Consider the following 72,089-nt stretch of genomic DNA (forward strand, 5'->3'; position numbering starts at 1 on the left):
AACTTTAACTGGAAGAAATAAACTAAAAGCAAATAGGAACTCTCAGATAAGTAAGGATGACTTTGAATTGGCACACCACAGAATAACTCAAATGTAGCTTCTGTAGAGAGGATCTCGAGAATTATGACAATACACAAGGATGTGAAGTTCCCTATAGAGTATCAAATCTCCAAAAGTTAGATGTCATAAAACCAACATTAAATCTTATCTGTATTTAGTTGAACATTTGACTTCTTCCATTAAGGCCTTTTCAATCATGAGTCCCAAATCTGATTTTCGCCTGATGATGTCATTTAAACTGATAGCATTCTTCAACTTTTCCATTTTTTTGTTTTAAGAATTGATTGCCTATTCAAAATTAATTCAGGACCTTCACCTTGCACGAATCCAGAATCTTTCCAATATTCAAGTTGCCCTTTTCGAGTTTTCAACTTAAAACCTTATTTGGTTTTAAGACGCCCTTTACAGATTTTCATCTTGAAACCCCTTTTACTTTTCTTTTATTTTTCCATTTTCCATTTTTTTATTTTTTTCATTTCTTTTTCTCATTTTTTATTCTTCAGGAGAAATACTTCTTAACAACATCAAAATTCACTGGAATATGCAACTCTAGTTCATCCATCTTAGTATGGATCAGAACTTCTCTAGAGAATGCTTTCTTTACCACATAAAGTCACTCCTAGTTTGGCATTTATTTCCCTAAAAAACCTTCTGAATTGGCAAGATCCTTCTACGTACTAGATCTTCTTTGTGAAACTCTTGCGGGTGAACCTTTTTATCGTGTTCCCCCACCATACTCTTCTGGTACATCTAACCATGACATATAGCTTTCAATCTCTTCTTCTCAATTAGTATCAACTGGTCATATCTAGTTTGTAACCATTTTTCTTCATCTAGCTTCACCTCTGATAGAACTCGAAGAGACAAAATTTCCACTTTAATGGGTAACACAACTTCTATTCCATAGACCAAGGAAAACATAGTTGCCTTGGTAGAAATGCATACAGAAGTTCGGTAAGCAAACATGGAAAATGGTAATTTCTCATGTCAATCTCTTTAAGTTTCGATCATCTTTTCTATAAGCCTCTTGATATTCTTATTAGTTGCCTCTACTGCCCCGTTCATTTTCGATCGGTAAATGGTGGAGTTATAATGTTTTATATTAAATTATGCACAAACAGACTCAATCATTTTGTTCTTCAGGTTTAGGGAATTGTCTGTGATGATTCTTTTTGGAAACCATATGGATAAATAATTTCTTTCTTCAAGAACTTGCAGACTGTCGACTGGGTAAGAGGCCAATCCACCCATTTAGTGAAGTAATCTATTGCCACTAGGATGAAACGATGACCATTAGAAGCTTTGGGTGTAATTTTTCCAATGACATCCATGCTACACACAGAGAAAGGTCACAAGGCTATCATCCATGTAGTGGGCGCGGAGAAGCATGAATCTTATCCCCATAGATTAGAAACAATGGATTAGAAGTTGGTCATTCTCTATGTATTCTGTCATCTTTCTATAGAATATCATGATGTGGGTAGAAGGGCACCTCGTGCTTGAATTTATGAGGTAAAATCATATCAGGCACCAAACTAAGCTCTTTGGCATCTATCCCATAGACGCTGCTATCTTCCTTCATGGCTTTGATATCTTCTTTCAGCTCGTTCTACTTCTTTTCCATTTGTTTTCTTCGCTCTAACCTAGCCTCTTCATCAACATTAAAGACACACTCAAATTGGCACTCTTCCTGATGAGACACCAACTGGATTAATGTGTACTTTACCTGTATGAATTTGGGTTTCTTGACGAGCTTTGGCGTGAGTCAGGGTGAATCATGGCGGGTAAGTTGGACATTCAATCACAGTTTCAGGCTCTATACCTTTTTCATGCTCAGGTTTCCTTCCCCAAGAAATTTGGCAAATCTCTAGAACATGTCTTCCTGTGCTTTTAACATCATCTCATCCATTTATTCTTGTATCTTTTTCACATTTTCCTCAATATCTTAATGCATTTGGGCAAATTTAACATCCATTTCTTTCTTTCTAGTATTGTATGAATGCTTTGAAGTTCCTAGTATTATGTGGTACACCATTTTCATTATTAATCTTAATGGTTTAAATATGAATGCAATTTATACAAATAAAATGCAAAAGATGAAAAAAATAAAGAAAACGCGACAATAAAATGTGAAACATTAACAAAATGAAAATATACAACTTCCATTAAGAACAAAAGTTTCATCTTTACAAGACTAATTGATTTCAAAAAGTGGCCACATATATAGCAACTCCTAGTAACAACAAAATTTTATCCTTACAAGAGAACATTATTACAAAAAATGTCTAGCCCTTATAATCAGTTCCTTAATCTCGATGACAAGAGATGTTTTCACGCTCCCCTTTTTTTTGAAGGCGAACTACTACCCATTTTCCCCACATTCCTGTGATGCTTATGAGCTTGGTTTTAAAAGCTTGAACCTTTGTTTCCCTTGCATAAATTTTGTTAACCTGAATCTGTTAGGATTTGAAGAGACTCAATTTGAACAACTGAAAGAGTTACAAAGGGGGTGAATAGATAAACTTGAATTTAAGGAGTAAGGAGATAAAAAGATAAGACAATTGATACAAGGATTTATAGTGGTTCGACTTGTCAAACAAGTCTACATCTATTACCTTAGCTCCTCACTAAGGATTTTCTAACAAATTCACTAATTTGTTCTTTCTTTTTCAAGAATCAAGAGATAACCTTTACAACTCCCTATCTTTTCACTTGGATAAGATAGAACCAATCCCCTTTTACAAAAGTTAAAAAAATAAACAAATAAACCTCTTAAAGGTAGGGTGTTTACAAGAATTTAGCTCACATAAACACAATATTTACAAGAGAAATGAAAATAAGAATGAAAAACTCTTCTCTTATGTTTGATTGCTTGAATAGGTGTTTCTAACCCTTCTTCAAATGTCCTCAACTTGTATTTATATGTTGGAATGTTGTTGTGGCCGTTTCTAGCCGTTGGGAGTGTTTTGGAGTCTTTGGGGATCAAATTTCGTGCAAAATAAGCTGCCCATAATAGAGGGTATCGGTACTCCTAAAGGGAGTATCAGTACTACCTTTTTTATATTTAAATTAACTAGCTGTTGGGGTCTGATGGTATCGATACTATGCTTATAGTATCAATACTACTATGTAGAGTAGTATCGGTACCCATTTGGGTTCGATACCATTTTTGCATTATGGAATTTGAGCAATGTTGGTAGTGTCGATACTACCTAGTGAGTATTGATACTTCATTTACCTTTGTTATCGGTACCATATGAACATTATGATATAGTTCATGAGGTATCGATACTGTAAGAACAATATCGATACTTCTTGTACAGAAAATCATTTTGTGCTCAATTCCACTTTTAAATGGACTTTGAATTATTTTTGAAAACTTTGAAAACCTCAATTTAAGTCCAAAAGCATTTTGCCTTAATTGTTATATCAAAATATAGTTCAACAATCTCCCCCTTTTGAAATAACAAAACATTTAAAAATTTGTTTTTGGCAAAACTCTCCCTTAATAAAATATTTAATGAAAAAGATATCAATTGTTAGAATATATATGAAAATGTTCAGTTTGCCCTTTTTCATTAAGAGGTTAAATTTTTCAAACCATACTTCTTCCCCTTTTTGTTAGATAAAAAAGAATTCAACTTTATAGTTCTAAAATAACATTTGGAGAGTAGGAGATAAACTTGACATTAAAAATATTTGAAAAATCAAAGCTGCCCCTAAACAAATGCATTCCAAACAAAAATTGACTTTAAAGACTTGACTTTCAAACAAAATTGAATTTCAACAAAGAGTAACAAACATGTTAGTAGCAAAAGAAATTCAATATATTCAAGTCTAAAATACTTTATGCAATACCAATAATTGAAATTAAGTGCATGTGCATAAAACTTTCAAAAAATGTTATGCATTTGAAGAATTTGATATCAATTGTTAGAGAGATATCTTTAACATTTAAAACACATGCATAAACATTTAAATTTAGGTCAAAAATTTAAATTTTTTAAAAACAAAACATTTAAAAAGTTGATATCAATTGTTTTAGATCCTTGGACGTTAGTTTCAATGCTCCCTGTTCACTTAGGAACCCATACCTGTCTAATTTTAAAAGATTTTCTTTTCTTTATAGGACAAGTATGTTCCTTGTGACCATGATAATGACAATGTGAGCATTTTATCATTATGGTACTAGATGTATTATTTAAAATGATTTCTTTTTCTTTTTGTTAAGCATTCAAGCTTAACTTTTAAATCAAAACATTCTTTTTCAAAACTTTCTATTTTCATTTTTGAAAGCTCTAAATCATTTTTCAAAATTTCATTTTGGTTTTCAAAATCCATTTTAGCTTTCAAAAGAAAATCATTTTCAATTTTAAATTTAGAAATCAATTTCTTGTATTTGGAGTTCATGGTCTCAAACTCCAAAAATAATTCATCGAATGCATCTTGTAACTCATTAAAAGAATAAGAAATTAATTCATTTAAGTAAGATAACTCGGGCTCTTCACGAGTCATTAAGAACACCACCTTTATTGGTTCTTCTTTCTTGTTTCCATGAAGATTTTCGAGCTTATTCCAAATCTTCTTGACACTTGAACAAGATGAAACTCCTTTATTTACTTTGGGACCAAATGCACAAAACAACATGTGTATGACCTTGGCCTTAAGTTGAGCTTTCTTCCGTTCTTGGGCACTCAACTCATTATTCTTCTTCTTTGGAGAAGAGTATCCGTTCTGGATCATCTCCCATGCATCAAGATCATTGGATTGTATGAATAGCTTCATTAGTTTCTTCCAATGACGGTGGTTGGCTCCATTGAAGTATAGAGGCTTGTTGATCGGTTGGGAGTCTTCCATGTTGAACGAGCCGGAGGTGGAAGTCATTTCTTTGTTAGTTGTGTAGGGAATCGGTAGAGCTTATTCAAGGAGCATCTCAAGGTGGTTAAACCTTCTAATAAGTCAAGCTCTGATACCAATTGTTAGGATTTGAAGATGCTCAATTTGAACAACTGAAAGAGTTGCAAAGGGGGTGAATAGATAAACTTGATTTTAGGGAGTAAAGAGATAAAAAGATAAGACAATTGACACGAGGATTTATAGTGGTTCGACTTATCAATCAAGTCTACATCCACTACCTTAGCTCTTCACTAAGGATTTTCTAACAAATTCACTAATTTGTTATTTCTTTTTCAAGGATCAAGAGATAACCTTTACAACTCCTTATCATGTCATTTGGTTAAGATAGAACCAATCCCCTTTTACAAAAGGTTAAAAAAATAAACAAATAAACCTCTTAAAGGTAGGGAGTTTACAAGAATTTAGCTCACACAAACACACTATTTACAAGAGAAATAAAAATAAGAATGAAAAACTCTTATCTTGTGTTTGATTGCTTGGATAGGTGTTTTTAACCCTTCTTCAAGTTTCCTCAACTTGTATTTATATGTTGGAATGTTGTTGTGGTTGTTTCTATCCGTCGGGAGTGTTTTGGAGCCGTTGGGGATCAAATTTTGTGCAAAATAAAGCTACTCATAACAAAGGATATTTGTACTCCTAAAGGGAGTATCAGTACTACCTTTGTTATATTTAAATTAACTAGCTGTTACTAGCCGTTGGGGCCTGATGGTATCGATATTATGCTCATGGTATCGATACTACTATGTAGAGTAGTATCGGTACCCATTTGAGTATCGATATCCATTTGGGTATCGGTACCATTTTTGCATTCTGAAATTTGAGCAATGCTGGAAGTATCGATACTACCTAGTGAGTATTAATACTTCCCTTACCTTTGGCATTGTTACCATATGAAAGTATTGGTACTGATCATGAGGTATCGATATTGTAAGAACAATATCGGTACTTCTTGTACGAAAAATCATTTTGTGCTCAATTTCACTTTTAAATGGACTTTGAATTATTTTTGAAAACTTTGAAAAACTTTGAATAAATTCAATTTAAATCCAAAAATATTTTGCCTGAATTGTTATATCAAAATATAGTTCAACAGAATCTTTTCAAAATTGAGCAAAGTTATATATTCTTCGAAGGTAGACGTCATATCCTCTTTTTTTAAATGAAAATAAACTATATGTCGGGTTCCAAAACCTAACCAAGGCCTTGATCAATGCCTCATTGACTTCCACATGCAAGGGTTTAGCTATAGCGTCATATGTCTGGTAGAATTGTCACTTCATGCCAGCTCTCCATTTTCCCCATATATTTCTATATCCTGAATATCATTGTCTTGAACATTAATGAATGCATCATTTGATAACGTTGAGTTGTACCCCCTTAGCAAACTATCTCTTTTTGCTCTCTATACCTCTTCAGACCAACATCATACCATTTCATGCCAATCTAACTTGCTATGATAACCCTTCTCCATAGATGAACGTTGTCTACTTCGTTGATCACTTTACAAATCACACCCTTCTTCATGATGTGATCATGTAATATAAAAAGAATAAAAACAAAACAAGCCAAATAAAAAAAATATGTCAGTATATCCAATATACAATCAAAAGTAATATTGTATAACCTACCCACATGATATCTACCCAACATGGTTATGAAATCTTTAACCCATGGTTTTATTTAGGCAATTAAATCCTAACCGCATGCTTCTCTAGTTCACATGCTTTGCAAAAAGTAAATCTAAGCAAAGGTTAGAGTGAGTTTCCCCTTTGACTTTTGAAGAACCATAGACAAAGTTTTGGTACGAAACGAGCTGAGTTTCAGTACAAAAAATAGGCAGATTTTCAGTACTCGAATTGTCCTTGTTGATGCCCCTTTGGGCCTGCCAGACCAGTGTCTTTAGACGTTTTGAATATCATTTATAAATACATATTTTTGAAGATTGGTATATAGAAAAAAAATGAAGAATTATATACATAAATTACATATAAAAGAAATCACAAGGATAAATACAAAATAATATGTATATATAAGGCACAAATCATTGTATATATATACGCACATAACATTTAACAAACAAGTTTCAGCTAAAATAAAATCTTCAAGAAATAGAAAGCAAAATAGATTATGTTTATACATACATATACAACGTAATGATATAATAACATATATAAAATAAATATAATCTAATATGCATAACAAATTTGTGCCTAATAATATAATATAGGGCAATAGATGTGTGTGTATATATGTGTGTGTTTGTATGTATCTATGAGAGCATTCATGTATGAAAAAGCATAGCATGGTGACTGAAAAAAACAGTAACTTTAAGGACCTAATGGTAAACATGGCAAAGAACAAGGATTAACATACAAGGATTTCAAAATACATGGATTGAAAGCATAAATGAATGCCTAAATATAAAGCAGGAATAATAAAAAAATTAAAATAACATGACAAACGTGCATAAATATAAATATTGAAATAAACAAGTAAAAAGGATCAAAACGAAATGTCTGAGAAATTAGAGGCCAAAACTGAAACTCACAAAGTCTAGAAAAGGACTAGATTGTATTATGTCAAAAATAAGAGGAGTTCATACATGATAAACCCATGAACTAATAAAACACAATTCCTAAGCAAGGTTTGCGGTGTAAAGGTTTTGTTAAAAACCATTTTAGGTTTAATCATAAACTTAAAATTTTAATAACTTCCCCATGTGAGATGAGGGTCCGTTGATGTTGTTTGCCTGGCCAATTTAAAGTCCCAGATCACCCCCTCTACAAAAATGCTTCCTTTATTTATACTCTGTGTCTGTGAGGGGAAAGGAAAGGTACAACCTTTCCCGTTGATCCTGCTGCGTAGATGATATGAGAGCTCAAAGATGCCCTCTTTTTTTTTTTTTAATTTGGAGCCTTGTGATGCTAAAGGACTCTGCTATCTTCCATTGTCCTGGCAGAGGAGAACTGCTAGGGCTCGCGAGGATGCTCGTACTGCCGAGGTGACCAATGACGAGCGCTTGGAACATTTGGGTGGCCTTGTCTGTATCTCACACGACCAAGCTCTTCCAGAGACGACAGTGATTAAATCTGAGTTTAGGTTAGGGTTCATTCTAAGCCAATGGATCATTCATAGATCTAATGGTTCAGATTATCCGGTAGCTAGGTTTTTGTTTTACTAGAGTTATATGTTATTTGGACTATTGACAGATTGAGCTAGCTTGTAATTTGGATATTAAATGGGCATTTATAATATGTGTATTATTTGTTTAATTGATTTGGGTTCCAAATGGCCTGGACTAAAATTGTCTATTGCACATTTTTTAAGTCATTAACTACAGTGACGAAGTTACATTTTTTAAGTCATTAACTACAGTGACGAAGTTACAGTGACGAAGTTTCTTTGTGGATTTCTATACACAATTTTTATAGATGTATTTCCAAATATTCTTTTATCATTTCGTCCAACCGTAAGAAAAGCTTTACTTTTATGAATTGTTTTAGAATATTCATTTCTTGAAAATCATTAAAAAAAGGTTTCAGATTGTTTGACATTCCACCAATTAGGCTTTTCTTTTTGTCAATTTTTCATCAATGAATTGTTAGTGAACTCACCTCGTTACGTTAATCTTGTATGATCTAATTTTTCTATCAAGCATGTCTTTAGATTTCAAAGAAATGATAAAATCGTCTTTGAGAGTTTACAAAGTTTGACCCTCAGCCAATTTATTTCTTTAACTTTATAAAAAAAATAATTGTCTTAAAAATATTTTCTAGTTTCACAAAATTCACTTTGAAATTTCGCAAAGTCCAAATCTTCCTTATTAAAATATTTCGAGAATAAATAAAAAATAAATTTTTGAAAATCATTTTCCAGAATTAAATCCGATTATTTATTTCTAATAATTTAGATTTTAAGATGTTACCATACTTTTCTAAAAATTAATATGATACTTTATCATACTAATCATTTCTACTCACTCAAATTTTGAGAGATTACGAAAATTATAACCACTAAATACATCAAGCACATAATATCACTTACAAGTATCACAACTCTATTAAAACGTAACAATGAATACAACGGCAGAGCCAATCAAAATGCAAAACAATTATTAAAAAACGACACTCACAAAATGAAAAAATTGCTCGTCCAGCTTAGTTGGTAGAGCGCAAGACTTTTAACTTTGTGGTCATGGGATCGAGTCTCACGGTGGGCAATTCATAATTCTTATTGCCGGAGGTCTCCCACGGAAGCTGCTCTCAACCTGACGTTAGGGGCAGCCTACTATCCTATCTCTCTCTTATCCCATTACACATGAGAATAGGGTCAGCTAATTTTTTACTCACAATATGAAAATTTCATTTCACACGATAATAGTTTACATTCAAGATGCAATATGTGGACCATACACAGTATCATACCAACACCATTTTGATGCCCATAATATATCCCTCAATGAACATTTATGACAAATCATCAACACATTTAGCTTCTTACTCCAAAAAGCACAATAAACACCTTTACAAATCTCCGGTGCATGTACGTGGAGGCCAAATAGATGATATGTCGATAAACCATAACCGTACATAGAGGCAGCGACGAACATATACCTATTCTTAGTAGCTATACAAAATACCTGACAAATTAATGAGCTGGAATTAAAGAGTAATAAGTGGGTATTGTTAATTTGGCTTGAAATTAAGTTGGCAAGTTGAAAATTTCATCTTGGTTGGTGGTCAACTTACTGGAAATTTCATCTTGATTGGTAGCCAAACTTGAACATGTGAATTTCATATTTGGTGACTAACTTGTACACATTGGAAAATTTCTTTGGTAGGTGGCCAACTTATTTTTCATGTTTAATCCCTAAAATATTAGGTTATTTATAAGTTTAGTCTTTAAAACTCAACTATAAATAGGCCTAAGTATTTCATTAGATATCATCCCAAAAACAAGTTCTCTCTTCCTCTTGTATTCTTCATTCTCCCACTTTGAGAATTCTAAAGAATTTCATTTGTTGTAATATTGGCGATATAGTGAAGTTATCATCCGGTGTGGTGCCCGAGGAGTAGATGATATTCTCGTCGAACCTCGTAAATTTGGTGTGTTCTCTCCTTTATTATTTTTTATTCGGTTTTTCATTGTGTTTCAATATCCAATAGTTTGACAGATTTATCCGCTGTGCAACATTTGGTGGTTTTGATCTTAACATTTTAGGTCAATTTTGAAACTACGTTCGTGTGGGAAATAACCTGATTTCCACAACAATTGGCATCAGAGCTTTGGTTGAGGTTATCCTGGTGGTTTCGTTGCTGAAAAGATACAGTTCGTGCTATTGAATATTGTTCGTTGGAATTAAAATGCCAAAATACGGATTAGTTGAGACATCAAGCTCTTCATCCGGACCGGTGAGGAGGATTATGTCAAATGCAAATTTCTCGGTGGAGTTGTTCGATGGATCCGGTCATTTTGGCATGTGGCAAGACGAGGTGTTAGACGCTTTGTCTAGACATTGCCATTGAGGAAGAAAAACCCGAATATATGGAGGAGAAAGAATGGGGAACAATCAATCGTTTGGCGTGCAACACGATTCGATCTTGTCTTTCCAGGGAGCAGAAGTATGGCTAGAAGAACGAGACTTCTACAAGTAAGATGTGGAAAGCATTAGAGGAAAAATTCCTAAAGAAAAGCTCTCAGAATCGTCTCCACATGAAGAAAAGATTGTTCATATTTGATTATCAATCAGGCACCAGTATGAATGAACACATCACTGCATTCAATGAGCTAGTGGCAGACTTATTGGGCATAGATGAAACATTCAAAGATGAAGATTTAACCTTGATGTTGTTGTCATCTCTTCCAGATGAATTTGAGCACCTTGAGACAACGCTACTTCATGGTAAGGATAATGTTACCCTTAAAGATGTAACTACTGCTTTGTATAGTTATGAGTTCAGGAAGAAAACCAAGAAGGAGAGCAAGTACGAAGCAGCGGAGGCCATGGTGGCAAGAGGTCGCTCAAAAAGTCAAAAACCAAAATGGAGAGGGATATCAAAGTCGAAGTTCAGACTGGGAAAAGATGCTCCAGATGCATGTATTGCAGAGCATGATGCAAATGACTCTGACATATCATTGGTTGCTTCATCAACAACATTCCATTCAGATGAATGGATATTAGATTCGGGTTGTACCTATCATATGTCCCCTAATCGAGAAAGTTCTCTGATTTAGTAGAACTAAATGCAGGAGTTGTTTATATGGGCAATGACAATGCCTGTAAAACTATTGGAATAGGTTCAATTCGATTGAAGAATCAAGATGGATCAACCAGAGTTCTGACGGATGTCCGATACGTGCCCAGTTTGAAGAAAAATCTCATCTCGTTGGGAGCCTTGGAATCCAAAGGCTCAGTAGTCACTATGAGAGATGGAGTTTTAAAAGTCACATATGGCGCACTTGTGATAATGAAGGGCATCAGGAAAAATAATTTGTATTACTATCAAGGTAGTACAATTATTGGAGCAGTTGCAGCAGTTTCCGGATGTGATGATTTGGACGCAACCCAGTTGTGGCATATGCGGTTGGGACATGCTGGAGAAAAATCCTTGTAAATTCTGGAAAAGAAATGATTGTTGAAAGGTGCAAAGGCTTGCAAATTGAACTTTTGTGAGCATTGTGTTCTGGGAAAGCAGAAGAGAGTGAAGTTTGACACCATTATATATAATACAAAAGGTATTGTGGATTATATTCACTCAGATGTATGGGGTCCTTCAAAGACATCGTCTTTGGGAGGAAACCATTATTTTCTAACTTTTATAGATGACTTTTCCAGAAGAGTTTGGGTGTATCCGATGAAGTCTAAAGATGAAGTGCTTCGAATTTTCCTGAAATGGAAAAATATGATCGAAACCAAACTGGTAGAAAGATCAAACGTCTTAGGACGAATAATGGAGGGGAATATAAAAGTGACCCATTCTTTGACGTTTTCCATGAGTATGGTATTGTTCGACACTTCACTGTTAGAAATACACCACAACAGAATGGGGTGACAGAGCGTATGAATCGAACATTATTGGAGAAAGTTCGATGTATGTTGTCTAATGCTGGGTTAGGCAAGGCATTTTGGGCTGAGGCTGTGACATATGCTGGCCATCTCATCAATCGTCTGCCGTAATCAGCGATAGGAGGAAAAACACCATTGGAGGTATGGTCTGGAAAACCTGCTACTGATTATGATTCCTTACATGTATTTGGTTCCACTGCTTATTATCATGTAAAGGAATCCAAGCTTGATCTGAGAGCAAATAAGACTCTCTTTATGGGAATCACCTATAGAGTGAAGGATTCCGCCTTTGGTGTTTAGACACTAAGAAGATAATTTGTAGCAGAGATGTTACCTTTGATGAATCTACCCTAGTAAAGAAGGTAACAAATGAAGCTGTCCAGACAAGTAGTACTCCGCAGCAGGTGGAGCATACTCCAAAACAGGTGGAGTTTCAACAGACGATGATCCCAGAAGTTGATGCAGCTGATTCTTCAACTCCAATAGAAGAATTAAAAGATGAACAGGTTCAAACCCAAGAACCATTGGAGACACCATAATCACTTGCAATTACAAGGCCAAGAAGAGAAATTTGTAGACCTGTTCGATTTGTTGATATGGTGGCCTATGCTCTTCCAGTTGTTGATGATGATATCCCTATCACTTACCAAGAAGTAATACAAAGCTTAGAAAGTGATAAGTGGAAAAGTGTCATGGATGAAGAAATGCAATCTCTCCAAAAGAATAACACTTGGAAACTGGCTCAATTACCGAAAGGTAAAAGATTAATTGGATGCAAGTGGGTATTTGCAAATAAAGATGGATCTCATAGCAAGAAAGATGTTCGCTACAAGGCACGGTTGGTAGCTAAAGGCTACGCTCAAAAGGAGGGAATCAACTACAATGAAGTATTTTTCCCCTGTTGTGAAGCATTCCTCCATTAGAATATTGTTGGCCTTGGTAGCACAGTTGAATTTGGAGCTAGCTCAAATTGATGTAAAGACAGCTTTCTTGCACGGTGATTTAGAAGAGGAGATCTATATGACTCAGCCATAAGGATACAAAGATGGTAGTTGTGAGAAATGGGTTTGTAAGCTGAACAAATCGCTATATGGATTGAAGCAATCTTCGAAGCAATGGTACAAGCGATTTGATAGCTTTATAAGGAGGCAAAAGTACACTAGAAACAAATATGATCATTGTGTGTATATGCAAAAGCTCAAAGATGGATCTTTCATTTATCTTCTCTTGTATGTTGATGATATGTTGATCGCTTCGAAGAGTCAAAAGGAGATAGACAAATTAAAGGCTTAGTTGAATCAATAGTTTGAGATGAAAGATCTAGGTGAGGCCAAGAAGATTCTTGGTATGGAGATAAGCAGAGATAGACAGAGAGAGAAGCTTCGTTTAATACAGAAGCAATATTTGAGAAAGGTATTACAATGTTTTGGCATTAATGAAAATACCAAACATGTAAGTATCTCACTGGCTTCTCATTTGAAACTTAGTTCTCAATTATCTCCTAAAACTAACGAAGAACGAGAGTATATGACAAAAGTTCCATATGCTAATGCAGTTGGGAGCTTGATGTATGCAATGGTGTGTACGCGTCCTGACATTTCACAAGCAGTTGGAGTTGTGAGCAGGTACATGCATGATCCTCGAGAAGGACATTGGCAAGCTGTGAAATGGATTCTACGGTATCTCCAACAAACTGTGGATGTTGGTTTAGTTTTTGAATAGGATGAAGAACTTGGTCAGTGTGTGGTTGGATATACTGATTCCGATTATGCTGGTGATTTGGATAAGCGTCGATCAACTACTGGGAATTTGTTTACTCTTGCTAAAGCCCTAGTAAGTTGGAAGTCTACATTGCAATCTACGGTGGCCTTGTCTACTACAGAGGCAGAATACATGGCAGTTTCAGAGGCTGTAAAGGAAGCAATTTGGCTTAACGGGTTGATGGAAGACTTGGGAGTTGTTCAAAGTCACATTAGTCTCTATTGTGACAGTCAGAGCGCTATTCACTTAGCGAAAAATCAAGTCTACCATTCAAGGACTAAGCATATCGATGTGAGGTATCACTTTGTGCGGGAGATCTTTGAAGAAGGAAAGATTCTACTTCAGAAAATTGCGACATCAGAAAATCCTGCAGATATGATGACCAAGGTGGTAACAGTAATCAAGTTCAATCATTGTTTGAACTTGATTAACATCCTGAAAGTATAAACACATTCGGGTGCGCGGCGCTTGTGAGCGCAATTAGAGGCACTACAAATTTAGGGAGTAGAAGAAGTTGAGTAGGCTTGGTAATTTCAAGCCAAGGTGGAAATTTGTTAATTTGGCTTGAAATTAAGTTGGCAAGTTGGAAATTTCATCTTGGTTGGTGGCCAACTTATTGGAAATTTTATCTTGACTGGTCGCCAAACTTTGAACATATGAATTTCATATTTGGTGGCTAACTTGTACACATTGGAAAAATTATTTGGTAGGTGGCCAACTTATTTTTCATGTTTAATCCCTAAAATATTAGGTTATTTATAAGTTTAGTCCTTAAACTCAACTATAAATAGGCCTAAGTATTTCATTAGATATCATCCCAAAAACAAGTTCTCTCTTCCTCTTGTATTCTTCATTTTCCCACTTTGGGAATTCTAAAGAATTCCATTTGTTGTAATATTGGCGATATAGTGAAGTTATCATCCGGTGTGGTGCCCGAGGAGTAGACGATATTCTCGTCGAACCTCGTAAATTTAGTGTGTTCTCTCCTTTATTGTTTTTTATTCGGTTTTTCCATTGTGTTTCAATATCCAATAGTTTGACAGATTTATCCGTTGTGCAACCTTTGGTGGTTTTGATCTTGACATTTTAGGTCAATTTTAAAACTACGTTCGTGTGGGATATAACCGATTTCCCAACAGGTATACCTTTCCCATAATCAACCCTAGAAAAATTAAAAGACTTTATACAAAGTCCGTATAATCTCAAATCACATCTTTGAATAAGGCTCAAGGAGTGACACTAGATCACATGACAATTTTGTTTGGAATGTTTCTCCAAACGAACTTTTCAAACGCAAAACACTGTCTTTTCAATTTCTCGATTAGAGATAATAATCACTTTTAAACGTGATTTTTTAGTTGAAAATTATTTAGGTTGATTTTACGTTTTAAACAGAATTTTAGATCAAAAGCACTTCCATAAACATTCCTCCAATCCCAAGTGCAAAATAGAACTATAGCATTTTAATATGTCTCCCTCTCACTCATACAAGATAATCTAACATGTTTTGTTAGTGACCGAATAGCATGTACAACAATGAATTAACACAACAGAGTTCATAATAATCCTGATCAACCTACCAACAAGTCCTACCCCTCACCTTCACCTATCATGTGACCCAAAACCTGAAACTAGCCCAAAAATATTTGTGTGGCTTCTTATATTTTAGGTTGAAATTGGCGTTGGGCCTATAAAGGCTTCCAAATCAGAGTCAATAGAAAAGTAAAATTTTGATTGGGTATATGCCCCTTTTATTGTTCGGTAATAGTAAGGCCAAAAATGACGCAGCAAAAGGCCCAACCTTCAAGAGTAGAAAACCCTAATCATAAAATGAGTATATATGTGCAAGACTAGGGTTTTCTCATTTCCTCAACGCCGCTTCCTGCGAAAGCCTAGTTCTTTGCCTCCCTCTGTCTACTGCAGGTTTTTTTCTTCAATTCCATCTCTTTGTTATTTTTCCTTTAAATATGTTCTTTATCTTTCCTTTTCTTAATGACCGTTTCTTCTTACAGTAGGTATGGCGACAGCAGAAGCAGCCCCCGCCGGAGCTCAAGCTCAATTGGAAGTCAAGCTCTTCAACCGCTGGAGCTTCGAGGAAGTTCAGGTTTTTCTTTTCCCTTCCTTTTTTGATTTAAAATTTTGGGTCTATTTTTTTTTGTTTCTTCTGTTTTTGTTGTATTTTTAGTTTTCAAGTGGAATGTACCATCTAATTTTTGTATTTTGTGTTATTTCATTTTTCTATTAAATGCTATATGAGTTTAACTGCAAATATGGTTTGGGTGTTCTGAAGTAGTTTGTATATAGGTTAACTTTAGAGTTGTAGCGGAGGAAACTTATTGCATTTTGAACAATTGTTAACGTCTAGGAGATGCAAATTATCTGATAGAGCTTCAGGTTTCCTTCTTTTATCAATGGATTGTAAGTTTTGTGTTGAACTTGTCAATCCATATCTACTATCATATCATTAGTTGTGATATTGATTTGATTTTTTCATCATTCTCTGTCTCTGATCTGATTCATAGTTTTCTGTTGAATTTGCTGTTAAATTGTAGTGCATTGGGACAGTCTTGATTTCCTATGATCTTCTCAACTTTTAGTTGAAATATTTGATGAATTGGATAGTTAGATTCTTCCCAAGTATCTTTAAGACTCCTGATTGGGGGAAATTTTCTTTGCATCGTGCTGTCCCCTTTGATTGTTACAAGACTTGGTGGCATTGATCATTGACATGGATGATATATCTGTTTTAGGTTGCTGATATCTCCTTGAGTGATTACATTGGTGTCCAAGCTTCCAAGCACGCCACCTATGTTCCTCACACTGCTGGGAGGTACTCAGTTAAGCGATTCAGAAAGGCTCAGTGCCCGATTGTTGAAAGGCTTACAAACTCACTCATGATGCATGGTCGAAACAACGGCAAGAAACTTATGGCAACCAGGATTGTAAAGCATGCCATGGAAATCATATATCTTTTGACTGATCAGAACCCAATTCAAGTCATCGTTGATGCTGTTATCAACAGGTATATATAACATAAAGTTTAGCATTTTATCTTTCATCAGTTTAAGTTATACTAAGCTTTGTCGTATGCTGATTGATGTAACAGTGGACCCCGTGAAGATGCTACACGTATCGGTTCTGCCGGTGTTGTCAGGCGACAGGCTGTTGATATCTCTCCCCTTCGCCGTGTGAATCAGGCTATCTATCTCCTGACCACGGGTGCTCGTGAGTCTGCATTCAGAACATTAAAACCATTGCTGAATGTTTGGCTGACGAGCTAATTAATGCTGCCAAGGGATCATCTAACAGGTAAACTGTTCCTCTCAATGTATCAAATTGCACCTGCTGGATTGTGGCTTTTGTCACTTTGGTTGATACTGAAAATGATCTTGTATTGTGCAGCTATGCCATCAAGAAGAAGGACGAAATCGAAAGAGTTGCCAAGGCCAATCGTTGAGGTATTGGAACAATGGTACGACATGGCAGGGGAGAATTTTGTTGCCTTAATGAGTTCTTTATAAGCTGTTTTGTATCCGAGACATGCCATGAATTTTATTCGAGTAATTGACGAGTTGAGTAGACGTTATGGAATTTTGCTTATTGATATGCATGCTTTTATTAAGGAAGAATTTGGTCGGCTTTTGTTATGGTCATGCATTTTATTGATATGCTAGTTCAATTTTATCTAACAGGTGAATCATTTTTATCTTGAGTTGTTAGGTCATATGGAATTCTATGGGTAGTTTATATATTGTCAAAAAAATGAAAATCAAGGTTTGATTTTTTTCTCATTATCGTTGAGAAAATTAGATCTTGAAAATTTTAAAAATAATGAAATACAATTTTTGAAAAATGTATTATTTCTTTTTCTTTTAAAGTGTTCAGATCTCAATTTTTATAAGATATCAAATTAAATATTAACATAAACTAATTGAGGTTTGTTGAAAATTCCACTCGGCTCGTAATTTGAATAATATCCATTTTCGCTTTTGATTTATTCCAAGTTTTTTGTTTTTGTAGTTTGAAGTTTTTAATGAAAATTTTAATTTTTCTATGAAATTTGAAGTTAATGGGATTTCAACTTCAATTTTATAATTCTTATAGAATTAATATATTATGTTGTAGTTAGTATTTTAATTTTATAAAATAAATTATTAAATATTTTTTATAAAATTATATCATTAAGTTAACTGTATTAATCTCAATAGTAGTTTAATATTTATTTAAAAATATAATAAAATTTTAAATTAATTTAGTGATTTATTGTTAGATTTTTTAAAAGATTTAATTCAAACATTTCATAATTGAAATAAAAATAATTGAAACTATGAGCACCTAAAATTTGGTTTGAGTAAGAGGGTGTAAAACTCGATTTGTAAAAATTTGTAAAAATGTGGTTAGAGTCGCCATCGAATTTTAAAATTATTTAGGTAGATCGGACACCATCTTACTTGATTTGCGTTTTATCATAAATATGTCGGGCTCGGAAGTCGGTTACAGTCAAGGAAGGATTAGCACCCTTGAACTGCCCTTTCGGTACCATTTAATTTGTCAGTTGTCTTAATTGCGGAAATTTGAAATTAAAATTAAAAAAAAATTCGATTCAAATTACTTACCTTTGATTAGTTGAAAAGTATCCCTAAAAGTAAAAAATATTGTTATATTGTAAAAAAATAATAAATAAATAAATAAATATGAAAAAAAAACAATAAGAGAAAAAAATACAACAAAGATAAATAAAAGTTAGTAAAATATAAAAATAAATAAATAAAATAATAATAATAAAAATAAATAAATGAAAAGGATCAAAATGAATGACGTTGAAAGATGGAATGACTAAAACATGGACTAACCCTTAGAAAGTCCAAAACACGTCAATTCCTTAAAAAAATGGGTTATTAGTTTGTGGGTCCCACTTATAATATATTTAAAGGTGTTATGAGGGCATTAAATCAAGTATTTTAATAAAGCAGGCATCAAAACTACAGTGGTAACAAGCTCACATAAACTTAGAAACATTGTTTTTCCATTGCCAAAGCTCCAACAAGCAAACGAAACCGGTTCCAGTAGGACCCATTTTTTCTGCTGTAATGTGAATATTTTGAAATCGATAAAAACATGAAACAACAATACCCACACAGCTGAATTTGAAAGTAAAACAACATGCCCTTGATCAAAAGGTCCCCACGACCCAAAAAAAGAAGTTGCCAGGACATTGCATAATTGCATTGCACTAACAAGCTGGATGCTTCGGAAATCCCTGAGCCAAGTGACGTACTCGATGAGGCTGACACTTTCGTGGACCAAATCGATCTCTTGTTGCTGGCTGATTCCTTTCTCTTCCTCCAACATTTCCCCCTCCTGTTTTTTATTTTTTTTTTCACCATGGTTACTGACTCGACCACCACCATCGATCATCTAGTTCCGTCGTCTGCCATGGCTGCCAAATGCTTGTGGATATGCTTCAATGAAAGTAGCGGAGGCGAAGGTTACTTTCGGTTTCCTTTTGTTTTAGAGCTCCGTAAGTTGATTGGAGGTTCGGAACTTGATGAGAAATTAAAGATAGCATGGACTGTTGGTGTTTGGTTAATTCGAGACGTTTCGATGAAGATCCGTAAGTGTGACCCCCTTTCGTTTGTGCATCTCCCCTTGCTTTCCAATCCAAAGTTCATTTAAATAAACAGGCAGTCCTTCCCACTTTCATTTTGTTGAAGAGACGTGGGGTGATAATGGGGTTGCACGTGGAATGGTGGAGATAATGGGGTTAAACATGGGCCTGAAAATTTTTAAAAAAAATATTAATGATAATAATAAATAATAATAAAAATAATAATAATATTAATAATAAATAAATAAATAATATTTTTTTTAAACCGAATAAAAACGGTGTCTACAGTATCATATTACAATTATTTATATTTAAATTTAAACATAAATTCAAAATCTTGATTTCATGCGGCTTAAAATTTTTTAAATTAAATTTAAATTATAAGATAATATTCATCAATTTGAGTAATTTAAATTTTTCTAAATTAAGGCCCAAAATTATTGGTAATTTAATCTCTAGCATGTTTACTCAAAAACTACACAGAAAAGGAAAAAACAAAATCAAACATATCCAAATAAAATAAACCCTACGAGTGACTTCGTTCTTTACACTGCCCCCAACCTGAGCAACGCCGCCCGCAGCTGAAAAATGGAAGAAGAGCTCCCAGCTCTTAAAAACGTCGTCGTTAAAGACACCGATGAGGATGACCCACCGGCTCTTAGCTCTCAGGCGATAGCAGCTCTCAAAGAGTTCCTCGAAGAACAAAGTCAATCCCTTGCTAACCACGAAACTGAAGAAACCAAACCAGAGAGTGAAGTGGCTTTGGTAACAGAAGATTGGAGGCTCAGCCAATTCTGGTACGACCCACACACAGCCCGTACCATTTCTCAAGAAGTCGTTTCTCTTTGCACCGCCTCACATTATAGAGTAGCTTGTATTGCTTGCCCTACTCTCTATGCCTATCTTAAGGTAATCTTTTCAAATCTTCTTTTTCTAATAGTAGTTTTACTTATAGTCTTGAAAAGACTGATAGCATAGATTGAATCTAGTTTGTTAACTGTTTATAGTGTTTATCTCAGTTATTGGTTTACAGGGGTTTCACAGTTAAACGCCAGATTGATAAATCTCTAGAATTAGTTGGGAAAATGTATCTCTTGAATTGAAAATCTAACAGTATGGTGGGAACTTGGAACAGTTGCAAAAGATGGACTTAACCCATACCTTCGATTTTGTCCATTTCGCTTAGTATGATCATTGGTTAGAATATGTTAAGTCTTTCGGTGCGATTTTAATATATTTATTACTAACTTAACTGCTTAAACCACCTATGCTAAGTAGTTTTGGTTAGGTCTATTAAGACTGACGTCAATTAGTTTGGTTTTAGTTGATGTTATTACTTATGCCTTGTGGTTCATTGCTTTTGTATGATTTTCAGAAACTTGATCCTACTATCTCTGTGCGACTTTTGGAGTATGATAAGCGTTTTGATCAATATGGAAGTGATTTTACGTTTTATGATTACAACCAACCCGAAGACTTCCTGTCGGAGCTAAAGCATAATTACCAGGTTGTAATTGCCGATCCTCCTTATCTGGTAAGACTATACATTTTGTCAATTTCTTAATCTACTTATTGTCACCTGAAGTGAAGCTCTTTTATGCTGTGATATTTTCCTTGTCTGTCTTGTCATATAAGCAAAAGGTAACTGCTTAGAGAAACACCTCATCCACTTATCTATTTAACACTAAATACACACAAACATATTTATTGACCTAGTAGTTTTTATACTGATATCTTGAATATTCTGTTTCTTTTAATTGATTCCAGGTCTTTTAATACGAGGATGAACTTGCTTGTTTATCTCTTTAATACACAATATAAAACCCTGTTGTCTACTCTTGTTTATCTTGTGATATTAATGTGATATTTTCTTTGTGATCAAAACGAAAACAAAGATTTTGAGTTAGTTTGTACCAGTGATTTCTACCACTTCACCTTGGTGTAAAATTCCTCCCCTGATACGTATAAGTCTTGGAAGTCTGTGATCCTTATGGAGAAATGTGAACTTTAGACACATTTCTATCACAAGATGGTATGTTGTAAATCACTATTTTGGTCTAACATAGGACGTTTAGTGTTAGAGCATCAGTTTATATATATATATATTTCATTATCTTGCCGAGCATATACCTAGAAGGGGACAACTGTTTACTGCATTTCACACGAGTTTGTGTTTAGAGAAATTTCTGATAGTATAATATGCATGACATATATGGTTGCAGAGCAAGGAGTGTTTAGAGAAAGTTGCTCAAACAATTTCTTTTCTTGCGCACCCAGAAGAATCCTTCTTGCTTTTGCTTACAGGTAAAAGTTTTTGCTTCCAACATAGCTTGGATAGATGCCACTAGTTATCTTTACTGCATTGCATGTGTAACTTCAACGTAGTGCAGAATTACAAGCACGGATGGCAATTATTGTTTTAGGTGGGTTTTTTTAATAGTAAAATATAACTCTTACTTGTTGGCATGCAGGAGAAGTGCAGACAGATAGAGCTGTAGAGCTTTTGGGTTTGCGTCCATGCAATTTTCGGCCACAGCACTCTAGCAAACTTGGAAACGAGTTTCGGCTGTTCACAAACTATGACCCTCTGGAGCGATTAGGAGGATGGGTGCAAGACAAATAGGTATCTTTTTCTTGCCATGATATACACGGACCTTAGTTATTTTGAATTTTTTCTCCTGTATGAATTTCATACAATCTAATCTGTATTCATTATCAAGGCATTTGTGATGATGCCAACAGTTACCCTTGGAATTAACCGATGAAAAATGGCCCGGCTTTTCTGCTCAACTGTCCTCTTGGAAAATATGCAGACAAGCCTTCTTTAATGCTAAGATTTTGCAGTCAAAACTCAAAACCATGCACTGCCTTTTCTCCCCATGTTGTTCCAACTCTTTCTTTTTTCTTTCTTGAATTAGCTGTGTAGGATACTTGTGTCCAACTTATATCTGGACATGTTTATGGGAAATTTACCTTCTGAAGATTCTCCAAATACTTGAAAAATTTAAGATGTGAAGGGCATCCGGTACCAGGGACGGATCGAGGGGATGCTAGGGGGCTGTTGCACCCCTGGAAATTTAAAATCCGTATTTCCTTTGTATTTTCTTTTGATGATCTAATTTCACATTCCTTGAATTTTTAATATACTTCTTAAAGGTTTGCACCCTTGACATAAAATCTTGCGTCCTTTTCTGTCCGGAACTCTCATTCGAGACAAAATAATAGTTTTGTCAGCCCATAAGATTTGTTTATTTTGCTTGATTATATTAGATTCCAAATTCAAGGAATACCTGAGGGCAATCATCTTATAATGGTGTACTTTGTCTCCACAGATTGATGTTGAGCTCATTGTTGGTGCAAAGAAGCAGAATATGCTTATTTATCAGGGTTGTCTTTCAATCAAGGACCAATACCATGTTTGGCAGCTCTCCAGTTTGTAGTGATAAATTATTTATGGGGTTTAACTTTTAATGTACACTTTAATTTAAATCGGACATCTCTCTCACTGTGGATCTAATTGATTCATTTAGTATGATTTGGGTTACAAATTTGCTCTTTCTTTATTATCAGCTTAATTTCTATACTCCTTTTCTTTCTACTTAAAATTACAATCTGGTTTTATCTGGAAATAAAATCCTTTTAAGGTCAATTGGTATTTGATTTTGAGAAACTATGTGGAAAAGGAATTTTGAAAATTTTAGTTTAAAATTAGGATTGTTGCTAGAAGATATTTTTTTTAAAAGAAATCATAATTAGTAGATGTAGCATAATGTAGCGTTAGGTTCTTCTCTTAGGGCAAGAGGATTAAACCTTCATGTTGAAAATAAAGAAAATTAGATCAGGAGGGTTGTCTTTATAGTGGGTCTTTAAAACACTTAATTGAGTCCTTGAAATAAAATCGTTAAGGAATGCTTCTCCAAACGTACTTTTTCAACGTAAAATCATTGTTTGTTTAGTTTCTTGGTTTGATCAATAATCACTTTTTAAATGTGAATTGTTGACTTAAAATAAGTTGTTTCGGAATGTTTTTTTTTTAACTTCCTAGACTTAGCATATGCGTTTCGACTAAGTCTAACAGATTAAATTAAAAATTCTTAAAACATTTTCCAAAACGTTATTCGATCATTTAAAATCATATTAAAAATAACATTTATAACATTTAATAAATAATGATAAAGACCCAACTCGTAAATATAAAACTAAAAGTGACTAAATAAAACAAAACATGACATAATTCTGAACCACGGTAAATCGAATATCAGTAGCAAAAGCAGTAAACACCATAAAAAATAAGTACTTCAAAATAAAGGCACGTGTCACTATAATTGAAAGCAGTTTGGAATATGGAAACTTTACAACAAAAAGTTCTACAAGAATGTGTCGATCCTCCAAGTGCCTGATTCGAGGTGCCTATCCAGAAGTATCTGAAAGAGGTAAAACAGTTTGAAAAGTGAGCTAGGGCTCAATGTGTCCCAACAGTGCAAATAAATCATAACGGTGAAATAATCAAGTAATAGTTCAGTAAAATATCATAAAAAATCATACCGAAGTTTAAGTTTTTAAAACTCATAGTATACCCTCCTCCCGTACACCATATGCAGTTCCCCAGAACTGCATTCATAGGGCTTACCTTATACCCATTGGGTATAAGGAGCCAACCTAAGGGAACATTTTGGGGCCTGAGAGCTTACCCAATGGTCGCCTTAGGTTCGTAAGGATTTACCAGCTTGATCAGAGTTGAATCTCCATTGTAATATCCCAAAAACCAAGCTAGTGACCAAAGTGTAAGATTTTAAAATTTATGGTCAATTTAGATAAAATTTAAAAGTTCAGAGAGTTAATTTGAAATTATTAGTGTAGGTTGATTAGCAAAGTTAGAAAGAGGAAGGTGCATAATGGTCATTTAGCAAGGAAATGAATTTAAAATTCATTCCTTGGGTATTATATATCTATGTGGAAGGGAAAGAAGAGGTTAAAGGAAATCCAAAATTTTCTTCATCTTTCTTCCTCCTCTTCACAGTGAGTCTCCATAGCTAAGGTAAGGAATGCTCAAATTGGTTATTCCTTGTAATTTATGATTGGCTTTGATTCTCGGAGTGTTAAGGAAGCTTAAAGATAAGTAAAAATTAAAAGATGGACAAGTTAGGAGTGATTATGTAAAAAGGGTTTTTAATTGAATCATTGAGAATGGGTTAGTAATTGGATTTGGGAGTTATATTTGACTTGTCATAAGCTGGAATAAGAAATCTAAAGTATTAGATATGGATTTAAGACATGTTGATTAATTGGTATGATTTTTAGTTTTAAGTATTCTAGTGGGATATTGGAGGTTTAGATGTTAAAGTGATATAAGTTGATTTGAATAAGTGTAGTTGAGTTTAAAGGCTTAAAAGGAGAGTAAAGTGGGAAATTTATGTAAGTTTTGGTTAATTTTTCGTGTTAAAATGAGTAAGTTATGGGTGAGGGGTATCAGTATTGGATGAACAATACCGATACTTCAAAACAAAATATGTGAAATATGGGTTTGGGTATCGATACTGGAAGAACAGTATCGATAACATAAAGTAAAATTGTATGAAATGCTTTAATCAGTATCGATACCAAAGGAGTAGCATCGATTCCAAGGGTATCGATACTAATGGACAAGTATCAGTACCATTTTTAGAAGTCGAATTCCAGAATGTAGAATGAGTATCAATACTGAAGTATAGTATCGATACCATAGTGAGGAAGTATAGGTATTGGGTCTGGGGTACCGATACCGATACTATTCAGAATAAATTTGTGAATCAAGTGTTTCTTTTAGCTTAAGTTTGGATGATTGATTGATAGTGATTCGAATTCTGATATTTATACCAATCGTATTATTGTGTAGATATCGATCGAAGGCAAGTACAAGACGATTCAAAGTTATAAGGTCAATCAAGAGTGCTTAGTGTTTTGCTTTGACTAGTGAGGCCAAGGTGAGTGCATACTTCCATATATATATGGTGTTATGGAAATAAGACTTGCGATGAGTCTATTTCCAATATATTGAATTAAACCATGTTTGAAAGTGTATGAATTAATATGAGTATATGTTACATGAATATAATCCCAGTTTTGATTTTGTTTCTATCTGTACATGAATATAAGCTATAAGTACAAGCCCATGTCTAAATGTTATATGCATTGTTCTACATGATATATGTATGACATGTCATCTTATGTGATTACATGAACACGTGATATAAAATATGTAACATGGATCTATGCAATTATATGTCTATATGATACATGAACTGTTATACATGAGCTATGTGCGACATGTTATCCTATGTGTTACATGATTTACGTAAATACATGAGAATAATATATAAGCTATGTGAAATGGTATAAAAGGTAAAGCCCATAAGTATGTGATATGAGAGCTTTGGCATGCCAAGAGTCGAGGGTTCTACGCGGTCATTCAGGACAATTCTACGTAGTCCTTCGGGACATTTCTACGCGGTCATTCTGGACAATACTATGTGGTACTTCGGGACATTTCTATATGACACTTCGGTGCATATTCTACGTGGCACTTCGATGCAATTTATATGAGCTGTGGTGACATCATTAGTGCACAACCTCAATGCACTCGCATACCTTAAGTTCTTAGAAATGTACCATGGACTATTAAAAGAGATAACATGAATAAACATTGTGTGATTTTATATGTTTAACTTTGTGAAATGTATTATGATTTCTGTATTATATGATGTTTTACAAAGGTTAAGTACAAGATTATATGTTTTAAATGGTTTAGTTGTTTTGAATAGTGACAATGATAATGATGTTGATGATGATAATGATATGTATATATATGCATTTATGCTTTTGTATATGATGTGTTCTATAGTTTCTTTACATGATTGTATAAAATGTTTAGAATATGATTAAGTGATGTAATATTTTATTATACGTTTTATATGCCTCACTAAGTCAATGACTCAGCGTGTGAGTGATTTTCATACGTAAGTTCAAAGAAGTCAGGAGATCAAGATTAGGGCGAGTCAAGACAGCATAGCTCTCTAGAAGATTAGATCATAATCGATTTAAGATGTATGTTCTTTTGTTATATGTTATTTTGTTGGCATGTAAATGAAAGCTTAAATCGAAGTAAACATACTCGATTATATTCATGTAAATTATTAAGTTTTTTTTTTCAATTTGAGTATAAACTTTTCTACGATTTACTTTTATTTAAGGGTTTCACTGCTTTGATATGATATATTTTTCAAATTATTGACCAGTTTTTAAAAGTCAATGTTTTGAAAAGTCAATGTAACACCTCATATTCGTATACGAGTCGGATAAGGGTTGGGGGTATTACATCTATACTCTAGTATCCTACACAAATAAGTATCTCAAAAAAATAATTCACATAATAAGTAGTAAATTCCATAATCCGTACTCGGTATAATCATATTTCTAGTGAAAGCAAATATCCAAATAACATATATCATTCAGCCATAGTCCATAAACCATCAACCATTAAATTATTAAATCATAATTTTCAGTGAAACATATTTCAAAGCAGATAAAACAATCATGTAGCACATAGGGAACACATCTTGCAAAATAGGGTCAAACAACAGATCTATTGAGCATCGACCTCGTCACGCTCTGCAATAGTGCTCGAACCTAATTCATAGTAAACTGAGTTAATATTGAAATAATATTCTAATCTGTGTATTCATAAGGTTCATGGGTCATACGAGTGACTACTAGCTCACCAGGTCTAGTAGATCGAGAAGAGTTGAGTTGAGCTGTAAAGTGATCAAGAGAGTCTCGAGTACCTTTAAATAACAATAACTAATCGGTCTAAAGTCTTAATTTAATTATTTGAAATTAAAACACTTAAGTACATATGTATGTTCAGGTTTGACAGTCAATTTGGAGGCTTTCGGGTTTGAATTTGGAAAAAGGACTTCAGATTCAGACTTAGGACATCGAAAAACATAAAATATGACTTTTCAAAAATTTTGACTTTTTTGTCAAAGTAAGAGTCAACGGCCAACTCTGGTCAAATTCGACAGGTCAGGTCAAAGTCAAAGGGTCAGACCGGTTCGGGTTGACACAGTTCGGTCCGGTCCAGATCGACTGGACCAGTCTAACAGGTTTTCTTGGAGCGGAACAAGCACCATGTGCACTACTGGTGCATGGCGGCGTGTGCGACAGTGACGACAATCGATCATTCCACGAGCAGCAAAACAACGATATCAACCCAAAATAACATCCAATCAAGCAAAAAAGGGTAAAAATATTCAAATATGGAAACAAACGGCTTACCCACACTAACGACGGGGAAAACGACGGCGACAGCCTCACCCACTAGTCGAGTTTTGATCGCACGGAGCTGGGGAGTCTTCTTAGGGTGGTGGTGAGGCGAGGCAACGACGGAGGCAGTTTGAATCAACAAATATACGTGGCAACGCGGGGGGGGCGGTTTCGACGAGGCTTTCTTGGCTCTTCCACGACGAATGACGGCGATTCACGATGGGATAAGGGTCGATTTTGGTCGCCAGTCGATGGTGAGTCCATTAATGGTGTCAGAGCGATGAACGGTGGTCGGACGTTGACGATTTGGGGAAGCAAACGAGGGTTACAGTTTAGGGGAAGTTAGGGATTCGGGGTTTGATTTGAGGATTTTTAAATATGGGTATTAAACTCGAGCTTTAAGCAATATATAAAATTTTAATAATAAAATTTTAGAAACAATGTCTTAGCCTAGTGGTAGGAGTGTGGGCAGTCACACCGGGGGCAGGGGTTTGACATCCCGCATCACCTAACCCTTTCTTTTATTTTTTTCTTAGATAACCTAGAATGGGTTAATTCGGGTTCAAGTCCCTGAATTTCCTTCAACTTTCTAAAACGACCTACAAGTTATAGAAACTTGCATTTTGGTCCCCAAATTTCATTAAATTGCTTCTAAATTTTAAATTTTTATTCTAATTTCTTTAAATTGGGTTGTGACATCTTGCACTTCAAACATAATTTTGAATAAAAAACACTTTCATAAACATTTTCAAACGATTTAATTGGCTAATAAATTAAATATCTGGGAGGTCCATGTTGTTCATGTGTATGGTGAAGGTAATAGAGCGGCGGATGTAATGGTCAAGCTTTTATGGTCTCTTTTGGTTTGTACTAATCTGTTTACCTACTTCCAGTTGTTGTTATTCAGCTGTTGCACGAAGATCTGCGGATCACTCGTGTAGATTAATTCTTGTGATCTCCGCAAAAATATAATTTTTTAAAGAGAAAATAGATGTTTGATATATATATATATTAAATAAAATTATATTTAAATTTATTAATATTATTTTTCATACATGTATTGTGATATATATATATATATTGAAATAATGCATTTTCAATTAATGTGAATTAATGAATCAAATATATTTGTTAGATAAATTATTTTTCGAAACTGATACTTTTGTATAAATAATAATAATATATTGCAAATTATTGGTAAGTGAAATAGAAAATGGTGAGAAATTAGAAAGAGAAAGACCTAATAAAAACCAAACGAAAACATCCAAACACGCCCTTAAATCTGTGAGTTGAAAGTTACCAGTAGGGACTCGAATCGACCCGCCCAAGATCCGAGCCCGAATTTCAGAAGACTTTGATCGATCTGGAACCTCGAAAAGCTTCCTATTTGCAACCAACCAGTTTGATGGTAGTTTCAAGAAACTTATTATTTGGCTTTATTTATTCGTCACACACTCTCATATTCCTTCCACTTGCTTTTTACGCCCAAAAGAAGAAAAAAAAAATGAGACCTAACATTGTTTCAGAGGTAAGCACCGATCCCCATTCTTCCCCTTTCTGTCCCTCTTTCTAGGGTTTTCTTTGTTTCTATTTCTTATTTTTTCCGCTAAGAAAATTTCAGAAACGAAAAAGAATCTGGAGAAATTCAACGAATCTCTGAAATCTCTTCATCTTCCATAGAATACACTTGGCTGCGCTTAATTCTACTTATTTCAGTTGAGGTTGCCGCTATTCTTTCTGGCCCTTTGTTTCGATGCAGAAACAAAACATGGGTTTTCATTTTAGATGATAGATTGAAGTGACATTGAGTATGTGAATAATTAACTTAAGCTGGTATTTACAAGTAGTTTCTTAGTCTTGTTTTCGTTGCTCTTTTCATTTGAAAGTAATAAAACCAAAGAAGGATTTGTTGTGAATTAACGGGGTTCAAAATTAGGAGATTGCTTTAGAATGCTGAATTTGTCGACTTTTTATTGATTTTATTTTGGTTTCTGTGATAAGTAAAAAATGAGGTGAATTTATATCGGTAATGATTTTGGTGCACAGGCAGGACTGCAAACTAGGGCTGGGCAATGGTGGGATAGTATTCCGTTCCTTACATCAGCTGTGGTTATTGTTTGCGGGGTTATTTACTTGATTTGCCTTTTGGTTGGATATGATGCTTTTTATGAAATATGCTTCTTGCCAGAATCCGTTGTATCACATTTTCAAGGTATGTTCTTTTCATGTGATACCTTTTCGGGGTAGATAAATATATGGGGCGGCTCTTACATTTACAAGCTTCTCTGTATATTGTGCTTAGGACATCATTTGATTTAGTATTTACTTCCAGTTTCCTTCTGCATTTTGAACATCTCTGAGATGTATAATCATGCTAATTTAAAATTCTAGAATCAAGAGTAAATTCTTTGGAACAACGAATTAGTTGGTCTTGACAATTTTTATGTGTCCACCGGAAAGCTTTGGCCCCCGATTCCTTAAACCTATCTAATGCCATATTTCATTCCATGCCATGATCTAGATGAAGTTTGTCATTGTCTTGCTGAAATTGGTGTTTACCACCTACATTTATGGGCTTGGAGGACCTCTATTATTTAGCATATTTTCAGCAGTCTTTTATAGGCTGCATAGGCCTTATACTCTAGAATGTGTGTTCCTATCTGAGATATTCACTGAAGCAATTCATTGACTGATTATAGAATGAATGTGTTTCAGTTGCTTTTTCTTTTCTTCCGCAATATTTTATGTTTATCATCTCTTCTGAAAATTTATTCTTGTTGCAGTTTACAGGATATACACTTCCATTATTTTCCATGGTTCATTGTTACATGTTTTGTTCAACATGTTGGCTTTGGTTCCTTTGGGTTCCGAACTGGAGAGAATCATGGGATCTATTCGATTGTTATTCATGATAATTATGCTAGCAACTAGCAATGCTATATTTCATCTCTTTATTGCTTTGGCGGTAGCCCATAATCCTATCCACCCTTACTACCATTTCATGAATGAGTGTGCAATAGGCTTCTCTGGAATCTTATTTTCTATGATCGTTATAGAGACAAGTCTGAGTGGAGTTCAGTCTAGGAGGTTAGTTTCTTCATAGCTATCATGTAACAAATTTTCTTGACTAGTTCTTTTATTCTGTGATTCTACCATTATTTTTTAAATTAAAAAAATTATTGGAAAATTATGTATTTATGTTGACTTTTCTCTGTACTATTAAGACATGTTAGTTTACAATTACATGCATAATAAGTGCTAGAGGCACATGCCTGAGGAGTTTATTCCTGCATGCTGAGAATCTTGTTGCATTTACATGCAATGCACGGTCAACTATGTCTATGATGCAATGCATCCTCAAAGTCTTGGTGCTAAAGTGTCATTTGTTTGGATCAATATAATGGTTGATGATTTTTTTGACTGATTCATGACTTTCTTTTTCTTACAGTGTGTTTGGTCTCTTTAATGTTCCTGCTAAATGGTAAATGCAGTTGCTTCTGCAATTTTTGGTATCTCCTATTTTCCTTTTATGTTCTGTGCTATCTATATAACAGAAAATTTTATCAGGTATGCATTCATCTTATTGGTAGTATTCCAGCTGCTTATGACAAATGTCTCATTACTTGGACACCTTTGTGGCATTTTGTCTGGCTTTGCATGTATGTCTTCTCATTTATTTTTGAAAATGATTGCCTTTCCATCATTGTACTTTCTGGAAATCATGTGATAAATTTGGTTGAAGCTTGGCAATTTTTAATGGTTGTCAACATTTTTAGATACCTATGGCTTATTCAACTTCCTCATTCCTGGACCATCCTTTTACGCTGCCATTGAGTCCTCATCATGGCTTGTAAGTATTCCGATGAATTGGCTGGTATTAACAATTGATTTTTCTTTACTATGTCATTTGAATTTCTTCTCTGCATTAGCTTTTAGTCGGATTAGGATCTCGTTAACCCTATCTGATATCAAATGGCATGCTTTTCAACCTGGGTTTTCAAAGGCGCGTCTAAGCGCAAGGCACAGCCAGGCGACGGAAGGAGCGCCCGCCTGGGTCGGGGTGAGACGTTATACAAAAGGCGCTGTGAGGTGCTCGCCGGGGAGGTTATACAAAAGACGATGAAGAGATAGAACAGGATATTAGACTTTCCAAAGATGATGGGGAGGTTATGATTATAAAATATTTATAAATGTTTTTGTAAATTTAAGCGTCTCGCGTACGTGAATCCCTCGCCTCAAAGTGTCTCAAAAAAATGAGGCTCTCAGGTAGCTAATCGCCTTGGAGCGCTTCGCGCCTTTTAAAACACTGATTTGAGATTTTATACTCAAACCCTCACCATTTAATTTAGTGGTCAAATGTCCAACCACTATTTTTCCTACTCCTACGAAATTATTTGAAGCCATCCTGATAATAAAAATTGTTTTGTGGCATGTTATGTTACCAAATAATGGGGGCTTTCTTCTCTTGGTTCCTTTTCCGGACAAGTTTTTTTTCCCTTTTTCTCCTGCGATCAGAAACTTGAATGTTTCTATTAATTGTTTATCCTTATTAGATGGTCTTATGCAACACCACTTAGATATTTACATAAATGTGATGATTGGAATATTTGCTGCTTAATTTCCAGAAATGGTTTTATGGTTAATAAATCTAAGGCTGTCCAAACCCTCTTCAGGCAAGCTGTGTGAGGCGGCCCAAATTTATTTTATGCAGTGGTGGAAATCCTGCAGCCTACATCCCCACTTACACTGTACAAAATTCACCCTCCAGGTATATTTCTTTCATTGTTCAAAGTCTGCTTTCATCCACTCTTGTGAGTTCTTCATCTGATAATTTTTGTTAAACAGTCTTCCTGGATGATTTTTGTTAAACAGTGGACTATTTTCTGGAAACATCTGGAGAAACATGTCTTCCTGGATGCCACAGAGGGAGACATCTGCTCAGGTTTTAATTCAATCCTTCTTGGATGATTTTTATATTGTTATTTTTCTTAGACAAGAACTTTTGTGCACTTTATTATGTTTTCATGCGGTGGCGCTTTTAAATTTTAATGCATGCAGTGCCTGTCTTTTGCCTTGTAACCGACAGATTTAAGATGTGATGAAAGGATTCTTCCTCTTTTTCTATCATCAGTCTGAATCCCATGCATTTGTTGGAGTAAATGCCATTAAGCATTTATCGTGATTTCATTTCATATTGGAAGGCAACTTTGAAGAAAATGAAACAATGATCTTGTATTCGCAATTTAATTTGTGCTATAACTTGAACTGTGGCACCCTTGAGCCGGTCTAAAGCCTTGTCAAAGATAAACTAATATGATTTTCAATAACATGCAGTCAGCTCAAGAAGATTCCAGATTTCCTGGGAGAAGCAGAACTCTTGGTTCTGTTCAAAGTGCCGCTGTCAGTCCAGATTCAAACCTACAAGCTAGACTTTTGGATAATAGTAGGCCCACTACTCCAGATACTACGGTGGTTGGTGCTGGGGGGAGGCTTTCGAATGAAAGGTATCAGGAAGTGTTTTTCTCACTCGTTTTCATTTCATTTACTGGTCTCAGTTGGCTTAGGTTAATACCTTTGCTTTCCTTTTTAGTTTGAAAATTAGCCAATATCAATCTGGCTAATGTCATGTACTTTTGGTTTGAATCTTGGTTTTAAAAGGCGCGAGGCGCAGCCAGGTACTTAAGATGGTGCCCGCCTGGGTTGAGGCGAGGCGAGATACAAGAGGCGCGCACCTCCGGGCTTTAGGCGCCGGGCGCCAGGCGCAGTGTCTTTGCACCTTTCGTTTTTAGATCACTGTTTTAATAAATTATTACATTTTAATATTAAAAAAACCCAACTTAAAAAAAACCCACTAACGATACAATACAATCACCAAACATAATTCCTAATATCCTTTCTCTATCGCACGTCTCTCTTCTCCACCACTGTGATTTTCTTCTTCACCGGCCATCGCAGCAGCCACCACTGACATGGTAGTTCTTTTGCTCTAATAATAAAAAAATAAAACTAATCTATAAAATAATAGATTGATAGAGTAAATAGGATTCTTATAAAAAAAAATAGAGTAAATAGGATAGTGTTACCGCCTGTCCCTTCACTTTTGTTGTTGTTATATTCTAATATAATAAAGATAGCCTATAAATAAATTAATATTAAAAATGTAATTAAAATATAAATAGGATAATGTCACCGCCTGTCTTGGACTCCCTCACCTTAGGATAAGTGTCTCCCACTTTTTTTTTATTTTTTGTTAATTTGTGTGGACAACACCCGATCAAAACTTTTCCAACTCTTTTCTTATTTCAAAAAAAATTTGTTTACACTAATATTTTTTTAACTTTTATTAATATACTCATATTTATATTAACTTTAAAAACAAATCATTATAATTTATTATTTATAATAAGAAAAGATATAAAATATTAACTAAATCAGAATTTATATAGTTTTTAATTAAAATAATAAGAGATTTCATTAATTTACTTTGAAATTAATATTATTCATTATATTTATATATAATACAAACAGTACACCTCACATACAAAAGGCGCGCTTAGGCCCCAGGGACCTTTTGCGCTTCGGTGCGCCTTGCGACTTTAAAAACTAAGGTTTGGATATCTTAGATCTATTCCTGGAACTTTATTTGGTCTAGTTATAACTTTTATGATTTTATTTGGTATTTTAGTTGCCCCAAAACCCATGGAGCATTCTTTTTTTTTTATGACGACAATGAATATTCTTCAGTAAGCATAAATTTATATTTAATATTTCATAGAAGTGTCCAGTTCTGAAGTTTTTTGCAAGTGAATCTTATCCTACACCTTTCGGGTTCGGTCTTGATTTTACTTTTTAACCCACTGTTGTTGGATTGAAGCAAGCTTGTCATTTACTTTTTTCTATATGATTGAAAAGTCATTCATGTTCTTGTTTATCTTTCAGGCAGTCACAAGTGAATGATGTAGTTGCAGCTGGTGCTGGAGGTTATCCGCTTCCTCAGGTTTCTTTTTCTTGTTTAAGAATCGTTTTGACTTCTGTTTATAGTTTGTTTCAAGTTTAATATGGACTGTAATCCTTCGTTTGGTTTTCATGTCTGCCAGATGCCTCAGGTTGCTTCTGAGGAACAAATCCAGAAACTCGTTTCAATGGGTTTTGAAAGGGTAACAGTTAGATCCCCCCCATTTTTGCATTTTTTGTATAACTTGCTATTAGATAGAACATATTAAAGTAGTCTCGAGAGTTCAAGATCAACGCTGAGTCTATTGTTTCAAAGTGAGTTGAGTGCATTTAGTTGTGTTCAACTGATAGATCCCCTCCATTTTTCATTTCTTTTATAACTTACAATTAGATGTTTGTTTCTCTAACGTATACGTACTCTATGATGTTCTTCTTGCACGGCTTCTGTTGCCAACAAAATTTGTGCAGCCATCTATCTGTTGCTTTTTTTGCGAGGAACATAGTTTTGTAATTCAGTATGTTCAAATTTTTTAGAAGTTTCTTTCTCCATGTATTTGGAAGATTTTGGTCATAGTACATACGAATGTGATGGATATCCATCGGATATGCATGCTAGACATGGGCAGTTTAGGAAAAAAGGAAGAGGCAGGGTAATGTAGGTTGCAAGCAAAAGTTAATGCTCATCATATATGTGCACAAACATGTATAGTATTAACGTGGTATTTGTTTCAGACACAAGTGGAAGTTGCAATAGCAGCTGCCGACGGAGATATTAACGTGGCGGTGGAAATTCTTATGAGCCAGCAGGTACATTACATACTTTGGAAGTCGTCATGTTATTGGTCTTTTCTTGTTCTTACTGTGGTGTGATTTTGTTACAGGGCTGACCTGCAAAATGGAATCCCTTCCGAGTAATAAACCACCATCGTCCATGCCATGGAGAGCTTGATTTCGAGCGCATTAGTGCTTGCACCCGAATGTGCATATTGTAATTTGTGGTCAAATGGCTAGTCTGTATAGTATTTCCAACAACAGAGGAAAGAAGAACATTATAAACATTATGAACTGGAACTACCGACTGCAATACATGAACTTGGTGAAACCATAGCCATCCATTTTGTTCTAGATTTATTTTGCGTTTGTTTTATGGTTTCTTCAGTATACGACCGGCATAACCAAGTAGATTTTGTTTTTCAAATACAAAAGAGGTCATTATCGGATAATGGCCATTAGATTAAGATATGACAGTTCCCTTTATAATTTGTTTAATCTTAAAAAGTCCGACGAATAAAACTTGGTTTAAAAGTGGGATGTGTTTTGTTAAATGAAATGAATTTACGTTGATGTTAATCTATTTAGATTGAAGGTTACGTTCACAAGAGGTTTTATTCAATTGACATGGATTTTTTCCAAACATATTTTCATACGCAGTCCCACTCAATTCAAAATCTATAAACATACGCATAGATACAGCAAACACATTACTCTAAATACAGATAACAACATTACTCAGAAAAGAAGAAGAAGATAGGATAGTCGAATGGGGCCTTAATTCAGGGCTTGGTGGGTGGCTTGACAATCAGGACTGGACATTTTGCATGGTGTGCACAGTAGTCACTCACGCTTCCCAAAAGTGCTCTGCTTTTTTCCCATTTTGTTTTTTCATTAGCAATAATCCATTACAGAATAAAAGAAATGTAGGATAAAAGTCACCTTTTGATCCTTCCAAGCCCACGGCTGCCAACAATTAGGAGGTCAACATCCATCTGCTCACTGATTTCACATAACATATCCTTCCACTATCACTGTTTCTGCTTTCACCTGCAAACAGTAAATGTCAAATTCAAAACACACAGCAAATCAAACACGTTGAAGAGTTGCCCACCTTGTTGGTGCATATCTCTAAAGCCTGTGCCAGTATAGCAGCTGAAATCTGTTCAGCATTCCTTTGGGAATCCACCACCGCAGTTGATGGAAAACCAGCAACTCCAACTCCGGCAGGGATGGCAGAAGGGGCCGCCCCATAGCGCTTGGACGGTTGATGTACATGAGCCAGTGTGAGCATGTTGGGTTCCCCTTCCCCACCGGCACTGAAAAGGTTAGTCACCGCCCATTGCAGAGCATAGAAGCTCTCCTCGCTCTCATCAATACCCACTATAACTCTCATTCTCTCTTCAATTACGAATCTCTCTTCCCAAACATTTGTATTATATTGCAAAGAAGGAGACCAAATTATTGAATGTGGTGTTTGGATATGGATTGCACACTTGGATACGATACCAGTATGGGACACGTGGAAGTTTAGCATCACTTCGCTCAAACAAAGCTCTCCATTTCTGCACGTAACACTCATCTCGGTACACAATTCCACGTAGCATTCTATAATTCTATAAATCTGCTTGAATGTCGTAAAAGCTCAATCAACCGATTTGATGAGTACTTAAATTTATACTAATAATTAAAATACTCCTTTCGTATTCGCACCTATCTTGCCCTTTTATGGTTTCAAAGGGCAACAAGACTCCGTTTCACTTCATGCACTCTCTTTCAATCAAAGCTTTTCTTTTTTAATGATTTAAAAGAACGAAATAAAACGGTTATATTACATTAACATATTTGTTTTGGTAAATTACACTTTTAGTACCAAAAACTATAAATTTTGATCCGTTTTAATACCTAATTTTTTTTTCTTTCAAAAATCATGCTTAGAGTTCAGTTTTTGTTTTCTAATCACCCTGTTGTTAAAAACTTTAATTTTTGTTTCATTTTAGTATTCCGTTCAAAATTTAACTTTAAATTTTGAAAAAAATTAAAAGTTTAGGTACTAAAACGGGCCAAATCTGATAGTTTAGGTATTAAATGCGTTAAGTTTTTAACGGTGAGATACTAAAATGAAATGAAAACTAAAAATTAGATACGATTTAAAAAAATAAGTATTAAAATAGACCAAAATTAACATTTTAGATACTAAATGCGTAGTTTATCCTTAGTTCTATTCGCATCAAATCAAATTATTATTTATCAATTTAATCAATAAACTATTGAAAATAATATGTTATTATTGAACTATCAAACTGATAAATGATGAATAATTAACTTTTATATATATATATATAAACGTGCTTTCAATGGAAGAGATATACTTATTTACTTAATTCTCATGAGAAGGCTTTTAAATATTTTCAAGAGATAATAATTTATGAGCTAGATTTAAAATTTAATCCAATTTAGTGAAAAAGATAATGAATTGTTTTAAAAAGTTTATATTTAAAAAAATCACCAACGTTTGTGGTAAAGGATTTGTTGTGGTTCTTTGAGTACTCGGGTTCGAGTACAATAGATACTAGGAGTGTGAACGTTTAATATCAAAAGATTGAGAGTTATCTTTGAACAAATACTGACTTGTAGTTACCTCGTATTAATAAAAAAATGTGCATGGTTACTTATAAATTATTTTTAGCGTTTTCGTCCAGCTTTGTTTTATTTTTAAAATTTATATCCAATTGTAAGTTCAAAAATATCAACTTATTATACGGAAAATTAATAAAAAATAAGCTGATTTAAAATATGTATCCCTTTGATCAGCATATTATTTTTAGAATATATATTCAAAGGCCTCTTCTTTTCAGTCACCTTTGGTGCACATAACATTTGAATTAGAAGACGATGACCACCACAGTCCCAATCTCACTTGGGCCTTCAACAACAGACTATGGCCATCACGGTATTGCTTCATTGACGACCATAACTTGCACCGGGGACGACAACGGTGATGTATCCCAACCATCTCGAACCTCGAACATTAACATACTTCCACGTAAGGCGTCTATAATGACGAACGAATCCTAAAATTCCAGACAATCTCCAGCAATGATAATTCTTCTTTAACAAAGAACGACCGAAGACCACGTAATCTACATGAATAAAAATTAATGAATAAAATAATCCATGTTGTCTTAGAGTGACTAAAACAAGAATAATTAAAAAGTTGAATGATTAAAATAAAAGGTTTTGAATTTCAGTGATCAAAATAAGAGGGAAAAGATAATTGAGTAGTAAAGAGAGCAATTTATCCATTCAACCCAGTCAACAGATCTAAGGGAAAAAAGTGTCATAAATTTATCCGACACCATAAAATTACAAAGTTGAACAAGGTAAACGATCAACGCAGGTTAGTCTTGATTATAATTTTTTTTGGCTCAGGGCGAAAATAAAAAATAGGCTTAATTTAAAAAATTTAAGAAATATATAATATAATTTTTATTTAAATTAAATAAATAATAATTCATTACAATATAAAAATGTCAAAAAATATATTTAAACATACAAAATACTTATAAAAACATGGACTTCGACAATTTATTGATGTAAAATCATTGATAATAGTGTCAACATCACTACTTTTCAATATATTTTTATCCACACATAACATAACATTTGAAAATAAAAGAACGATCTTATATATAATTTAGAAATATATAAAAATAAAAAAAGAATTTGAAAACATGATCTACCTAAAATTTTAAGAACAATCTTCAATAGGGATCAAGCATCACAATTGACGATAAACAATTATGACTTTGTGTTTGTGAGAAATATAAAAAATTAAAAAGTGAGAGTAATAATTTTCAGAGGAATTCTGAAATATGAAGAGAAAAGAAGAATACTAATTACACTTAAACTTGTTCCTCCTATTGAGTTTTGAAGAGAAATAAATAAGGTTAATAAAATTTTTCATTGATATGAAAAATTGGGAAATAGATTTGGTGAATAGATGGTGAAAATTTGGAAATAATAAAATTAAAGAGATTCTATTGAATTTGTTTTGAATTTTGAGAAATAAATATTGAATTAGAGTTTTATGGGAAGTTGAATAGTTTGAAAATATAATATTAAATTTGAGAAGATCAGAATTAAAGAAATTCAGTGATATAATTGACATTTTAATAAACTCATGGGCTCTATTATTTTATTTTACATTTTATTTAAATTTATTAAGATAAATAAAAAATATATAATCTTAATATTTTTTAATTTGTGAGCTCTGAACAGGTACCCCTTTTATCAGGCTCAGGGCCAGCCCGCCCCTGGTCGTAGGGAACCATAAACAACCCCAAGAGAAGTACCAAACCTAAATAATAATGATAATGATAAGAAGCATTCAAAATCAAAACATTGGGAACTAGAGAAAACATTCAACACATAAACTGGACATGCCAAACGAGCAACAATCATCCGCCCCCGAGAGATATAAACGAGAATTTGTTAAAAAATGAATTCTTAAAATTTTAGGAAGGGACACTTATAAAATTCTATAGGTGAATAGATCTTCCATAGAAGAAAATTCATAGAATATATATATATATATATATATATGTTAATTTTAAATTTTTGGAGAGAACAACTACCCCACCCGCCTTTCAGTTTATACTTACAACCAACAAATCCATGAATCGACAACCACCAATGGCAACACCACATGAGGTCTCAACCAGAACACCATGCGATGCAACCAAATCACAAGCAAAGGCCAAAGGACAAGAGAAGCACATAGGCGATAGACAACACCACACGAAGATGAAAACCAAGGCAGGATGAAGTCGACGCTCGTCGGCGGTGGAACCAACTGAATGGGCAATACAAACACAAATGCAGCAGACCTTGCAAACGAATAGAGCAAATTCAAGACGATATAAAATGTGTTTTGGACATCTGATGCATGTAGTTTGAAGTTTTTCCATTATATTATTTTATATTACAAGTAAACTCCACTCAAATTCACGCAGCATGGCATTTTCCATTATCAAACAATGAGGAATTGAAGCAAATCAATCACAATGCAGTTTGTTTGATCCCAAAGTAATTAGTTTAGTTCAGGGGAATGAATGCAAACCCTAAACACTAATAATAATAATAAACCCATAGAAACAATATTGAACATAGGCTAATACAATACTTTATTATATCCACAAATAACCTTATTAATCAAACTATCAGAACAGTCCTTAAGTTTTTTAGGGCTATGACGGGGATCAATCCAACTTAATCTTGAAAAAGATTGAGTTTTAAAATAAAGAACAAATAAATAGATTTTGAGTCGCCATCGATCTTTGGGTTAGGTAGGTAAATTAAAGCGGAGGGAGTAAGGAGTTGAGCTTGGCATCAATCACTAAGGAATATTTACAGGTAATAGTAATGACATCCGATCGTGTTTCAAAATTTTCTAGCTGGTATGTATATAAGTAAGAAGTGTTTTCAAACTAGAAGTATGGTTAGTATTAAATATAATTTAGTATAAATAGATATTATGATACTAAACCATGCTTTAAAAGGTATTTAAATGAGATTTTAAATTAGACAGTTTTATTTATTATATGAACAAAGCAGAACTTCTTGTTACTACCTGAGATCTGATTTGAATTAGAAGTTGAAATATTATATTTTTGAATAGCTTTGATTATTTATTTTATAATAACTGTACAAATATGGAATTTGTGAAAGAAACCAGATTTTAACTATTTTAGGTTAAGAAATGTTTTGAATATTTGATGTGACATTTTTAACTCGTAAGAGTATAATATACTGGTTACGGGTGTTACATTTATTGGTATAAGAGCTGCAGGTTTATTGATTCTAAGACTAAACCGAGCTTGTTTTGTGTCAAAAAGTGTATACATGACACTAGGATGTCATTGTTATTGATTTGGTGATTGTAAGATTCGATTGATGTCCCTCCTTACTAATGAAAGTAAAAAAGTATAGTGTATTTATAAGATATGTGTAATCGAGGGTTTCAAGTACGTGATCGAGCAAGTGGTTCAAAAATAAGCTAATAGTGATAGTAAAGAACTAGCTACGATTCTCCTGCTTAGTCTAATAATGATGATGCATCAACACAATATGAAGTGCTAATATAAGTTTAAGAAAACCCTCGTTCATGCATAAGAATAATATTGATTGAAAAATGGAACATTATGATAGAATTAATCCTAAGTGATATGTGTGCGACTAACCCTTTAGGCCAAAGTGCGAGGGTGAATCATATTTGTAGACATTAATTGTATGGTAAGGATTAAACGTGTTGATTTATAATAGACTTGATAAAATTACTTTTAAAGCTATTTTGGGAATGTATTGATGGATTGATTACCCCTACCATGTTGCAATGAATTACCTCTTAGAGCGATTGAATTTTATAAAACTAGAAAAGTTTTGAGATATTTATGGTAGGGAAAAAGAGTAATTTTTTTTCTAACGTGATTTTAGCATCAACTTCTATAATTTTATTGCTACTAGGTTGTCAAACCTTTTTAGTAAAGGAAATGGATTGAATTCCTTGAAGAATGATGATATGTTTATCGGTTACAATCAGGAAAGACTAATGTGATGGCCGATACAAATAAGTCGAAAGACATATCTATTATGGGAACTTTGAATGCGTGATTGTCTCTAAGGAAAGATAGTGCTCTAATTGTAGAATTAAAGTTAAATCCTGTGTGGCTAGATCAAGTAAAGGATCTTCAAAGAAAAGATGAAAATTGTTATGTTTGTCAAAGATAGAACAAGTGGAAAAAAGTGAAACCAAAGACTTAGAAATTAAGTATGATGGATACTTATATTATCAAGGAAAGAGTAGATATTAGTAACATATATGAATAGATCTATTACCGAGTTTGTTTATAAATTCCTAATATGAAAACAAGTTAAAACAGAACATCAAGTGTTTTCTGAATTGTGGTAACCGATTGCCATCCCTCAGTGGGAATAGAAACGAGTTACAATGGACTTCGTCACAGGTAAAGATTATTGAAAATAATATCAAGATAGTTGTCGATTAACAAAAGTCTTATTCGGATTTAAAAAGAAGAATATATATTCTATTAAAGTAATGATAAGTGTTTCTTAAAGTATTGATCAGATCTTTCTCATGCTATCATGTCGGAGTATATTAAAATCCAGTTAGAAATTAACTTATGAATCGGTAAATATTAAAAATAAATATAAAATTAAAGGTTGAAAAAAAAACTAATTAGAAAAGAGAATAAGAAGAGAAAACACAACATCCTCGTCTAATTACACCAGGTATTAGTTGAAAATTCGAGGATGAATTTTCTTAAGGGGAAGAATTATAATACCCCAAATATTTTGGTTGGTGACAAAAATATAAATTTTGAAAGTTTAGTAGCCAAAGTATAAAATTAGGAAAAGTTTAGGGACCTAAGTGGTAATTTTTCCAAAAAAATATTCCATAATAGTTAGTTTACTCTTGAGAGTGGGATTTTTATTGAAATCAGATTCTTGATCCGGAATTGGTGTTAAAAAAGCTACACAGTTTTAAAGTCCGGTAAAAATTCGGTAAATCGGATTGAATAGAAATTTCGGGAAAATTTGAACATTATTAAATTAAGCTTAGAAATATTATTTCCACATTTTAAAATAATGGAAAATAATATGAACCATTAGATTTGAGAATTTATTTCCATGTTAAATTTTGACCGTTGGTTGAAAAATGCCAAGATTGAAATTTTGGAAAGATTGCATGGGCAAAGTTGTAAAGGGTGAATTATTTTGTTCATCTTTGATTGTGAAAAGATGATAAGGGTTATGTGACTTGGTAGGAATATAATTATTAGGATTCATTAATGGTAAATTAGTCATTTCTTAGTTAAATTAATTTTAAATTCATTTAAGCTTAAATAAAGGATAAATTAACATGATTTTAACTAAAATTTCATGTGACCAAACCATTTTTCAGATCCATTTCGTGCTCCCCATGACCTAGGTAAGAGAAGTTTTATTTTTTTTTTTTGAACAATTTCCTTTGGATTTTGGATTAAGCCTTGAAATAGAAAATTGTTCTATTCGAAAAACACTATCATTTGGTACCATTATTGCATGCTAATCTTGCTTGAGTACAAAGATTCCAAATTCTAGGGTTTATGGAATTGATAATGGATTTTTAGGATTTGAGGTCATAGAATGGCTTCCAAGTTTGTATGATGATCAAAACTTGCTAGAAATGCTTCCATGATGTTTTGGCCTAAACCCTAATTTAGGGGAGTTTGTGTTTTAATGAAGTTTGATTAGGGGTTTTATTGTATAGGTTTTAAAATATTGAATCGAGGTTGAATTCATGCTCGAATCGAATTGAAATTGAATAAAAATCATGAAAACCCTAGCCTTGGATTTTCAAAGCATTGAACCTTAGGGTTTTAAATTAAGAAAAATTGTTGAAAAATTCTTATGGCTTAGAAATGATATATAGAAGGTTATACAAGCTTTAGAAAATTATTTGGGCTATTTTTTAATTTGTGAAAGTTGGGGGACCTATTTAGAAATTATGGAAAATTTGTGGGTAAATGTGTAATAGTTGATGTACCATGCTAGAAATTAATGTTTGACTGTTGAAATTGATGTTAGAAGGTGAAATTGGATTATTTTGAAAAGTTGGTAAAAGTGGAGGTTCAAATCACAAATATGAAAAAGTTGGGAGCTTAAGTGAAAAGATTATGTGAAATTCGGATAAAATGGAATTTCAATGGTCAATTAGAAGTGTTAAGGTCAATATTTATGTTGTGACATGGAAATTGTATCAAATGAGCATCAGAAGATTTTTAGGAATTTACTTTCTACTTCGAGCCTATGTTAGTAAGATTCTAACATGTGGTTTGAATTTGTATGTGTTTGGTAATGATATTCATTTGGATTGAGTAATTGAAATTAAGATCAAACATTATTAAAGCTAAGGAGAAGCTTAAGGATGAAAAGGGAAATTCTAAGGAAAGTTGCAAGCTAAGGACACCAGTCAGTGCAAATTTAATTTGTACTTATGTTATCGAACAAACATTGGCTTGCGACGAGCCAGTGAAGAAGTTACTATAGTAAGAAGTGACTCCTAAAATGTTATGTGAATTGTGATGCATTAATATATGTGCATTTGGTGAGCTAATAGAATTAGTGACAAGCTGAAAATACAAATTGGTGAAGTCTGCTTAGAAATTTAGTTCTAGACAGTAAGTTTAGAAAATCACCATAAATTATAAAAAATGATTAGAATATGATTTTTATACCGTTGTATTTTTATATAAGTATAGTTTTATTTAGAAAAAATGGAAACTGATTTCGAGATGCATACAAAAAAGATATAAATTGATAGGTCAGAAAACATGGCAACATATTATACTCAAAACAGCTTATGTCAGTCAATTTTGAAAATTCACTATAAATTGTACAAATGGAAATAGAATAAGTTCCTTATATGGTTGGATTCATATTTTAGTCTAGTTTCCATTGGTATAAACATAATAATTTTTAAGTATGTATATTAATATATAATAATATTTCTTTGAAGGTAGTGCAAACTGCCAGAATATTTAATTGTGATAAAAATTGGGATCGAACCAAATTGAAATAGAATGATTAAGTTAAAGCTTAATGAGGCTTATATTTGGACTTGTATATATTGTCTAGTGAGTTAAATACATGCATAATATTATACATGGTTGTTTTATACATTATCGAGTAGGGCTTGCGATAAGTCTACCTTATTTATATTGGCATGATATTTATGTCATTTATCATATATTTGACATATTCTAAATATGTAAAAGGTTGAATATAAAATGCATTGATCACTGACCGTTGCATATGATATTTATCATGAATATATATGATATTTATCATGAATGATATTTTGTGTATGAACTACCTAATGTTAAAATTATGATAATATACTTTGCCATGAACGGATCAAATAAAAATAGACTATATGACCAAGTAAGTCATTGAAGAACAGGGTATAGTTCACATGCCATAGAGTCTAGCAGCTGCATAATCGGATTAACACTATAGTGTGTAAGGACACTTAGTGCAACACTTTGGTGTGTAAGGACACTTAGCACATATGGTACTATAGTGTGTAAGGACACTTAGTACAACACTGTAGTGTGTAAGGACACTCAGTATATCATTGTGGTGTGTAAGGACACTAAGTGCATATGGTAAAAACTTCGGTACATATTTGACTCGAATACCTAGGTCTTCATAGGGTTACGTTTGGGCTATGATTTATTGGTTAATAAATTATAAACATGTTAATAAGCTTATGAGCTTATGGAATACATGACAAGTATATTGGTAATAAATTTATATGTGATTCATATCATGTTCATATTAGTAGCATGATTGGAAATACAGGTTAGGGCTGTTCATTCGGTTAAAACCGAACCGAATTAACCATAACCGAATTAACCGAATTTTTTTTCTTTAACCGTTAACCGAACCGAACTTTTTTTCAAACATATTAACTGAACCGAATAAATTTCGGTTAATTTGGTTAATTTTCAAATTAACCATTTTTTTTAAAATTTTCTAATTTATATAAAAATTAAATGTTTTTAATTCAAAAAAAGTTTATAATTAATTTAAATAATATATAATTATAAAATAAAAATTTCAAATAATTTTTTTAATTAATTAATATTGATTTATGTTTAAAAGTTATTGGATCTTATATTATTAATTGGGTTTTAAATGGTTTGGGCTTAGCCCATATGTTATATATAATATATATAATATTTTTTAATTAAAAAAAACAGTTTACAATTAATTTAAATAATATATAATTATAAAATAAAAATTTTATATAATTTGTTTAATTAATTAATATTGATTTAGGTTTAAAAGTTATTGGATCTTAAATTATTAATTGAGTTTTAAATGGTTTGGACTGAGTCCATATGTTATATATAATATATTTGAAATTTAATTTCGGTTAATTAACCGAATTCGAACTGAATTAACCGTTAACCGAATTCTAAAAAATTTCTTAACCGTTAACCGACCGAACTAATTCGGTTAACCGACCGAATCGAATTAACCGAACTAATTTGGTTCGGTCGATTAACCGAATTAGTTCGGTTATTTAAACACCCCTAATACAGGTAAAGTGATCATAATGCATTGGATATTATTATTATGTACATTTATGTGTTGCATTGCCTTGAATATATTTTTATTGATTGCCTCACTAAGTGTATACTTAGCGTATGATGATTTTCACGCGTAGGTAAATTAAAGTGGAAGGAGTAGGGAGTTGAGCTTAGCATCAATCACTAAGGAATATTTACAGGTAACAATAATGACATCCAACCATGTTTCAAAATTTTCTAGCTGGCATGTATATGAGTAAGAAGTGTTTGTAAACTAGAAGTATGGTTAGTATTAAATATAATTTACTATAAACATATATTATGATACTAAACCATGTTTTAAAAAGGCATTTTAAATGGGATTTTAAATTAGATAGTTTTATTTATTATATGAACAAAATAGAACTGCTTGTTACAACTTGAGATCAGATTTAAATTAGAAGTTGAAATATTATATTTTGAATTTCTCTAATTATTTATTTTATAATAAATGTACAAATCTGGAATTTGTGAAAGAAATCAGATTTTAACTATTTTGGGTTAAGAAATGTTTTAAATATTTGATGTGAAAACCCGAAAGCGCGCTTTAGAACGATTAAGGAAGGAACCTGAAGGGAAGAAAAAAAAGGGGTTTGATCTTGAATATGAGATGAAGTCATGAAATGAAGGCCGTGAGTTGAAACCGTAAAAGATCATGGAGATGAAGATAAAGTAAAGAAGAAGCATAGAGGCAAAGTCTTCCAAGATGACAGAAATAGTTGATGTCATGCATTCATATTTAGGCACTTGTAAATAGAAGCATGCATGTTCATTCCAACATTTCATATTTTTTTACAAGAATAACAGGGTTTCAAAGAAGGCATTCCCCAGCGAAAGTTAGAGTTCAACAAGGAACTTAATACTTTTGAATTATTACGGTAGCCATGAATTTGTTCGAAGTTGGAGAAGTTCATATAGGAGAGCCAATTCGGTTTTAACATCAAATTTGGTGCTTGCATTCATCATAAAAGGAGTTGGATCAATGCCTTTTTGTTCATCCATCATAGAATGAGGTGGATCAACATACCCATTATGATCGTCCAACACATCAGTAGTTAGATCAGCGTTATCCTTTGTTCGTATATGGTCGAAGGAGATGAATCAACATTACGGTTTCACTTGTCTATTGAAGAAAGGGTTGGACTAGTGTAGTCATTTTGCTTGATTCTATCATAGCAGGAGGTAGATAAACACCTTTGGTTTATTCGATTCTATCACAATAGAAGGTATACCAACGACATATGGTTGTTCATTTTTATCACAGAAAGAGGTGGAACGATATTACCTTTGTGATTGATTCCATCACACCAAGAGTTAGATCATCATTTTTTTGCTCAACTCCATCACAATAGGAGGTGGGTCGGCGTTGACATTTTGTTCGATTCATCACAGTATGAGGTGGATCAACATTTTTATTTTACTTGATTCTATCACAGTAGGAGATAGATTGACATCCTAGTTGCGTTAGATTCTACCATAGTAGGAGGTAAATCTACGCTAATATTTTGTTCATTTCCATCACATAAGGAAGTGGAACGACATAATCCTTGTACTTGATTCCATCACAAAAGGAGTTGGATCAGTACTCCATTTTGTTGGAATCCATCACAGAAGGAGGTATATCATCATCAGTATTTGTCTGATACCATCATAGTAGGAGCTGGGTCGACATTATGATTTCGCTTAATTTCATCACAGTAGGAGGACAATTGAAGAATGAGAAGAGTTTGTAGAAAGGTTTGTTTAGAGTTCAAAGTTGACTGTTATCAGAGTTTGAAGGATTTACGTGGAAAAGAACTTGGAGCATGGCGATAATGGTTGACTGGATAATGTTAGATCCATTACAATAAATAATAAATACCCATTTACAAAAATTTTCCCTAAGCCCAAATACAAGCCCATTATATTTCAAAATATGAAAAACCGTTCTTTTTTGCTTTTCATTGCCACCCATTGCTTCGGTTTTAGGGGGATTTTTTCATGCCTTGGGAAGATGCATGGTGGGGTGCCTTCATATATTTGATGCATTGAATGAGATTTTAGTTCCCAGTGTGTCATGTAATGGATCCAAGTGAAGGAAACACAAACTACTATGGACTATTGATCAAGATCAGATCCAAGGGCTACGGGAGTTCCTTGTCATCATTGGAAAGCTTTCATTATTGTCGGAGTGTTATTGGCGCATGGCCGAAAAAATATAAAAATAAAAAAAAAATTGTTGAACCAGGAAGGAATCTTCTATCACCTCAAGAATGAAGTTTGTTGGAAGAAACGGTTGTAACAAACTTTAAGTGGGATTATTAACAAACTAAGGTTATTTGTTAGTATAAACGAGAATTAATCATACCATAATCATCACATATTAACAAACTTCCATAATTCAAGCAAAAATCAAAGCGAAGCGTATTTTCTACCAAGGAAAATAAGGAAGAAAGATGGAGCTTACCATCTTCGGATTTTTTATCGGTGTTGTCAAGTTCGTCGGGGATCTTGTCAGAGTAAGAAAATAATGTAAATCCTTATCTTTTTAGTTCAATTTTTTTTTTGGTTGTTGATTTGGTTCGAACAAAAAAAGATTTTGAGGGGAGTTGCCACTGTGTACGATGGTCGGTAGTCAGATTTGGATGGACGATGGTGGCCATTTGGAGCTACCGTGGTTAGTGGCGGTTTAGGCAGTCTAAGTGGGGAAAGTTCTCATGAACTTGGTTTAGATTTAAGTTTGTGTAGATGAAGAACATTAAGTTTCTTGGGATATGTTCTTGGGTTTTTGGAGTTTGATTTAGGAAGATAAAGAATTTTGTTTTGTTTTGGGGGCTTTGGATCTTGGAATACAAATTTGGGTTTAGTTTTGGTGTTTGTTTCGGATTGTGAAGAACAAGTTTATGTTTTCAGGTTTTTAGGTGTTTGATATTGGAAAACAAATTTTTAGGATGGTTTTGGAGTTTGTGTGGGATCAAATGAGGTTTTAGGATGAATATGGGAAGAACAAGGATGAACATGGGAAGAGCAAGGTTGAACATAGGAAAGAAAGGAGGTGTCCGATTAGAGAGAATTTGGATGAAGGAATTTTTGGAGATGTTAAAAATGAGGGTTGTCCAAAATTTTGGCTTTTATATTAGAAGGAGATTTTGGGATTATTATTTCATAAAATCTCTATTTCATGCACGTTTCTAGTCCAGGATGTGGCATTTCCTTTTTTTTATTTTAGTCACTACAATATTACAATTCATGTACGTTCAACTTTCCATTTAATTCAATTCAGTTCAGGCTACTTTCAAATATGTTTATTTATTCCATGTAATCATAAATTAAAGCCTTTAGATTTTATATTCTTTAGTTTTAGTCACTTATTAAATTTAATTAGTCTTTAGGATTTAGAATATTTTTATTTAGTTAATTAGGCTAGTTAGATTATAAATAAACTAAGTTTAGTTTCTTTAAAAAGTAATAGAAACTCATTTAAAATACATAATTGGGATTATTTAAAAATATTTGTTTGCTTTCTGATATTGAAAAGAACGCTCTTAACATAACTGGACATCCAATTTTAATATTAGTAAATAAATAAATATTTTTCAAGTGGTCATTTAAAATTAAATTAGGACCCATTAATTAATAAAAAATGTTAATTTCTTCTTCCTCAATAACCCGATTAATTGTTTAAGCCCCAATTTTTTTAGGTTTTTATTATTTGTTTATTTTTTTTCAAAAAAAACTTTTAATGACATTCTTTTAAACATTTTTTGTTCGACCATAAGAAATGATTTCATTAACACAAGTATGGAGTTACTTTCTTCATTAATTAAAAAATAAACAAATTGTGTCATATTTTCTCTGATTTTTAAAAAATATAAAAATGCCAATATTATTTAAATTAAAACATAAGAAATAATTTCCTTAACATAACTATAGAGTTACTTTCTTCATTAATTAGAAATAATAATAAACAATTTTCTTAATTTCTTACAAAGTCGAATAGTCTTCAAATATTTTGATAATACAACAAGAGAGTTACTTTCTTTTTTAATTAGAAAAAATAATAATATTTTTTCTAAAAATTTCTAGGATTAAAGGATTGTAAATTCAAATTCTTAAATTTCTAATAATGGGGACGATAGTATAATTGACAGTACCGATTTCAGGCACTGCGGGGTGCTAATATTTCCCCAAGTGTAATTGGCTTTCAGACCCAAAATCTCTTAAAATAAAGGCTACCCACGTCTTTTTAAAACTTTTATTAAAAATTATTTAAAAGGTCGATTTCTTGGGTTTTTGTAACATCCTCAATACCGGGTTAGTGACCAAATTGTGAGATTTTAAAATTCGGTGACCAAATTAGATAAGTTGAAAAGTTTAAGGACTTAATTGAAATAATTGTGTAGGATGATTTAGCAAGAGAATGAAGAATAAAGGGGTAAATGAGTCATTAAGCAAGGGAATTAATTAAATATTATTGAGGATATTTTAATACCCACGTGGAGCATATGTTTGGGAAACCAAGTTTCCAGATTTCTCTTCTTCAACTTTCTTCTTCTCCACCGTGAAGCACTTAAGTAAAGGTAAGTTGGTTTTTCTTTGGGTAATTTTTAAGATTCAAGTATGGTTTTGGTTAAGGAAGCATTAGGAAAGAGTATGAAATCAAAAAGAAGCATATAAACTTAAAGAGTGGTAAGTTATGGTTGATTTAAGTTAATAAGAGAATAAGTGAAATTGTGAATAAGGATATATAAATGGATTTAGAAGTTGAATTTGACTTGTCATATGAAAGAGTAAGAAGTTATAAGTGTTAGAACAAAGTTTGGATTACATGAAAATTTTAGTGAGATTCTTAGTTTTAAGAATTTGGGAGATATATGGAACATAATAAGGTGTTGGAATGATAGAAATTAGTTAAAGTGGTTATAGTTGAGTTTTGTAGTATAACAAGGGCTTTATACATGAAAATTAAGTGAAATGTTGATAATTTTCGGGTGAAAACAGTCTGTTCTGGGCAGGGTGTATCGATACACTATGAATAGGTAACGATACACTATGACAAATTTTGAAGAACAACTTCATAGTGTAGCGATACATTAAGGAGTGTACCGGTACCTATGAATTTTGAAGCTAATTTGGGTACCGATACACTCATAGTGTACCGATACACTCCTAAAGGGAAAAATGAGTTATGGTTTATTAAATTAGTTCAAGTTATTAGCATCAAATTATAAGGTTTAGGCTTCTGATAATCGTCTTGGAAATCATATTTATGTAGATACTACGCCTAAACAAGTTCCAGAACATTTGGGAATAAGATCGATCGAGGGAAAGACAAAGAGATCTAGGTGAGTGCGTATGCATATCATGATTATAGTAGTATATTCAGCTCTAGACTTATGATAAGTCTAGATTCAATACCTTAATACATGATTTATTTCATATTATGATACATGATATAAATTCATACCATATGCATTATATGATCTGTTTAAATGAATATGCATGAAGAGTTACATGAACTATATGATAAAGGTAAAAAATTATATGTCTATGAGATACACTATTTGAATTATGAAAAGCCCATGTTATATAGATGTGAACTATAGGTATAGTTGGCATGCCAAGAGTAGAGGGTCTATGCGGTCCTTCGGGACATATATGTATTCTTTGGAACATGTATGAGGTCTTTTGAGACACATATTTGATCCTTGGAATATGTATATGATTCTTAAGGAATTTCTATGTGGTCCTTAGGGACATCTTATATGGCACTTCGGTGCATTTCTACATGGCACTTCGGTGTAATTCTAAGTGGCACTTCGGTGCATTTATACGAGTTGTAGTGACAACATAGTGCACAACCTCACATTACTCAGATACCTTAGGTTCTCAATATTGTATCATGGGCTATTGAACTTATTAATGTGAATTTATGATGGTTAATTTAATAAGATTATAGGTAAGATATATGGTTATGTGACTTGCATGGATTAAATATATGATTTCCTGATTTTGCATCTCATTATGGTATTATCATTACATTTTATTGTTATTATCATTATGCCTCAATAAGTCGATGACTTAGCGTGTGATTGTTTCACACGTAGGATCAGAGAAGGTAGACAAGCAAATTTAGGCATCTGGGACAACATTACTCCTGCAACTATCATATCAGAAGCAACTTAAATAGTATGTCATTTTGTTATCTAAATCACTGTTAGCATGTAATCAAATGTTTAAGTTGTGTATGTTCTGAGTATTTTGGGAATTTTATATAAACCTATATATTATCGTATTTTCTTAATATAAGTCCAAATGTTTGATTATTTTGTTATGAATAGTGTTATAAAAAGTCAATGTGACATCTCAAACTCGTATCTGGGTCGACTACGGGTTGGGGGTGTTACATTTAATGGTATCTGAGCTATGGTTTAGCCGATATGTTTATTCTTATTAGATATGATGTTGAAAGGAGTATGATGTTTTGCTAATAGAATGATATGTTTATTCTTATTAGATGTCCGGACATAGTATCTCCCGAAGTGAAGTGGGAGAGGATAGACCAGCTGAAAGTAGTAATTCACCTGCACTGGCCAGGCAAGGTGAATGACAAACATCTCAGGGAGTGCCTGTACAAGATTAGGATATGTTTTTCAGGATGTTGGACGCTATTCTGACGCGTCTTCAACCTTATGCTCTATCGACTCCAAGAGTGAACGTAGAAAAAGAGTTGAGAGGATTAGGAGCTTTCGAATTTAAGGTAGAAGCCGAGGAAGGTCCGGTTGCAGCAGATCTTTGGCTGAATGATTTGAAAATCATGTTTGATAGTCTCCACTGTTCTGATGTGGAGAAGTTGGATGGAGTTGTATCTTTGCTAAGGGGATAAGCAAGGATATGGTGGAAAAATGTCACCATGAGAATGTCAGGTGATCAATTAACTTGGTCCTTGTTCTTGGAGGAGTTTAAACACAAGTACATTGGAGATCAGTTTATCCAGCAAATGAAGCAGGAGTTTATGAACTTGAAGCAGATAAATCGCTTAATATATGAATACAAGTGTGAGTTTAATAAGCTGAGTTGGTTTGCAACTAAGCTTGTTACTACAGAGAAAGACGCTCGTGAATGGTTTCGTGATAAAGTGCGTATGCAGATTGCCTGAAGGGAGAATATAAGAAGAAACAGGGGAATATTAAAGTTACACGTGGCTTCAGCTTAGCATAGATGGTAGTTAGGCTGAGGGGTTGTTAGTGGTCTGTTAGCTAATCTGTTAGGCTTAACATATAAGGGTTAGCTGTGTAAACTGTATATCAGCATGGCTTTTGTAGATCTCAATCATGGATATTCAATGCAATTGTTTGCATTCATTATGTTAGTTTCTAAATTTTTCAATAATAATTGTGTCATTGTCTCTCCCAAATTCACTGGTTTAATTATATTTTAGGACCCTTTTGGTTTTAAAATGAAATTTTAAGCTCTAATATTTTTATTTAATTACTCTTTAAGACCCTTCAATTTTAAAATTTAAAATTAAATAATAACTTTTTAAAATTGTATGGCTTATTCAATTTTAAAGATCCTATTTATTTCAAAATTAAATAACTAACCTTTCTCAAAATGCAATCATGACTATGTCCCGGGGTTGTAATAGTCGATCCACCATGCAAAGACAAAAGCTAACTTTGATGTCGCTTGATAATAAAAAAACCCATTACCATTAGCGACGTACAATAGCTGCACCAACTCACTCGGCAAGAAAATGTCAGTCTTTTGGAGGCGAACAATGCTTTTGATTTGGGCGAGGTTCGAGTGGCATGTTGGTGAACTACATATTGGAGCTTTGTCATCTACCATTAGCGAAAAAATAGATCTTTACCGTCTACCATTAACAACATAAGTGAGAGTCAAAGTGGATGGTCAAAGGATTCTATCCTGACCAAACAGTACCAAATTAGCCGTCTAAATGTATCACATTAGTCTTCTGTTAGTAAGAAAATGACTATTAACTGTTGAGTGGTTGAATTGTTATAAAATGATAGTGTTAGGATCATTTCGTTACTTTTGAAACTTAAGTGTTGAAAACAAAATTTTACTCACACTTCAATGACTATTATCTAGTTTACCCTTTTATATTATTGAAATCTATTTTGTGAAATGCTTCTCGGAGAGATTATTTCTTGTTTTCTAGGTAGAAAAATCTTCTTTCTTGTATTTAAATTAAGAACTATTGAAGTAAACGTTCTAGAATGAATCTAGAACGAGTCTAGAATGCTGAATCAATCTATTGTATGTGTGTGTAGAAGTATAGGGCAGTTAGTTTGTTAGCATTCTGTTACACTAGCTTACCAGCTTAAGTTATTGGTTATCACGTGTATATAAACCATGTCTTCATCAATAAAGAATCAAGAAGCTTTCTTAAGATTTCAGTATTGTTTACACAATCTAATAAGGTATCATCCGCCTTTTGATCCTGCAGATTGCTCCCCTCATGGGTGATTGTAGCAGTGTTGCCTTCGACTTCTGGGAAGCTGCTCGTAGCAGCAAGACCTTCACACACAAGAAGAGCTACATTCTGCTGGATGAAGCGAACTTCTTGTTGTGGAAACAACAAGTATTGCTCACGTTTCGCAGCCACAGGTTGGAGAGGCTGCTCAATGGAGAAGTACTTCTACCACCAGCTCGAATTGTTGATGAATCAGGTGCTAGTGTTGTGAATGAAGACTATGAAAGCTTTGTTGCTCAGGACAGTGCTTTTGCGTCTTGGTTACTGTCAACGATCAGTGATCCCTTACTGCCCCAGTTTGTAGGAGCTGAAACAACAACTGATGTGTGGCGAACGGTTCAAAAATTCTTTGCCAATCATTCGATTACGAGCGTGATTAGTCTGCATTGCAAACTCAGATCCATCAAGAAGGGTGATGATAGTATGAGATTCTATCTTACAAAGATTAAAGAAGTGTGTGACGCACTTGCAGCTTGTGAGAGTGCGATCTCGGACCTTGAACAAATTGATAGCATTCCCAATGGTCTCTCGGTTGAATATCAACCATTTGTTGATGTGATTACTGCAAGCAAAGATATGTTTTCAGTTGACAGTGTGAAAACAGTCTTGATGGATACTGAATCACAATTGAGTGGTTTTTAATTACAACAATCCATGCCCATGAGTGCAAATGTGGCTACTATAAGAACAAGCACTCGTGAAAGTGGCAGGCCTTCAGCTCAAGTCTACAGTGGCAATGGAGCTGGCAATTATAATAGGAAAAACAAAACTGCAGGGCGTGGTCGTCCTTGGTTGCAGTGTCAGTTGTGTGGAAAGAACGGACATTCAGTTGATTGCTGCTGGCATCGCTTCGATCAGACGTTTCCAGGCGTATTGCTAACAAAAATGAAGATACTGAGGCGAATCACACTGTTCTAGATGAATGCAAGTAATGCAACAGTGGTGCGCATGCTCAAGCACATATTGCATCCATAAATTCTGCTCGATGGATTGTGGACTCAGGGGCTACTCACCACATCACTCCTAATGCCTCAAACCTCACTACTAGCTCAGATTACACTGGACCAGGTAAGGTAGTTGTTGGTAATGGGCATAACTTGAGCATAACTCGAACTAGTTCTTCATCTATGGCCACCGACTCTCGTGTACTGGTTCTTAATGATTTATTGCATGTGCCCTAAGTAACCAAAAACCTTTTTTCTGTGTCGAAGTTTGCTAGAGATAACAAAGTATTCTTTGAATTTTATGCACGAACGTGTTTGGTTAGGGATGAGGTGACCAAAACAGTGTTGCTAGAGGGACAAGAACGTGCATGCCTCTATCAGTTCGTAACAAATACAGAATGCTTGGAAGCTTGTCAAGTCACAATGGTAGATGATTCCAATAGTAGTAATAAAAATATAGTCTATGGCACTAGAGGCTTGGGCACCCTGCTCTTGTTCTTGTGCAAGCTTGTAAACAAATTGGTGTAATGCTTCATTCTAGAAATAATATGGTTGTCAATTCATTTTGTGTGGCATGTCGGTTGGGTAAGAGTCATAAACTTCCGTTTAATCAATCTCAAATGGTGTATGCAATGCCATTTCACTTAATTTTCAGTGATGTATGGGGTCCAACACACATAGCCTCCAATGGATATAGGTATTATGTCTCCTTCGTTGATGCTTACACGAGGCATAGTTGGGTTTATCTACTCAAAACCAAGGACCAAGTTCTGCCAACCTTCCAATTGTTCTTCAGCCTGATACAAACTTAGTTTAATACCACAGTAAAAGAAGTCCAAAGCGATTGGGGAGGCGATCAGTCTCGACTTGGTTCAAGACGTTAGGCATAGTGCATCGCCTAGCATGCCCACATACGTCCGAACAAAACGGTATAGTCGAACGAAAACATCGACACATAATCGAGTCAGCCTTGGTTCTCATGGCTCAAGCATCATTACCGTTTAAGTTCTGGTCAAATATTGTATGTGTTGTTGTGCATCTTATCAATCGGCTGCCTACAAGTGTTCTTCAAGACAAATCCCCATACGAGGTGTTGTATTCAAAGAAACCAGATTATAGCTATCTCAGAGTCTTTGGGTGTCGTTGCTTTCCTCATTTACGACCGTATAATGCTCACAAACTCAGCTATCGATCCTCTCAGTGTGTGTTCTTAAGATATAGCACTCAACACAAAGGCTATCATTGTATGGACTCGGATGGTCGAGTGTTTGTTTCACGCCATGTTATTTTTGATGAAGAGTTTTTTTCCTTTTGCAGTGACAGACACCAAGGCTAGATGCAAATGTGCATTGCGTAGGAGTGGTACAAAACTCCCTATAGTAGGTGATACTCAACGTGCTTGCATGGGAAGAGAACACGCGATGTTAACCCTGTGGTCAGTACTAATGAATTATGGTCCAATTCCTTTAACAGTATGAGCCTACTTGGAGATGCTGGGTAACCTGTGGTCTCAGGAAATGATGTAGCAAATGAGGTCGAGCAACAAGATGAGAATGTGGCTATACAACAAAATTCAAGGGAGGCATGTGCTTCATCATCGAATATGGCTGATGAAGGGTCGAGCAGCAGTGATCCAAGCGATAGCGATCAGCATGATATGCCACCACCAGTAACAGGTCACCACATGATAACATGCAGTAAAAATGGAGTGTACATCCTCAACTCTCAGTGGTGGATCTGTTTGTTAGAATAGCAACAACCTAGATGAGTTGAACCTCAAAATGTTCATGAAGCCTTCAAGAATCCGTTGTGGAAGGCTGTTGTTCTTGCTGAATATGAAGCACTTAAAAAGAACGATACATGATCGCTTGTCCCTCTTCCAGAATGAAAGTCCGTTGTAGGCTGCAGGTGGTTGTTTCGAGTCAAGCACAACGCTGATGGTTCAGTACAAAAATATAAAGCCAGACTCGTGGCCAATAGATTCTCACAGGTGCCTGGCCAGGATTTTCAAGAAACATTTAGCCCAGTTGTAAAAATGTCAACCATAAATGTTGTGTTGACAATTATTGCTCGCAATGGCTGGATTTTGAGGCAAGTAGATGTTAATAATGCCTTTTTAAATGGTGAATTACATGAAGAGGTGTTCATGGAACAATCTCAAGGCTTTGAACAACAGGCTGTTGATCTAACAAAGTTGGTGTGCAAATTACAGAAAGTGTTGTACGGGTTAAGACAAGCACCAAGAAATTGGTACTCCAAGTTGAAAAACTTTCTGGTTGATTTGGGGTTTCAAAGCTCTCGTGCAGATAACTCCTTGTTCATCAAACATAACGATAATATTAGCACGTATGTCTTATCCTATGTTGATGATATCATTGTTACAGGAAAAAACAATGAGGACGTTGAACTGGTTGTGAAGTTGCTAGGAGAGAAGTTCTCACTCAAAGACTTGGGCATGCTTAATTTCTTTCTTGCAATCGAAGTTAAGAGCGTCGATGGTGCAGTCTTCCTTATCCAAAAGAAGTATATAATGGAATTATTAGATAAGTCAGGAATGAGCAAGGCCACAACAACTTCAACTCCTATGGTTGCATCGGTTAAATTGTCGAGCAACAGTGCAGACAATTTATTAGAAAATGCAAAGGAATATCACAACTTGGTTGGGTCCTTGTTATATGCTTGTCATACAAGGCCAGACATAGCTTTTTGTGTGAATAAGCTAGCACAGTTCATGCACGCACCATGCGAACAACACCTGGTGGCCGTCAAACGTGTGTTGAGATACCTTAAGGGGACACTCGACTATGGCTTGGTTTTTTTCCAAGGACAGAACCGTTCCAACTTGTGGCCTTTGCTGATGTTGATTGGGGAAGTAGTGTTGATGATAGAAGGTCCATATCGGGCACTTGTGTCTTCCTTGGTGGTACCATGGTTCAATGGAGTTCAAACAAACATAAGATAGTTTCGAGGTCTACTACAGAGGCTGAGTATAGGAGTCTAGCTGATGCCACCTCTGATATTATTTGGCTTGAAGCTTTGTTGTGTGATATGAAGGTTCGAATTCAGGCTGCATCAGTAGTGTGGAATAACAACACTAGTGCGATTGCGATGAGTGCTAATACAATCTACCACTTTAGAACAAAGCACGTGGAGTTAGACATACACTTCTTGAGGGAACGAGTTGCTGCAGGAAAGCTTCAAGTGAATTTTGTACCTTCTGAATATCAAGTGGCAGACGGGCTTACTAAGGCGCTAACGAAAGATAGCTTTGTTTAGTTTAGACAAAGGCTTGGTGTGAATTTATTTGCTGAAGTCGAGAAGAGAAAAAGTAAAGGAAATATTGAAGTAAACGTTCTAGAATGAATCTAGAATGAGTCTAGAATGCTGAAACAATCTGCTGTATGTGTGTGTAGAAATATAGGGCTGTTAGTTTGTTAGCATTCTGTTACACCAGCTTACCAGCTTAGGTAATTGGTTATCACGTGTATATAAATCATTTCTTGATCAATAAAGAATCAAGAAGCTTTCTTAAGATTTCAGTATTGTTTACACAATCTAATAAGAACCAATTATGACCCTCTTTATGACGGAGGGTGGCAAGGTCACTCGATTAGTTTTTACTATTCTGGTACAGGTTTATGGTGTGGTTTTTCTTATGGGTTCTCTTCTCATGGTTTGTGTGTTGGTACTTTTGGTCCACCTGGTTTTTCGAACGACGATTTTCTTCTTTATATTTTCTGATATGACTGTTTTCTATGTTCGGGGCTACCATCATTCTCTCATCGTTAATTTGTCCATAATGTTTTGGTGTATTTGTCATCGCAGTAGATTCCATCTTTGGTTTGCAAGGTTTGCATGTTTGGAGACGGTTGCCGAGTTTGTAGGGTTCACAAGTTCCATGCATGAATATCAAAAGGTGGCTTTTAAAACCGTTTTCCCCCATTCTCTCCAGTCTCCACTTTCTGACGGTTATGTTGAGGATATCTTATGCATGGTTGTTCTCCTCGTTTTGGTTCTTTGTTACTTCATATCTAAGACTCATGGCTGAGGAAGTTGAGAAACTGTTTGCTGGTCTATACTTTACGTCTGATGAGACATCGGAGGTTCTTCTTCCTACTGATCCGACTGATTTACCAGCTAGTGCCACTGTTAACAGGCTAATTGGTCGGGTTATGCCCACTAATCCTATTGATGCAGATGCTTTTATGCGCGTGTTTCGGGTAATCTGGGGAATAACATGCCTGGTTGAGGTTTCATCTTTGGGAGAAGACACCTTCTTATTCAAGTTATCTTCTGATATTGATGTGGATTGTGTTTTCTCTCGCACTCCCTGGAAATTCAATAGAGATTTGGTGGCTTTGCAACGCTATGACCCTTCTCGGGGTATGCCAATCTGGGTTCGTGTATATGATCTTCCGTTGGGATGGACGAATGCACATGTAGGGGATTTGATCGCAAAAAAACTTGGTGAACCATTAACAGTGGACCTCAAAACTGAGGCTGTTCGGTTAGGCTCCTATCTTCGCATCTGGGTCATTATTGATAGTCGTCAACCACTCCGGCGTTGCATGTCACTTGGTACTCGACCAAATGGTAAACCACTTTTGTATATAGTAAAATATGAACGTCTTCCAAATTTCTATTTTCGGTGTGGTATGGTGGGTCATTTGGTTGCTCGCTGCCCTCTCTCTACTTATAGTTACGTGTTTCATTTCCAGCGACTATGGGGACTAACACTCGTGCTAGGCCAGGGATTATTTCACTTGTACCTGCTTTAACAAGTATGTCTGCGTTAATTGATCTAAATACAGATGCATCAACTTCAAGTTCCCCTAACAATGTTGAATCTGCTCCATCATCAACTCGATCATTAAAGAGACCACTTCCAGAACAACTTGACACTCCTACCTGGTATGATGTCAAGAATGCTTGTTCTATACTAACAATATCTGAAGTGACTTCTACTTCTGTTGTTTCGGCGGAGGCTGATGTTCAGCCCCACCGACCATTATGAATATCTTATGTTGGAACCATCGGGGGCTTGGGAACCCTCATACAGTTCGATCTCTGGAGCTTGTAGTAGCTCGTAAAGGACCTGCTTTTCTGTTCCTTTGTGAAAGTCATCTAAGACATTACCGTCTGGACTTTTTCAATTATTGTTTAGGAATGGAGGGTTACTTTTGTGTTGACAGTAGTACTACTTGTTCATGTTTATTGTTATTTTGGAATTCCACTGTTGCAGTTAATCTACTTTCTTATTCTAATTTACATATTGATGTAATTGTTGAATGTATGACTGACAAATTTCGATTCACTGGGTTGCATGGGCGTAGTGATCGTCGTCGGCATTCTGACACTTGGGCTCTGCTTGATCGTTTACGGAATTTATCGTCATTACCATGGCTATTGGGAGGCGATTTTAATGGAAGCATTTCGATCTGCACTCAACCGAAATGGTCTTTCTGATATTCGGTCTAGACATGGGTGGTTTACATGGCATAAAGGTCGAGAGCAATCCACCATCATTTGTTCCAGACTTGACCATTTTGTTGCTTCATCTTCATGGCTAAGTCAACATACTAGCTGTGTTTCAAGTGAGTTTATTTCAATATATGATCACTGTTTCATTTCCATTGCTTGCTCGACTTCCACTCCTACAGTCCGTCCAAGGGTTTGTAATGACTATTTTATATTTGATGTATGTTGGTCAAGTGATAAAGGGTGTCGATTTCGTGTTCAACATGTGGAGTGGAACTTCAGGATCCACACTTGATCGCATCCAGTATATTGGAGAACATCTTAAGCAATGGAATATATGCACGTCGTGATGTGAATAAGGCACAAATTGCTTCGGCCAGAGCAAGAATAGACAACTTGCTTTCACGACCTTTGTCAACTGCAGAAATGCTTGAGATTGCGAAATTAAAAAGTGAGATCAACCATCCTATGTCAATTGAGGAAGTGTACTGGCATCAACGATCTCAGAGTAATTGGTTGCAAAATAGTGATCGTAATACACCTTATTTTCATGCTCGTGCATCTCGTAGAAGGCGTAAGAATTTTGTGCGTAGAATTTATAATGATGATGGGGAATAGGTTGACCTGTTCGAAGACATCCATGTAGAGGCAATCAATTATTATTCTAAATTATTCTCTACGGATGGCCAATTTTTTATGGATAACATGATAAGTTCCGTTCAACCAGTTATCACGGATGAAATGAATGCCACTCTTGTTGCTCCGTTTTCAAATGAGGAGGTTTATTCAGCTTTTAAACAGATTCACCCATTAAAAGCACAGGGATGGACGGCCTGCCTGCAAGCTTTTATCGATATTTCTGGCCTTTGGTGGGAGCAGATGTCACAGCTTTGAGTTTGGATTTGCTAGCTGGTAGACTACCCATATCATCTGTCAACCAAACGGTTTTGGTTTTACTGCCAAAGATATCCAATTCAATCCGGTTACCCCAATTTCGGCCGATAGTCTTACGTCGAGTCATCTACAAGATTATGTCGAAGTGTATTGTGAATCGTATGAAGCATCTATTGTCATTTTGTGTCGATGAGAACCAAGCAGCTTTTGTGCCTGGAAGACAAGGTTCGGACAATATGATTACTGCTCATGAAGTGTTCTATCATTTTAAATCCGAATCTTCTACATCTTCACGGGGTAGCTTTAAAGGTAGATATGGAAAAGGCTTATGACCGCATCGAATGGCCTTTCCTCCGGGAAATGTTAGAGCGTCTCGGATTCTATCAATCATGGGTTGATCTGGTTATGTCTTGTGTTACAACTGTCTCGTGTAGCATCCGTATCAATGGGTTGTTAACTGATTTTTTTCAACCAACACGCGGTCTACGACAGTGTGACCTACTCTCTCTCCTTTTTTGTTCCTCGTATGTACTCAAGGTTTATCTTCTTTGCTGCAGTAAAAATTACATTCGAGACAAATTAAGGGTGTCAAACTAAGTCGAAATAGACCTCCTATTACGCACTTATTATTTGCAGAAGTTTGTCTTCTACTTTTTTTCAGGCATCAATGTAGGAGGCGATTCATATTCGTGGGATCTTAGAGTGTTATACTCGAGCATCTGGCCAGCAGAAAAACTTTCATAAATCAAGTCTTTATTTAGTACTCACACTTCGGCTGCTTTATATATTGAGACATGGCAGACTTTAGAAGTTGAGGAGGTTAATGATCCAGGCTTATATTTGGGTCTTCCTTTAATTATTGGTCATAATAAACGCCAAGTTTTCTCCTTCCTCCGTGATAAACTGCATTCGAGGGCTTAGGGCTGGTCGAAAAATCTGATTTCGTATGGCGGCAGAGAGGTTTACATTAAATCAGTGGGTCAGGCTCTTCCTACATATGCTATTGGCTGTTATCTACTTCCAAATTGTGTTATTCGGAACTCAATGGACTACTTCGGGATTATTGGTGGACAAGAAGAACTGAAGATCATGAATGACCATTACTAGCTTGGTCGTCTGTTTGTAAACCGAAATCGTGACCTTCATGCGTTTAACATGGCTCTTCTGGGGAAACAAGTTTGGCGTTTGTTAAAACAACCTTAGAGTCTGATGAGTCGTGTCCCTGCAAGCAAATACTACCGGATTGGAAATGTGTGGACTGCCTCACTTGGAAACTGACCTTCTTACGCTTGACGTAGTCTTCATGTTGCAATTTCAACATTTCGATCCGGTTATTTCTGGCAACCAGGTATTGATAGTAATATTTGAATGTTTTTTGAATCTTGGGGCGCCACTAAACCTATTCAGTTTGGCACAGTGCATCATGATAATGCTAAGGAACCTGTCCGATGTGGCGAATTCATGAACACGGGTGAAGCAACATGGAATGAGCAGCTAGTGCGGCAACTATTCTCATCTCAGGATTCCGAATCCATACTTTGGTGTCTGATTGCGCCAATTCATCAAGATATATTGGTTTGGGGATATCATTCCTCCGGTTATTATTTAGTGCGATCGGGAAATGCTTGGCTGCAACGACCACAACAAGTATTCGATCCACCATCCCCTCTATCGTTATTTCTTTCCCGATTACCTACATTCCCGAAAGTGCGTGTTTTTGGTTGGCGATTAGCCACGGACAGCCTACCAACAAGTTCGCGATTGTTGCAAGCAGGTTTGGGTGATGGGAAGTGTCCTATTTGTGGAGTTGATCTTGAAACTACTTTACATGTTGTTCGAGATTATGTTGATGCGACTGTTATTTTTTCTAATATAGGATTTACAGCAGGTTATATTCGCACTGATCACACATCCTGTCAAAATTGGTTGATTTATTTGATGCATATTCTTCCTCAGTCTCAGTTTGTTGATATGTTGGAGATTGCATACATGTTGTGGACTCGACGTAATTTGTTGGTTCATGAGGGCAAGATGACTCCAGGGTGGCATTTGATCTTGGAAGCTCGGTCTCTTCAAGCGGCATATGCTCAGTTTCATCCTACTCCGGACCCGTTTGCATCACATTTACGACCAGCTAAATGGCGAAAACCACATCTCTCAACCATAAAAAAAATGTTGATGGTGTTGTGTCTTCCATGGGGGTTCTTGCTGTTGCGATTCTTGCTCGAGATGAAACAGGAATGGTGATCACTGGTAAGGCCCTCTCTCTGGCAGTGTTGGGCGAGGCATGTATTGCTGAAGCGTATGCGATATCTATCTGTCTTCAACTGTGACTCGATTTAGGTGGAACACATATTGTCATAGAAAGCGATGCTGCAAATCTGATACGGTAGCTTCTACGTCGAACTCTGGAACTTTCCATGGTTCATTTTCACCTTGAGAAGCCGCTCCGCCTTCTTCAAGCTCATTCAAATTTAAGGGTCACTCATGTCCGGCGTCCTGCAAACTTGGTTGCTCATAAATTGGCAACATGGGCGTCTAATTCCAACTCGTTACTTTATTTTGATTATGAATGCCCTGCGTTTGTTCGTTCAATTGTAATGACTGATGCTTTTTATGGTTAATGCAAATTTCATTTTATTTCAAAAAAAGGTAAGAGATTAAAGGCAGAATTTGAAATTTTGTCATGAGTAACAGAGATATAGAAACAATCGGAGAAGGCGGGGGAGAATTGGGGGAATTGAAAGTATGGTTAGGGTAATTGGGAATACAAAATTAGAAGGGCTTAATCACTTACCTGACGGACCAAATGAGCAGCTTAGAAGTCTAACCAAATTAGGGGAAGGAATCATGCAGCAACACCTATAGGGAAAGAATTATGTTAGAAAGATGTACTGCCAGCTGGTAAATTGGTTAGAATTGGTACAATGTTAATAAATAAAACGTCTACTGAACCAAGAGGAAATCATCTGAAAATTGAATGAAATTGTTCTCTTCTTCAAGCTCTCTTTCTTCTCTAAATCTTTTTTTCTTAATCTATATTTCTATTTCTTCGATTCTCATCCTTCTCCGATTCCCTTGGGTCATAACAAATTGGTATCCAGAGTCACTCTTCCTGGCAACTTGTTCACTGCTATATCCCAGAAAAATACCAAACCATGGTTAAAACTCTTAATATTTCTTCAATTCAGCAGCAGATCGAAACCTTAGCTAATCTAGTGAAGCAAACTACAAAGGGAAAGAACCCTCCTAAATGGTGGCAGAATCAGGAAAGTAGGTTGAGTAAGTTGGAATCGAAAATGGACACAACCCAGAGATCGGTGGAGTAGATCTTCCAGATTCTGGCTAGTACAAAGAGTGAGTAAAAACAAAAGCAGAAGGGTTGTGGTAATCTATCTCAGGTGTTTGACAAAATGCAAGCAAAAGAAGTTGGGTCATTCATCATTGAATCATCCAACCTCTTTGATGGTCAAGATCATGTAGAAACAGAAGCCGAGCAGAAACAAGCAACGAAAAATGATATAAAGGCTACTATAATGAATGATGTTTACGGTAAGAACATTTACCCTGTCTATACACTTGAAGAAGCTTGCTTTATGCCCAAAACTGAGCTAGAAAGCACTGAGCCACCACTTAAATGTTGTGCTACAACTGTAAAGAGTGGCCCCAACAATGGTGTTATGATACTTCATTGCAGAGGGCATAAAATGTTTGAGAAAATGTTAGAGTTTCAGCATTGCATAAATCATAGCAGTGGTGACAAACTTCTCAGTCGTGGTGCTGAAAAATTCAGCAAATGTGAGTCTAAAGGGGTATGCATCCACATGTTAAATCAATACCAAAGTCCAAAGTCTTACCTCTACATGGATAGAACAAAAATGTAGGAGGATCTGAATCTGAAACAAAGACTTCTTCAAAATCAAATGCAGTTTCCAGAAGAGTTAAGAAGGAGAACGGTCACTTATTATGATATCAGATGGAGGATGGACCATTATCAATCAAAGAAAGCAAAAGCAATTTCGATGTCTCATACTTACTCATTTGTTGGAAATTTTGAGGGCTCGATCGATCAACCCATGAAGCTTAATGAAAATTTTGTTGCTGCTAAACATGCTTTGAAGAAAACAAGTTCAAATCTTGAATTGCAGAAAGCTTTGCTTGAGTTATTGGATAGGGATCCTGGTGCAGGAATCACCTTCCATTGAGATGAAAATATACGGAAGTGCTTCTCCCAGTTCCACTAATACAACATACTATGTCGGTGCTAGCAAGGATGATAATAAAGACTTTGAGGAGCTGAGTTTTCTCAATGATGCAATAGAAATTTTAGATTGGACTAAAAACGTGACATCAATTCTCAGAATTCCTATTTGCGCTATTGATGATAAGCTTGCTATGGGGTCATCTTCAAGGGGCCTATGGAAACAAGATATTGCAGACAAAATGTGGATAAGAGCTCCAAAACTTGAGTCTGGAATATCAACTCACCAAATCTATGACAAGAACATAGCCTTGCATTTCACCAATTCTGTCCATGTGAGCACACTAGTTGCTGATCCAATGCTTGCCCTTGATATAAGCCTTAAATATGATGCTCATTGGTCCATAATTGCATCACGTTTTGCTCTTCCTCCTTTCAATCATCCTACACCAATTCTTATCAAGAGCAATAGTAGAAATATGAGACTAAAGGTCGGTTATGTCAGCAATGACTTTTGTAACCACTCATTGTCACACCTCATGGGATTAATATTTGGCATGCATAACAGAGAGAATGTTGAGGTATTTTTCTATGCCTTGAGTCCAAATGATGGTACTGAATGGAGGCAGCGTATCCAGTCTAAAGCCAAGCATTTTATAGATGTAATTGCCAAAATGATAAATGAGGATGGAGTACAGATCCTTATCAACATGAATGGTTATACCAAGGGTGCAAGGAATGAAATTTTTTCCATGTAGCTTGCAACTATACAAGTCTTATATATGGGATTACTTGAGACTACTGGGGCAATTTACATTGATTATTTGGTCACTGATGAGTTTGTTTCTCCTTTGCGCTATGCACAAATTTATTTTGAGAAGCTTGTACATCTCCCCATTGCTATTTTGTGAATGATTATAAGCATGAAAATCATGATGTGTTGGATCCAACTTGTTAGTACAAGCGATCTGATTATGGTCTTCCAGAAGATAAATTTATTTTTGCACTTTGGCTCCTTCGATTTCTAGCTACTGGCGAAATGAGACTGCAAGCGTATGTTGCTACACAAGGAGTACAACCAGACCAGATTATTTTAACTGATGTGACCATGAAACAAGAACATAGTAAGTGTAGTGTTTTAGCTGAGAGAGAAATGTCATCAGTATAAGGGAAGTCAACATTGAAGGCAGTAAAGATGAAGTAAGAATCAAAGAGCATGAACTATTGGAGTTGTTAGCTTCAACAATAAGAAGGAAAAATAGTGGGCAGTCTATAGTTCACTTAATTCTTAAACCCAAGGAAAATATGAATCAAATGTTAAAGGTATGGGGTTTGAAGGCACAGAGCAGAATTGTAATTTATAGAAGTTTGAAGGTTGGGGACGAGTTTACTTGAAATTTCAGTCTTACCATCAAACCTCACTTGCTCTTCGAAAGGGATTAAAGCTAACAGCAAGATTTTATGGTTCTATGATGCTTGACATATGTAGGGAGAAGAAGCACAATCAGGTTCAGTGGATGAATTTAAGATTGGAAAACATCACTGTAATAAATTATATTGTACTTCAATCACAATTCCTAGGCTTTGATCCTTGGGGACAAGGATCCTTTCATGTAGTAGGTATTGTGATGAGTAGCAGAGATATAGAAATAGTCGGAGAAGACGGGGGAGAATTGGGGGAATTGAAAGTAGGGTTAGGGATTTCAATTGAAAAAATTAGGGTAATTGGGAATACACAATTAGAAGGGATTAGTCACATACCTGATGGACCAAATGAGCAGCTTAGAAGACTAACCAAATCAGGGAAGGAATCATGCCAGCAACATCTGCAGGGGAAGAATTCTGTTAGAAAGTTGTACTACCAGTTTGTAAATTGGTTAGAATTGGTAAAATGTTAACAAATAAAACGTGTACTGAACCAAGAGAAAATCATCTGAAAATTGAATGAAATTGTTTTCTTCTTCAAGCTCTCTTTCTTCTCTAAATATTCTTCTCTTAATCTCTATTTCTATTTCTTCGATTCTCGTCCTTCTCCGATTCCCTTGGGTCATAACAAATTTCAAGTGCTTTATTGTAGTTATTTCTCATTTAGCGGTTATCACAATTCTCTTGCATTATAGCAATGGTATTTGGTTTTCCCATACCACTTTCATGTCGCTTTTATTTTATTTTTTTCTTTTTAGTTGGCTATTGTTTGATTTTATTAATTTTTAATTGTATTTTAATATATTTATAATAATAACTTTTTTGCCATTTTTCTGATAAAAAAGTATAGTAGTTATTGGTGTTTTTGAACTTTTGGTGTATTTTGTATTTGTTGATCATCTTTTTGATTTGTGATTTGACATGATTTCTTGGTTGCTTGCTTTTTTGGTGCCTAGTTTCTTCATTAGCTTGTATATGATATTTTGTTGGTTGTCGAATATTTGCATCGGATGGAACTGTAGTTTGGAGATTGCTTTTTCATTCGTTCATTTTGGATATTCTTCAGGTTTCCTCCTCTATGTTTGATGCTCGAGGATGTCGAAGTGATCTGTCTCTTTATGTTGTTGTCTTAACTATTCACGTTCTTATTTATCAGGCATCACCGATCTCTCAACATTATAATTTACTTATGATAGTCATAAATATATTTGTCCAACATGTATATGGCAAGACAATATTGATGATTTTTTTACTAATGAATATATTATAGTTTTACTTTAAACAATCGAAAAGGAGAAGAAAATGAAAAAAAAAACTTTAAAAAAAATATAAGAAGATTAGTTTTAATTTCAAAAATTCATTTAAAGAATATGAGAGAAAAAATTGAACGATCAACTTATAAAATTTAATTTTTAGGGTAAACTACAAAGTTGGTCACTTTTGTTTCATTTTTATAAAAGTATGATCACTCGATTTAAAAAATATAATATATGGTTATTTTTATTTTGTTTTAATTAAGATGTGGTTATTGAGATGTTAGTTGCCGTGAGTTGGATGATGTGACACTTTAGTAAAAATGTTTAATTTTTATTTGAAGCCTTAAAGTTTAGACAAACACAAAATAATTCAGGGCAAAATATTAATTTACCCTTTTTTAATATATTTTCTTTCCTAAACCTATCTTTTTGGTCGTTTTCCCTATTTTTTTATAAATAAAAAATAGTTCAGGGATAAAATATGTGGGCAATGATGTTGCGGCACTTATGGTCGGTCTTGCTCCCAAAACCAAGGTGCTTATTCGCAATCAATAATTGGCCAACATAATACAAGCATATGTTGCATTCTAGATACTTGAACTAATGTTTTTTTTTGCATGTTTGAATTATTTATACAGGTCCTAAGAGATGAAAAATGGGAAAAAAAAGCTACGATTTTGGTTCCGAGAGATATCATTAACATCAAGTTGGGAGATATCATCCCGGTAGATGCACGTCTCCTCGACGGTGGTTCTCTCATGGTCGATCAATATGGTTAACAAGAACCCGAGTGACGGGGTATATTCGGGTTCTACCGTCAAGCAAGGTGAGTTGTTGTTATTGCTACCAGCGTTCACACCTTTGGTAAAGCTGCTCACTTGGTAGATAGCACCAACAATGTAGGGCACTTCCAGAAGATAACCTCACAAGCTTATAAATTTATTGGCATCCATCAATTTTGTTGAATTCTAATTTAATATCTGATGCATGTTGTGCATGGTAATTGATTGCTCAGGTGTTGACAGCTATTGGGAACTTCTGCATATGCTCAATTGCAGTAGGTATGTTTATTAAGATCATGCGAGTTTTCTCATATTATATAAATAAGAGCTTTAGAGATAAAGCAGGGAAAGCAGAGGAGAAAATAAGTTTAGAAAAGAAAACATATGGAAAAAGGGCAAAATTGATGTTTTATCTCTGAATTATTTTGGGTCTACAAAAAGACTCGTAATTAGTAATTTATCTAAAGTTTATGAGTTCAAATAAAAATTAAATCTTTTTACTAATGTGTCATGTCATCCAACTTACGACAGCTAACATCTCAATGACTATATCTTAATTAAAATGAAGCAAAAGTGACCATATATTATGTTTTTTTAATTGAGTGACCATATATTTATAAAAATGAAACAAAAATAACCAACTTTGTAGTTTATCCTAATTTTTAATATTGTATCACATGTTAATCATTAGTTAGTTTAAATATATTTTTATAATGTTTGAGCATCAACGATGCATGATATTTGAATGTTTATTATCAACGATGTAAAAAATAATAGTCATGTAATATTAATGAACGTGATATACATCGAAATGATATTTAGAATATGTTTATTTTACTATAATTAATTTTTTTAAAATGATTTTCTTAATTTTTAGTGTTTGGTTGATAAAAATAAATTAGTTAATCTAATTTATTTTTTATAAAATTTTTAAAACAATATTTTAATAATAATAAATAAATAAATAATATTATATAAAAATTATATATATATAGTTAAGATCCACTTACATTATATAATTAGATCATGCCCCATATATATATATATATATATATATCTATGTATGCATTTATGAATGTATATGAGGGTTCTTAAAAAAATGTATGTATATGAGGACAAATTCGAGATGCATGTATTTTTTTTACAAAAAATAATAGAGGTCTTTGTGTAATGCCCCAAATATCTAATTAGGGACTTTATTGAAATGCTTTAAAAATATAAGTATTTATAAGATTAAATGGTAAAAGATGAGAATGAATTGGGAAGAGTAGTTTAAAACTAAATTGTAGTAATGAAGATTATAAGGGACATTTTGGTCAGTGGGAGTAAATGAATTTAAAATTCATTCTCTTAGGATATTAAAGTAGAGAGAAAAGGGAAAAGGGGTTTTAAAACTTGGTCAACTATTTTCCTTCTTCTTCTTTCCCGTGCCTAACCTTCCTCTATAGCTCAAAGGTGAGTTTTCCATTCACTAGTTTATTACTTCATTTTTGGTTGGGTTTTGAAGCATTAAGTATACTAGAGGTTAAATGAAGGATTTAGTAGGATTAAAACTATGAAATAGAGAAAATACGGGAGATTTTAGAAAATGGGTTTTGAAATATATGTTGGTACATTTGTGTTTATTGAGGTTTAATGGTAGATTTGACTTGCCAAAGAGGTAAATTAGAGATTTGAAGTATTAGATGGGTTAAAGAACATATCAGAAAAATGTTTGATTCTTAGAATTAAAGGTTCTTGAAAGATGTTAGATGTTTTAGGAAACAAAATGAAGAAATATTAGTATAGATAGTTAAGGAATAATTTAATAGTAATGAATAGGGTAAATATAAAGAACTTTGACCCCATTTGAGTGATTTTCGAGCTGAAAACTAGAAATTCTGGGCGAGGGTATCGGTACTGCTAAGAACTGTACCGATACTATAGGCAAATATTGGGCTAAATCAACTGAGAAGTATCGATACTGATTCAATCAATATCGGCACCTAACGAAG

General features: G+C 34.4%; 3 protein-coding genes and 2 pseudogenes across 3 annotated transcripts; 4 read left to right on the plus strand and 1 right to left on the minus strand.

Annotated features, from left to right (window-relative positions):
- The first annotated feature begins 15,669 nt into the window (after positions 1-15,669).
- Positions 15,670-17,392, plus strand: LOC120201001 (annotated as a pseudogene).
- A 2,548-nt stretch (positions 17,393-19,940) lies between these two features.
- Positions 19,941-22,894, plus strand: LOC120201002 (EEF1A lysine methyltransferase 1-like). Its single transcript, XM_039201697.1, has 5 exons — positions 19,941-20,321; positions 20,788-20,946; positions 21,635-21,716; positions 21,884-22,035; positions 22,745-22,894. The coding sequence occupies exons 1-4, from the start codon at positions 20,001-20,003 to the stop codon at positions 22,033-22,035; spliced, it is 714 nt and encodes a 237-aa protein (XP_039057628.1). The 5' UTR covers positions 19,941-20,000; the 3' UTR covers positions 22,745-22,894.
- Positions 22,895-29,132: 6,238 nt separating this feature from the next.
- Positions 29,133-35,782, plus strand: LOC120201003 (rhomboid-like protein 15). Its single transcript, XM_039201698.1, has 13 exons — positions 29,133-29,241; positions 29,760-29,925; positions 30,497-30,800; positions 31,162-31,194; positions 31,281-31,372; positions 31,490-31,563; positions 32,387-32,481; positions 32,586-32,655; positions 33,048-33,217; positions 34,653-34,710; positions 34,811-34,870; positions 35,400-35,474; positions 35,549-35,782. The coding sequence occupies exons 1-13, from the start codon at positions 29,218-29,220 to the stop codon at positions 35,552-35,554; spliced, it is 1,227 nt and encodes a 408-aa protein (XP_039057629.1). The 5' UTR covers positions 29,133-29,217; the 3' UTR covers positions 35,555-35,782.
- Positions 35,783-36,034: 252 nt separating this feature from the next.
- On the minus strand, positions 36,035-36,834 carry LOC120200989 (annotated as a pseudogene).
- A 24,548-nt stretch (positions 36,835-61,382) lies between these two features.
- On the plus strand, positions 61,383-62,155 carry LOC120200992. The gene is made up of 2 exons (XM_039201691.1): positions 61,383-61,730; positions 61,820-62,155. The coding sequence occupies exons 1-2, from the start codon at positions 61,383-61,385 to the stop codon at positions 62,153-62,155; spliced, it is 684 nt and encodes a 227-aa protein (XP_039057622.1).
- Positions 62,156-72,089: the final 9,934 nt, after the last annotated feature.

This window comes from Hibiscus syriacus, unplaced genomic scaffold (assembly GCF_006381635.1).
Source record: "Hibiscus syriacus cultivar Baekdansim isolate YM2019G1 unplaced genomic scaffold, ASM638163v2 tig00006731_pilon, whole genome shotgun sequence".
NCBI classification, from domain to species: domain Eukaryota; kingdom Viridiplantae; phylum Streptophyta; class Magnoliopsida; order Malvales; family Malvaceae; genus Hibiscus; species Hibiscus syriacus.

Excerpts from the sequence above, each read along its gene's own strand:
- LOC120201003 (XM_039201698.1), top strand. The coding sequence starts at position 29,218 with ATGAGACCTAACATTGTTTCAGAG. Across the intron at positions 30,801-31,161 it reads AGTGGAGTTCAGTCTAGGAG|TGTGTTTGGTCTCTTTAATG; the intron begins GTTAGTTTCTTC and ends TTTTTCTTACAG. Across the intron at positions 34,711-34,810 it reads GAGGTTATCCGCTTCCTCAG|ATGCCTCAGGTTGCTTCTGA; the intron begins GTTTCTTTTTCT and ends CATGTCTGCCAG.
- LOC120200992 (XM_039201691.1), top strand. The coding sequence starts at position 61,383 with ATGGGCGTAGTGATCGTCGTCGGCATTCTGACACTTGGGCTCTGCTTG. Across the intron at positions 61,731-61,819 it reads CTCCTACAGTCCGTCCAAGG|GATCCACACTTGATCGCATC; the intron begins GTTTGTAATGAC and ends GTGGAACTTCAG.
- LOC120201002 (XM_039201697.1), top strand. The coding sequence starts at position 20,001 with ATGGAAGAAGAGCTCCCAGCTCTTAAAAACGTCGTCGTTAAAGACACC. Across the intron at positions 20,947-21,634 it reads TTGCCGATCCTCCTTATCTG|AGCAAGGAGTGTTTAGAGAA; the intron begins GTAAGACTATAC and ends ATATGGTTGCAG. Across the intron at positions 21,717-21,883 it reads CTTCTTGCTTTTGCTTACAG|GAGAAGTGCAGACAGATAGA; the intron begins GTAAAAGTTTTT and ends GTTGGCATGCAG.